Below are 72,089 nucleotides of genomic sequence, written 5' to 3'. Positions count from 1 at the left end.
TTTTAGGATTCTTGATTTTTTTACACAAAGATTTAGTAGACACATGAGATGTGCAGTTTTTCTATGTAATACACAAAAGATGGGTAAAATATATGCCTTTTGCCAAAATAGGACCTTTAAAAAAAATAGTAGGTACCCGCCATGTTCATATTACACAGTACACTTGGAGCATCCTGTGTTACTCGCCATTGGATTATCCCCAACATCAGAATGACAATTTCAGTGAAGCAAGTTTATCTGCATAGGTAGATTTTTTCCATATTTGACAACTGCATCTTTTATGGCTTAACAGTTAAAATAATCATCTCTGCTATGTCATTCCAGTTTAAATTGTAATTTATGTGTGCTGGTGAGGCCCAAAGGTGGCAATCAGGCTCACCATAACAAATACAAGGAGCTCAAGATGAGAAATTTAGGAATGCCAAGGGAAGGCCTCTTTCATTTAAAGTGTTTATTACGCATTTTTGAATCTGAATCATCAATTTCAAAAGAGAAAACTTTTATTTTTTATATTTATATTTTTACATTTTCTGAGGTTCAAAAGATTGTATCAAGTCAATTTAAAACTGACAAAGAACAGTTGGCCTTCAGATGACAAATGAAGACGTAGGTTTGGAGTTGTTAGAATGTCAGTCACTCTGACTGACAAATTTTACTGCTGAATTAAGCTTTAAATTTTCTATAAATCTGACTACCAGTTGGCACATTTGATATAGTCTTAAATTTTCTGTAAAAATGCTGTTTTGAGTAAAGAATCAAAAAAACGTTGTATGGATGGTAATGGTCATGGTCAGGGTCATGGTCATACCTTATACTTTCCTCTGGATCATGTGTCTTTTTCCTGGAGACATTTGACTAGCCTTTTACTGACCTCAAAAGAATATTTTCAATCTGGACACCACCATGCTAAGTTCAGTGAATAAAATTATAGTAACAGAAGGTGATGAAAGAGGGAACCATAGAAACTATGAAACACAACCCACACATACCATAAGTGAAAGGAAGCCAAAATGAATACCATAACAGGACCAGTACACAGCTATCCTCAATCTATACCCCTGGTCTGTAAACTTACTTCCTCTTATAATCACATCCTCATACAACAATTCCTTCTTTTAAAAGTCTTAGGTGTATCCCTTCTTTAATAATTTTTTAAGTGAACACAATATCCCTATCATATAGCCACATAGAGAGGTGATTCTATGCCATGTTTTGTGAAGCATTTTTGTTGAAACACTTAATATTAGTCTTGGAAAGCAAAATAAGAATAGATTTTTACTGTTGCAACAAATTTGATGAAATGAATTTGTTTGCCTCTCTACAATGAGGAAGTCTGTTGAAATGGCATGCCCTCTGGGATATCTAGAATGCAGGGTAGTGACCATGAAATGAATTTCCATCAAAAATATATCTCAATGATCTAAAAATTAATGTGCATATTTACAAAGCAACAGGAAGTAGCCTGCAAGTATAAACAAGATAAGAGGCAAACAGATCATCATCTCTGTCACCTGTATTGTATTTGGATTTTAAGAAAAACAGAAATTCTCAGGAGAAATGTAGAACCATGTTTATACATTTTAAATATGGTAAATCAATCTAAAATTGTTTTTCAATGGGAAAGGGCAATCTAAGTAAATACTCTGTAGAGATATAAACATTGATACACACCTTTAGATAACAAAAATATAAAGAGATTCTTAACTTCACAAGTAATTAGGCAAAAGTATCCTACTGCAAGAATGATAAATATTGAAAATAATTACTATTGAACACTTCATGAGAAATCAGGCATTATTAACTTTTAGAGAGGGGAGATGCACGAAAAGATAGAACTTTTTGGAGAGTAACCCAGTATTATTAATCCAAGTTTTAAACTACGCAAGACCTCTGATCAAGCAATTGCACTTCTAGGAATCTCTCCTTCAGAAATGTTCACATGTGTACAAAGGTATATCTTTAAGAACTGTCATTATAGTACCTTAAAAAGAACACTTTTAAAAACACTCTATTTACCAATAAGGAATCCTTTATATTGCATTGGAGACATCTTTTGGAAGGACAATTGGTCAAGTTTTAATGTTAAATGTACGTCACTTTCGACCAGGGATTTCACTTTGGGTATTTAACCACAGAAACAAGTTTACAATGTTAATGGAAACATTTCTTAATGATTCTAATGGCCAACTCAGCATACCAATGGGTTTGGGATGGTACATCCTTTTCAAGACCGTAGAATATTCTATTATAGCATTTAATCCAAGGCAATGGGTATCATTTTACATCTGTGTTATAAAGAGGGGCACACAAACGGATTGTTTCCTAAGTGTAACAGATATAAATGTTCCACTGTACCACATATTTTAGGAAGGTGGCCCTTCTCCACTGCAACCAAATTGCTCTGAAGGAAGGTGCCATTCACCTTTCATCTCTATGTCTGGTCACAGCAGAGTGGACGGGACACAGGCAGGTCAATCACAGAACATAATCTTACTGGCCAAGTTCATTTGCTGAATATGGACAAATGACTAGGTTAGACTAACAAAAGACACTCTGGATTTTTTTTCTGGCTGGGGCTGTCAAAAACACAATCATTCCTCCCAGCAGCTTTCCTTTATGCAAAAACAAAACAAAACAAAAAACACCAAAACCCTTCAACCTAGCATAGACAAGTGGCCAGTTAACATATGAAAAGGTGATTATTGCAAGGATCCCAAAAGTAAAGAACATTAAAACCACAATGCAATACCATTGCACATGCAACAAAATGGATAAAATGAAAAAGAGGAAAAAACAAAAGTTGAATGTTGGTAAGAATTTTAAGGAACTAGAATGTTCACACATGGTAGTGGTAATACAGTTGGTTCAACCATTTTGGAAAGAGGTGTTTAACATTGTCTAACAAAACTGATCATCTGCATATTGTCTGATCTGACATATACTTAAAATGTGTTCTATTCTATAAACGTACATTGGAATACTCACAGCAGAACTATTGCTATGTCCCCAAATTGTAAATTAGAGAGTGTCCATTGGTCAAGTATATAGCATATAGTGTTCAAAGTAAGATCCATGACCAAGCTGTAGATTTTACATGAAGTAATTTTTTGATGATGACAATAAACAAGTAAAATTAAGTGGTTATTTTACCCTATGGTCTACAAACATAGCTATCTGGCAGACAACTTCACTTCAAGAAAATCCAGAACCATATTAATAAATAATTAATAACGGATGACCCTAGGGGAGAAGGATGATAGATTCATTGTTATTCCCAATATTTGGTGGCTTCTTTCCATCTTTGATTTTCTCCTTTTTGTAGTCAGTTCTACATAGAGAATGGCATAAAAATTCCAAGAACATCTTTGTCAATTAATAAACAATATCAGAAATTAGTCAGCAGATGTAGAGTTATCCTCTGTAAAGGAAATAATTCCTGTGAAGTTATCAGACCACTTTTTGACATGTCGCCAATACTCACATGAGACATTAGTTCCTCTTTCCTTTCCTGTGCTGACATGACTTCCGTGATGATTCTTAGGTGGTTAGATCTGAAAATGACACTGGTATTTTAGGGCCTACTCCGGTTTCACCAGTCACTGGGAGATACACCTCAGCAGGCGGCTTATGCTTTCTGCCTCTGGAGGTTTGTCTCATTTTCTTGTTTGACAGTGTTGTCTCATCCATAGACTTGCAATAACATAAAGCTTTGTGTGATGTTTGCACTACTAAAGAACACTGGAACACTGACTATGATCAGGGAACAGATTAGGGAATGGGCTTTCGACAATTTGTATGTTCTGTGTTGTGACTTGATTCTAAATAAAGCAACCCATTTTATCTTATACTGCATGATGATAATAACCATCTTTATTTTCCAATAAGAAATGAATATGGCATTAATTATTATTACTAAATCATTTGCGTATACTATGATGTTTCAATAAAAATTGCTATGCTAATCAAAATATTTCCTGTTTCATTAGAACTATGAACTCTTCCTCATGACTGCAAATGAGCAATAAAGTTTGATAGCATGGCACAGTCGAGATTGCCTCTTGGATAAGGGTGATTTTTCTCAAAGTGTGTTATATAGATGCATTAAATATTTGATGCATAATAAAAGCAAAATAATATCCCTTTCCACTCAGCTGCCTCAAATATCAATTACATGAGAAAGATTTTCTAAGCTAATGATTTTCTAAGTAGCCACAAATGCTTCTTTAATTTCTGATGTTCTCTTTGTTCCTCAGAATGAATATGTGTTGTTATTTCCAATATTTGGTGGCTTCATTTTTCTATTGCAAGGATTTACTTAACAAGCCTTAACTCTGCCTTGGATTTCAAACTGATGCTTCTAATAATGGGTTATCAAAAAATACTGCCTCACTGCCTTGGTGTTGGATGCAAAAACCAAGACTTCTTGTGACTCTCCACTCTTCCTGTGATATCTAGGTTGGTTTGTCTTAATCCCATTCTAAGGGAAGAACAGCAATCTGTAAAGGGTATAGCTGCTAGTCTATCATTTACTGCTAACATTAGCCTGTTCCCTTAACGACTCACTTTCCTACTGTCCACATTCTTGTGTAATTCCCTCCTTCACTGATTCCAGGACTGGGCCCTGTGACATTTTTTGGACAAGGGCACATTTGCAAATGTTATACAAACAGAATGTGGATTAGTGCTTCTCCATTAGGACATGTCCTCCTGGAACCCAGCTACCTTGAGAAGAGAGACAGTAAGAGGAACTGAGGTGTCCTGTAACAGGTCCAGTCAAATATCAGACAGGTGAGTAAAGTCATTCAGAACAAGTCAGCCCTAGCCTATTCGCCACATAACCACAAATACATAACTGAGTCCAACCAACACCACAGAGATTAGAGATGAACCATATCGGCTGAGCCATGCCCAAACAGCATAGCTGCAGAATTGAGATCAAATAAATGGTTGCTGTTTTAAGCCATTAGAAATTACTAGGCTTCTACTCTTTTTCTATACAGGCATAGTACTAATGAGCAGGTTTCAGTTATGTGGCAGAAGACCATACTGGATGAAGCTTTTAGGAAAGAAACATTAGGAGCATTTTATCTGGAAAGGGTAGGTCAAATAGTGGCTGATGGGCATCTAATTTGGTGTCACTGTAGCTAAACAAAGGCAACTAACTTACAAAACCACCCAACACTTTTTCATTATAACACCCAAAGAAATTAAATATGACTCAATGGGGGATAATACCATATTATGTTTCCATAAGCTGAACCAATATTCATTATAGAAATTAGGCTTGGAATTAAAAAGTTATCTTCCTTGCATCTCCAATTTATAGAATAACATTTGTACAACCAAGTGTTTTTGTTTTATTTACTTATTTATTTTACTTTAATTAATTAATTTATTTATTTTTAGCAGTACTGAGGATTGAACCCAAGGCCTCGTTCATTTTAGGCAAGCACTGTACCACTAACTTATATCTCCAGGCCCAACCAGATGTTCTTATAAATCACTGATACGTGTAACTAAAACACCAGTTACCAGAGGACATGTAATTCATTGTGTTCCCCATCATATCAGTACAGTAGATCATTTTCAATACTGATTGACCTCAACAGTGCTCTGCCTTCTGCTTTTATTAATCTGCACACTTAGCAATATTTCCTGAGTATCTTATCTCACGCATTGAGTTGGATATTGATAGACCAGATAAACAAGATCCCTGTTCTCATGGGACTTCTATTTTAGAGGAGGAAAATGGACAGACAAATAACCCTAAAGAACATTTCAAAAGTAAGATAATTAAAAATTATGGTAAATGTTCTGAAGGGGTGAAACAAAGTGGTATGAGAGGAGTGAAAGAGAGAAGGTGCTCAGACAGAGGCAAGGGAGGGCTTCTTTAGGATGGATGGTGTCTACAAATACGTCTCTGAGGACACAATAGTTAAGACCTGAAAAGTGAAAGGAAGTCATACTGCTTTGATCTAAAAGACTCTGAGTTAATGAATATATGTCAAATCGGGCTCACTTCTATTCACTGTCAGCCAACAGTGACAATGGCTGGAGAAGAAAATGCCCTGTTGCTCCAATGAATACAAATGGGTAAAAATATTTATTACTAAGTAGATCAAATTAATCACTTGTTTAGCCCCTTCCCCCCATTTTACATCTCGTTGTAATGAATTCTTATAGAGACACAAAAATGTCTTTGTCACTATGGAGCTACACAGCTTTCTATTTTTAAATGTTACTTAAGATAAAACCAGACTCAATCCCTAAACCAATGCATTTGCCTAAATCATTTGATTTGATTAAATATAGATAGTATTGAATCATTTGCATGGATTGTTCCAATGAGTTTGACTTGATAAAAAAGTGGTGGTTATTAAACCATTCTTAGGTCCAAAAATGAATTAAGCTGTGAGATGCTTATTCCAGAATGAAGATTGTGACTGACATAGTTTTGTTTTGAGAATACAGTCAGAGCTCTTGACTTCTAACATGCAGCTCATGAATCAACCTTCTACTCTTACTCCTCTTAAAAGTGTTAGTTTCACCCGAGAAAATGACATTATGTTTATATTTTTGACATGAGGAAGAATTCTTATATAAAATTTTGGCTGAACTAGGTTCATAGAAAAGACATATCCCAAGTATAAAAATAGAGTGTGGCAGTAGAAGCAAGCCGTGTACAGTAATAGCTATTTCACACTTTGAGAAAGTTGATTCCAGCATGGTTTGCAATTACAAGAACAGAGAGACAAAAGCTAATTAGTTATTGAGTCCCTATGTTCTTCTTTTGAAGAAAACTATCGATCTTTATCCTCAGAAAGTCATTTTTATACAGTCATATGTGCAAACTCGTGGGTGACAGACTACCTGTGGGGTCTTCCTTTGAGCTTTGGTCTTTGAAATGAAAATAATCCAACCTTTTTTTGTAGGGAGTTTTGAGTCTTCCAAATAGTTAAGAATATGACTATAGTCACCAAGTGAACCATATTTAATTACCTATGGCTAATGACTGTGTAGCCCTCAAATGTATTGAGTATTAAGGTTTCAAAGATATGTGGGAGGTCTTTTAACTGTGTCCCTTTAAATCTTGCTACCAAGAGCCCTGTGGTTAGAGTTATGTGTATTATTGCCTCTAAAATGCTGATGAGAGAAAAAAAATCAGACAAGAAGGTTTAAGAAGAAAAAAAAAAGAAGAAGAAATATATTGGCCACTGTGGTTTAATAGGAGATTGTATCTACTTTAAAATTGAAGGTGCTTTTGTTCTAATGTAGCTAATTTGGAACCTTGTATGTCTTTAATGAAATGATTATCTTTAAAAAAAAAAGAAATATTAACATATGTATACATTGTGCAAACTGCAATTAAATAAAATGTAATTTTCTCATCCAGAATGTTTTAAGGCGTATAGATTGTTAATGTCTTATTCTATTGCCTTCTGACTAATATCAAAGGCAGAGCAATAGTTTCTTAGGGGTTTATGAAAGTAAAGTTAGGATTAGGAGCTAACTAACACACCTAGTAATGAAGACAGGATTGTGTGTGAATCTGATTCCTTACACTGGTTTCTGGCATTAAGAGAAGGCATAGAGATAAATCTCCCTAAATAACTGACCAAAGCCCACTTTCCTTGACTAAAAAATAAATAAAAAATAAAAAAGTCTGCTGAGGCTCCCAAGAATACATGTAGCTTCTCCCAGGACAAAGAGTACCAGCTCACTTTGCCATATCATACACATGGGATTTCAAGAGAGTACATCACCAAAAAGGCATTTTATACTGAGGGCGAGGATTGTACCATCTTTGCTATTCCCATAGTAAGCTCTACTCATTTGTGTTACAGCCCAGAGTTGATTTTTTTCCATGTTCTTACCAGAGACATCCAATGAAAGAGAGGTCTTGAGCTCTCTTTCTACAATTCACACTGTGCCTTTTACATTCCTCCATAATTATGTACTTTTTATTCAGCTGAATGGGCTTAAAAGATAAGCCAGACGTCTTCCCATTCTCCTCATAGAGGGAGATGGGTATCGAATCATAAAAGTCTTTCTACCATCCTTCAAGTTTGCATTGCTATTCTAATTATCTCCACTATTCTTAGGACCCACAAGATGGACAGTGTGGTCCCATAGATCTTCAGAAACATCTCTTTAAAGAAAAAATTAAATCTGTTTCTTGAGTTCTCCTTAATTTCCAGATCTCTAAACCAAGTCTCCTTTGTTTATTTCTAATAATAATTCTTTAATCAAATCAGGTTTATTAATAAAGTTATTGATAAAGAAAGTTTATAGTACAGCTAATGCCATAATTCAAGAGACAACCTCATCTAAATAAGTATGCTCAAATCCTCCCACTTTTTCTAGTATTGCTCTTGTTCCCACAAAAAAATAAAGTATCAACAAAATAAATCTTCTTTGCCCTATTTTTTACAAGTAAGTGTCAGAATTGGGCAAAAGCATCTAACATATCACATTTTTATAACTGAATTTTTTATCTTCCTCTCATTCCAAACCTGCTGCACACACATCCTGCCACACCCAGGTACAGAGTCATCCCATCTTTCCTAATGCTCACATGAAAAAGCTTTACTGGGATCTTTTTTCTCACACTCAACACCAATCCATCCTATCACTCCTCCTTCACTACAATCCCCAGTCCAGTCACTTCTAACTCCACTGTTGTTACATAAGACAGAGCCTCCACTGCCTACTCTTGCTCCCCTATTGTCTACTTTTCATAGAAACTCATAATCCTTTTTAAGCATGTCAGATCACATCATTCCTTCATGCAAATGCCTCCTGTATATTCCCATTTTATTACTGCAAAACTCAAAATTCCTTATCGTTGCTTATAGTATTCCTTAATATCTTTCACATCCCTTCCCTGCTACTCTCCCCTCTCTCCCTCTGGTCCTGCCTCAGTTGTCTCTCATGGCTATCTAACATCCTCTATCCACCCACACACCTTTGTCTGGAAGGCTCACCCTGCACAAGACTCTTCCAGAAGGCGGACGTTATCACATGAATGCCATTTTTCTACTTGAAGCCCCCCTTAGTGTCTTATTGAACACTGCAAACTGCCCCTAGCCCTCACCCTGGAATCCTAATTCCTCCTACCCTACTCTTTCTTTTCTCCACAACACCCATTTCTTTTTACTATATTTATTGTATGTTGTTTGTTGCATCCCACTAGAACAGAAGCTCAAGGGTACAAGGATCCTGGCTGTCAGAACATAAAACAGTGCCCAACACAAAGCAGGTACCCTCCACATACCCGCTGAATACATTTTCTCACTCTGTGCTCAGTCTCAGCTTGAAGGGTTTTACCCCAGTTCCTGGCTCTCTTCTCAGGCAATTGCAGCCTGGGGTGATGGCAGCCTCGAACGCTTTCATTTGAAGTTATGACGGACTCCTCCAAATTGAGCACAATCTGTTCAGAGTTCCCGGGAGCTGTCAAAATACATATAAATAACACCCATAAGATTTGGAAACACAACCAAATCTCAGCACTAAACATAATCAGTTTAGCAGCCTGTAACTTGAGCATAGTTCTATTATCTTTATGTCTAGACCAAGAGAGCTCTATTTCCTGACTGGTATCAGTGCTCATAAGACAATAGTTCCATAGGCAGAATGTTTCCACTTGTACCCGGGACATAATTGTGTACCTAATGACCCTACCCCAGTAACTCTTTCCCCTTTGGTCCTGAGTTTAATGTGGAATGGACAGAAGTTGCTGTTCTGAATCTCCCCTCTCCTGTGTCAAACAGACCACACTGATAACCTGTGATCCTTAAAAGTCCATCCCCTCAAATGAACTTTGATCCCAATCTTTAGCTTTTCCAGTGCTTTTCCACCAGAAGACCAGGTCAGATAGGTTCTGTCATTCCCATAACCATAACACTTGCTCAGATGCATTTTCAGATTGTAATTCCCAGTTACTAAAGGAGAGTATGCTTGTTATGTCCACATTTGGGAGGAATCCATCCCTACAGGCTTCAGAACTTGGCATTCCATTCTTGCTTCTTTCTAAGCCTGTTTTCTAAGGAATCATGAGAAAATTCTGACTACCCTCCCAAACTCTGCTCTCCTCAGTTCTGAGATTCACTGCAACCCAAACAACATTTCCTATTTTGAGGGTGGCATGAACTTTCCTAATGTGACTTCTTTTCTAGCTACAATAGGTCCCTGATTCTTTTGAGGTCCTAGTTCTTTCTGATGTCTTCTTATCACTTCATCTGGGCTTTGTGAACTCCAAATCACTCAAGTTAGAATAACAAGAGCCCCACTTTCTGAATCTGAAAGTCTCCTGACTCTGCTTTCACTTTCCCAATTTCTGTATTGACTTCAAAAATTTATTTTAATTGACATCATTTCTTCACAAATTCTAAGAGTTCTTCTTTCAAAATCCAAACTTTATGTTCCCAATCAAGCAACCATACACAGTGGTCAAGAGAGCCTATTCGGATTTGTGTGTGTGTATGTGTGTGTTGGGGATTAAATCCAGGGGTACTTAACCACTGAATTATCTCCCCAACCCTTTTTATATTTTATTTCTTTAGAGACAGACTCTCTCGAAGTTGCTTAGGGCCTGCCTAAATTGCTGAGACTGGCTTAGAACTCTCCATCTTCCTGTTTCAGCCTCTGGAGCTTCTGGAATTACAGGTGTGCACCACCACACATGGTCCATACAGCTCCTTCTTGCTGGAGGAACTGGCCTTTCTTGGCAGCAAACAGTTCCAAACACTGATTCTCTGAAAGTCCACTTTGGGCTGTGAGTTGTAATGAATAAATTGGTGATAAATAAGTCAAGAAAATTCTCTTTATAACAAGAGCCCTCTGTGGTGGACACTCTGGATTTCCAAATTTGGACTTCCATACAAAATTCTGAAAAAACATGCCTACCTCACATCCCTGGCCAAAAATAAGGAACAGAGAAAAGATAATTCAGATAATGAAGTCCTTGCCAATAAGAAAGTCCAAATAAATGTGCAAAGGAAGCTTGCTGGTCTTGAAATGAGCCCTCTTTGGCCATTAAAACAAATATCCTTTCCTCCCAAGAGAAGATTCTTCCTTGCTCCATGTTGGATACACCCAGCATACATGCAGCTGCTCTGGCAGAATCTGTTCTAGCCCCCAAAATGAATTCTCATCCCTGCCAACAGGAATTTCTGCCTATCCTCTCTCTGGTATAAGAGCCATATTCCCTGGATGTGAAACATCATGCATGAAATTTGCAGCTGTTCATACAGTTTGAGGTTCACAAAGAGTCCGCTCCCTAAATTCCAGTCCTTTGTGCATGTCTCTACCTTTTCTTCAAATCCCTGTAAATGTCAATCCTGACTCTCCTACCAACTAGTCCTATAGCAAATTTTCATGAGGTCTCTGCAGAGGACACAGGCATATTAGTTCCATTTTTCTCATTCATGCCTTTGATCCCAAACACCAATGTATCAGCAAGTTGAGTTGAACAAGAACATCTTGACCCAACAAGTTTAAAGCCCAGGTAAGAAATAGGCCAAGTAATCACTTTGAATCTCTCCCTAGATCTCACAGGTGTTCTTAGTCTTCTGGATCTGATACTCTGACAATGAGAGAAAAACATGGATATACGAGGACAAACAAAGTCAACTTTATCATAAATAAATTAAATCAGGTAGTTAGCTGGAGACTCAGCTACGTGAGAGTAAAGGGAGATCTTAGACCAAAAGTAGGATAACTATAAACATTCCCAAGACTCAAGGCTGTTGTCCTGAAAATGTTTGCATTATACTATTCAAGTACGATTTATGTTGACTATACAATATGTACTTGAACATATCTTGCAGTCAATGGAGGGTAAATGTATTCGGGACCTTACCAAATATTATGGTCAAGTAAAAAACACTCTATGTACTATGAGCATTCCATATAAAATATAAAGTATGTATATCAATGTGAGAAAAGTCAATTAAAACTTACACCTTTGTAAAGTTGACTACTGACTGATATTCAGTCCAAATGAATTTTAAATTGGGGTTTTAAATTGCATTTTATGATAATTAGCAGAATATTCAGGTAGTGGCTACTTGCACAGAAATGAACTTACTGGTCTCACAGAACAAAATATGAAAGAGCAAGAGCTCCAACCCTTGTGAAGCTCTTGTGGGATGTTAAAATTGCACTTGCCATTCCTCTTTGTGCTTGGTCAACGTCAGTGCCTGACTTTCATCCCCCTGATGACAAAGCACCAATGAATTCCTTGCCAGAGTATCTATGTTCCATGATGAGGGGGGAGATGGGCAGAGGGTCTGTGTATAGAGGAAAAGATCAACAGGGCTTGAGATTCACCCCAGTCAACACTCAGAAGCCTCATTATGTCCATTAGAATGGGGTCAACTGGTTGCTTTTGGCTGCAAGAGAATTAAAGTATGTCTACCTTTCTTGTAATTAGTAGAGGAAAACACAAGGTAAAAGGACTATGAATGGGTTTAACCAGCCTGCAAACTCTAACCAATTACTGAGAGTTTAGCAATTCATGAACCAAACACGTGCTTCTCCCCTCCCTTACAAACACATCCCCCCACACACCCTAAACACACACACACACACAATCACAAATAAGAATTCAGTAACCAAGATTTTCTGGAAAAGTATAAAAAGTTAACTACATTGGCTGACACATAATAAAGATGGTGCTCCTATGAGAAAGAGTAAGCATGACACAAAATTCCAATCATCTTGCACAGAATAAAGAATAAAGTCTTAGGAAGAATGCAGCTGTATTCTTGCATCTAGTGACTGAGTAGGTCTAATATCTTTGCTGACTCCTGTGGTTCATAAAAGGGATTTTCCAAACACTGGGGTTCAATGGCTCTAGTAATCTTCAAAAAGGAAACTTGGGAACCATTACTGAATTGCCACCTATTGATTTTTACCAAGGTAGGACATACTACTTACTATCACCATAATTTTATAAAGGAGTGGTCATTTTTATTGACATCTTTTCCTATAACTTACAAGACTGGAAAAATATGAAAACGACTTGCCTAGAATCTGACTGTCTTAAGTTTCTCTCCCATGGTCTATGTTCTGCCTTCTTTATCAAAGGCACCAAAGCTGGTACCCACTAGTTTTTTGAGGGTCCAAGGTTTTATCTTCCAGGTGAGCTGTTTTACCAGAAAAGCTTCTCAAGAGCTTCAAAGGAAAAAATGATTTATCTAAGGCACTTGATGTCATAAAAATCTTTAACCTGTGGCTCTGCCCCTGAAGGTTTTACTCCAAGTTTTATCATTGATCTATCTTTATCCCTTTGCATCAAGAATGGAGTATAGTGGCCTAAGCCCCAGTCTATATGGTCTTGGTCAACAAAAAGAATCTGGAAATAGGTGTAATATAATTCAAATTAGTGCTCCTGCAGAGCAGTGCTTTATTCAAATTGTTCTGCAGTCTTCCATGGATCTACTGAGGTTCTTCAAAGGCCTCATAAGTCAAGGAGAATAGAACTAATGTTTAGTATCAGGTTTTGTCTTCCTATATCTTCACCTTCCACCAGGTTAGTTCTGCTTTGTCTCTCCTATCAATTGACATTCTTCATAAAAAAAATTTATTTTACAAGATGATTTTACTCTTGAGATATAACAATAATGATACTTTTGAAAATCAGTAATATAAAGTGCCTCTACCATTGATACTTCCTCCTAAAATAAATTGCATTTGAATATGCATATCATATTTAAATGTAGATTCACAACACCACATTTTGAAAACCATACAAAGTAAAAATATACAACATCTTTATAGTATAAATGGGTTAGTAATACTTGTTGCACAAATGTAGAATTTTTCCAATAAAGACATTTTAAAGCTCAGAACTTTTTTTCTCACAAGAGAATATTATATTTCCTGATTCAAGGGAAAATTTAAAATCTGATATATTTAAGGTGCAATAAAATATGTGAGTTGACAAAGCTGATACAATATTAACCCATTATGTTTCATTGTTTTATGTAGAATTGAAAACTTGGAACTTAATGTAGCTACTTAATGAGCAATTTGTCTCATGTAGATGAAAACTTACAAACTTAAGTACAGGAATAGATAGCAACAAAAAATTGTTGTGACCATCTTCAGTAGCATGACCATATGTCCTAGAGCTACTGACCCAGCCTACACTTCTACATTTTCTCCCTCTCTCCCCAATAGCTTTGATTACTCAAACCCCTAAGTTGTTTGTTTGGTAGTCTTCATCACTTGTCTTCCCAAACCCAGATGTTAACATCATTGTGTAGTTAAGACCGTTTTCAGTTGCATTCCTCGGCCTACCCTATAAACATCAAAACCTCAATCTCTCTCATTCATTGGTTTACGGGTTAATTGGATTTTTACATTGAATTTCCTGAGCATTTATGTTAGATGTGGAGACACACAAATGAAAGAGACTCCAATATTTACCTTCCACAAACCCACAATCAATTATTATAATACAACGGAGACAAGCTACTATGTGAGCACAAAGGGGAAGATGCTTAACTCTCCCAGGAAGGGCAAGAAATGTGTCCCCAAAGAGATAACATTTCAGTTGACTCTAGAGAGAGTAGTTCATCTCCATAGTCAAGGGGATGCCTGCCACTGTTGACAGAGGGAAGCACGAGGCAAGTGCAAACAATCCTAGCAGAGCATGAGGCTGGGGAGAATGCAGGTATATCTGATTTTGACTTGAGTCAGAGCAATGGGGAGGTGGCAGAGGTGGAAAAGGTGGCTAGCAATGGCTTTAGGAACCATAGTAGGGAAGTTGAACTGATCTTACAGAGATTAAAGAGTTTTTCATAACTTTTTTGGCAATAAAGTGATTGATAAGACGTGCTTGGTAAAAATCAGTCCGCAGTATGGAGAATAGTTGCTAAAGACTAGGGGCAAGAAAAAAAAATTAGAGGGATTGTTATAGTTTAGATATTAGGTTCCCCCAAAAGCTCCTGGGTAAGACAATGCAAGAAGGCTTAAAGGTGAAATGATTAGGTTGTGAAAGTCTTAACCCAATCCAAACATCCATCCCTGATAGGGGTTAGCTGGATGGTAACTGTAAACATGTAGGGTGTGGCTGGAGGAGATGGGTCCCTGGTGTGCCTTTGGGGTTTGTATTTTGTCTGAGGGGGAGGGGACGCTCTCTCTCTCTCTCTCTCTCTCTCTCTCTCTCTCTCTCTCTTTCCCTCCCTCCCTCCCTCTCCTTCCTGATGCCATGTTCCTGGCTGTTTTCCTTTACCACACACTTCCACTGTCATGTTCTGCTTTGTCTCTGGCCCTGAGACAAGTCCATCTATGGACTGAGACCTCTGAAACCATGAGCCACCAAATAGACTTTTCCTCCTCTAATTGTTCTCGTCAGGCCTTTTTGGTTACTGTGGCGGGGGGGGGGGGGGGAAACTGAGTAAAACAAGGCTACTAAAGTAACTCAGGGAAAAACAACAAGGACCTGAATTAAAGTAGGGGGAATGGGAAGCCATTCTGAATGACAAGAGCAGCAGTTATCAGGAGGTTTGTGACCAACTCTTCTCCTAGAACAACTCACTATAGGGCACTGCAGGAGACAGCATATGCCATTAAGCAAAGATTTTAAAATAAATGAATATGATGGCCCACATTCCTCTAGAAGTTCACCAGAGAACTTCTACATTTTCCCACCACCAAACCTACAAATCTTCCTTATTCTGTCAACTTCAGGTAATTTTCATCTGGTAATGATGGAGGAACTGCCCTGGCTTCTTACAAGAACACATCCTTCAGCGTGTGCTCTGAATCCCACCTCTCTCACCTGAGCTTCTCTTCCATTGGTTTCTCTCTCACAACTTCATCCTCTGTCTTTCCCCATCTACTGCACCATGTGCTTGAGCCTTTGAATGTGCTGTAAACCCTCCTTTCCTAAAATCATCTTCTTCTCTTCCTCCTCCTCCTCCTTTTCTACCTCCCCTTCCATGTGTGTCAATGGTCTCCTTCTCTTCCCACCTCCCCAAATCTTCTTTTTAAAGGTGGTTATACCATTTTTTCCTCATTCATCTATTAAAATAACTTCTTAAAATTATAAACTATGTCAACATATAATGACAATCTTTCACCATTACTCAACCCCTTAACCTCTTGGGTCTCACTGCTCTTGTTTGAGCACATCATGCCCTCTAAACTCTCCATGGTTTTTTGTTTGTTTGTTTTGCTTTGTTACGTTAGCATAGAAGGCCTTTTTAACCTTCCCTTCCTATCAAAATATCATTAACCATTCACAGTGCAGTTTAGAAACCAACTACCCCACGAAGTCTTTCTCTGACTCTTCAGACAAACGATTTTCCTTTTCACTCCCCTCCTCTGTTTCTATGCCCTTATCTATTCTGCTTGGAATCATATTTTACAGTTCAAAGCTCAAGATCATCATTCATAACTTATAATTCAAGGTGGTATACCTGACATCCACAATAAATTACAAGCTTTATAAAAGGAGAATGCTTATCTTCGTTACTCCCATAGAGGAATCTAGTACTATACTTGGTCCATAATAAATTCTTGCTTACTTAATAGTTGGTTAATTAATTAAGAAATGGATTAATGGTTGTTAATTAGTGAGTGAGTTAACTGACAAGGATTAAGATACACAAATTACTAATTATAATTGCTTATGCTACTGGATTTAATAAGTTTGTTTACATTAGAATTTTATTTTTCAAAATACTCCTAGATAGTCAATATCATCAAATTTTTAAAAACATGATCAAAATTCACCAGGCCCTAAATATCTAGGTAATGATGAATACAAAAAGAAAAGTATTTTTTTCTGTAGCAGAAAAGAGAGGAAGACAAACTGAATTCTAGCTAATAAACTAATTCCCCCCATCTCCACAGTATGAGTTTATTGTCTAAATTCAATCCAGGTAGCAAGACATAAATGTGATAAATTATTCAAACAACTTAATCTTATTTGTATACATAAATAAACATAATATTTATTTCTCAGGACTTATTTTACTTTACAAGTTTCTATAGTGTGTGAGTCAGGTCTTAATGCATGATTAACCACCCCAAAGCCTAGTGGCTTATTTAGATCATGATTGTATGAAATGACAATTTGAGCTGGGCTCAGCTGGGTGGTTCTTCTGGTTTGGGCCAAGCCCATGCATGTGTTTATAGTTCAACTGAAGTCTAACTGGTCTAGGATGGTCTCAGCTGGGAAGAGTCCCTTCTGATCCTGTATCATGACTCAGCTCCAACAAACTAGCCTTACTTTATTCACAGGGCAATTGGGTAGGGTTTCAATTGGGGAAAAAGACACAAAATCCCCTGAGGCCTCACACAAAGAAAGTCACAAAATTAGCCTAGCATCGAAATGAGAGGTGATAGCCTCAACCTTTAATGGGGGGTATTGCAAAGGATGTGAATATAGGAAGGATGGGGTCATTTTTATTCAATCCACCACAAATAATCAAAACTCCATGAGTATTCAGTGAACATTTGGTATGAGATTATCCCTAACCTTAAAAAACCATACAGTTTAGTGTCCCAGATAGATATGTGCCAGGTAACAGAGAATGATAAGTGGTATACACTATTTCCTCTGCTTAAAATATTCTTTTTCTACTCACATGGTTCTCTCCTTAAGATTCTAAATAAGTAACTACTTCTTCTGAAAGGCTATGACAGGGAACAATCTTGCCCTAGCAGTTCAAGTTGGCTTTTTTTGGTTATTTTCCATGTGACAAAATTTTTCATCTGTGTCCATATTGAAATGTTACTTAGAAGTCATGATGCAATGAAACATAGGCCATTCTATTATCATAAACTAATTCACAAAAGTAATAACAGCAAGAGAATGAAAACATAAAGTGCATAAAGTGTTCTTCATTCTTTATGTCACACATTATGTTATGAGAATTTTTGAACTTGTACCATTTGGTAACATATCTGTTAGAGAACAGATGGAAGGCATAGAGGTTTTAAACAGCAGGAAGGGTGATTTAATCAGATTTTTACATTAGAAAAATCACTTGTCCTGGACTGTAGGCAGAGATCCATGTGGAAGTGAATTCTATAATGAAAATGAGACGTGATGGAGATATTTGAAGACAGAAGTTACAAAATTTTAGAGCTATGCATGATGCTGTATCCATACAGCACAGTTGGTTGATTGGAGGTTGGGAGTGACAAATCAAAAAAAGGTGAAGAGGACTTCCAGATTTCTAGTTTGGGACACAGGGATCATTTAAGCTCCTCAACAACTGGAGTGGGGGAGGAAGAGAGAGAGAGAGAGAAATAGAGGGAGGGAGAGAGAGAGAGAGAGACGTAACTGAGATAATATAACAAATTCTTTCAGAACATATTAACACCTTATTGAACATATTAATCCTAACAATTAGTTATGTACCCTTCAGAAAGGGTATATTTTCAGATTTTCACACTGAATATGAGCTAAGAACTTATGGACTTGGTAACAATGTGGGTCACCATTGTCATTATCCCAATCCTCTATTGATGAGCACACATCCTAAACCCTTTGGGAACTCATGGACTTTGACACTAGAAAAAAAGTATGAACCACACACAGCTTAGCAAGTTCACCAGTACCTCAGCCCTGAGTCAACAGATTCAACATTAAGATTCTCTGTTCAGTAATTAGATGTGTTGACATTAATCCAAGCTGGATCCTCCCCCAAGAGGACAAACATGAATGAAGCATAGTGCATAAAAGGATAAAGATCAAAAGTGTGAGTGAATTAACCCATTCAGTCTAATAGTTTTATTCACCTAATAATATAATTTTTAAAACCCCATAAATATCCAATCTTATACTTAATTATTTTATAATTGCTTCATTTCTGTTAGTACCTTATAGATAATGAGATTTTGATTTGAGGCTCATTTTGTTTTGTTTTTTAATAAGATTTGTCCACATGCATCTGTGGTAGTGAGTATCCAATTCTGTTTTTTGTACTTACAGCCCACCAGACTCTTTTCCTCCCTAAAGAAAGGCATTTTTAGAAGTCTGTGGGATGACCATGCATTGATGTAACTGAATGGTTTACACAGAGGTGAAGAAGGTTCTAGCAAACAAGCAAATTCTCTTGACTTGAACAATAGTTTTAAGGTAAAAGTCATTAGGATTTAACCCCACAAAACTTCAGCACCTTATTGAATGTATTAATCCTATCAATTAGTTATTATATGAATTAAATAATTGATTTTACATTCACAATTTAGATTTCAATCAAAACACACAATTACATTACACAGAATTATTTTAAATAATTTAAATTGTACACCAAAGTTAAAAATAATCTCTAATAGAATAATAAAATTAGTGAAATATAACCATAGTGTACAGCAAATGGTTCTATTTTTCAAACAATATCTGGATATGTTGAAGTAGAATTTACTTGAACCATACACTGGTAATCACATCATTTAATGGTATCCCAGACAGTAAGGTTGTAGTTTCTACAGTGCCAAAGATATAAGGGGCAGCTCAGTTCAATATTTTCTATACCAGCTCACATATGGGGGTTTTAATGATTGAATCAGTGTGTTAGAGGAAGAGCATCTAGTTTTTAAATTATTGCTCTATCCAACATATTTATAATGCTCTTCCTTTCCTGTATATATATTACCATGATGACATACCACAATGATTTAGTCACAACAAAAGAATGTTTAAAACTTCCCCTTGTGAATAGCTATGTAAGTAATAATGAAAATATATTCATTTTTGTTTGCATAGCTATTTCATGTTCTGGTGAATGATCTATAAGGGTTTATATTTCTGCTCTTTTTTTTTCTTTTATAAAAGAAATTGCTCATCTATAATTATAGTTATATAGTAAAGGATTTTCTTATTGAACTTTCCTTTTTAATGGAATTGATTTCTTTATTGACTCTAGAAGTGAAAACTAGTATGTAGAATCTGGCATAAAAGGAATATTTGGCCATATGTTTGTATCATTTGCTATAATCTGAACTCAACTAGAATACTAATTGTTTTTGGCTCCTTGTGCAGATGGAAAGGCACATTCACCAGTGGAAAAGTTACTGGCTATTCCAAACAGGCTTATAAACCCACTCTGAGATTCATTTGAATCTTTAACTGAAAAAATTATGCAAAGGAAAAACCAAACAAGAGATATGTGCTTGGCATAGTTAACAACATTCTGGCTTGAAGAGAATTAGCATACAGTTGCAAGGAACTAGATACACAGCCATTCTCATATGCTTTTGTTGCTTGCCTTGGGAATGAAGATGAATACAATCAATGGCTGTGGCTGGGATGCTAGTTGAACCAGAAAACAAACCCAGAAGGTTTACACAACTCTGTTCATTTCTTAACGCAAAGAAGATGCCAAGATTTCTAACTAATATATATGTTTGGTCAAGAAGGGTTGATTTGGATACTTCATGTGACTCAGTTTATCTCTGTAGTCACAATGAGAAAAATAAAGGTTTCACTTATGCAAATATGAAGGGTTACTGTTATACCCAAGGAACAACGTATTCAACCCAGTAAAAAGGGACTTGTCTCTTGGCTTGAAATTAGTCTGGTATGCTTGTCTACTTGGCACTGTGCACTATTTCCTGAGATGAGTGAAGATAAGCCTATTTGTAATCATATGATTTCTTTCCTGAATTTTGACAGGCATGCTTTGAGTTATTTGAGGTGATGAGGGTAATGATTTACCAGTGACATTTCACTGTCTGTTAAAGAAAAAAAATGGCACCATTCTTACATGATCCAGACATGAAAAAAGGTACAGCTTCTTGAAAGCTGTGACAGAAAAAAAGGTCTCATAATAAATTAAAAAGTAGGCCACAATGCATTATATTTTGACCGTATATTACAAGTATCAGTATTGTTATAACTGCAGTATTTCTTTGTCTAACTTTGAGACACTTCAACCTGCAATGTCATGTTTTTTTATAATGACAGTTATTAGCAAATATTGAAAGGTTCATTTAGTGTTTTGACGTGACGCTATAGCACATAAATTTTGCTTCAAAACACTGTTTTCTCAGAAAGACTAAAGCCAGTTTTGATCAAATATGTCTCTGCTTAAATACACAGATTTTTTTCCTCAAAAAAAAATGAAAACTAGTAAAAATTTCAGAGGAGGGGCACATTGGGTGAAAGAAAAATGGAAGAAAATGTGTTTTACTGACCCAAATAGTAAAACACCTTTTTTGTTTGTTGGATTATATAAAGGGATGTTCTAAATTCACTAACAACCATCCTTGTTGATTTAAATGGTAATTCAGAAAATGGGCAAAAATTGTTCTCCTAAAAGCATGAATAAATATTAATAAACAAAATAAACAAAACCATTTCAGATGAAAGCAGTATGTAGAGAATTCACTCCCTCTGAAAATCTGCTTCTTGTCAACATTAATTCTGGGACTAAAGGAGTATTTTAAAAGCAATACATCTCTGTACCCCTCTCAAAAGCTATTCTCTACTTGGAAGGTGGAGTATACTAGGATCCAGTCACCCCTGCAGTCATGGTCTTTCACAGCACTAAATAACACAAAACTAATACAATAACCTATGGCTGCCAGAAGTTTAGAAGGCATGGACTCCACTTGAGTTTCACTACACCACTAAAGTGATGTCTGGTCCAGCCTGGAGCATTAAACATTCACGAGATGCAATATTATACTGTGTTCTTAATTCTCCCTTCAGTTAATTCCTTCTATGAATTAAACTTTCAGAAAATAAAAGGATCACAGAATGAACCTTCTCATGCCACCATGTTAATATATTTTTTATATCCCATGACTTTCAATAGTGCCAAAGTAGTCCTATTGTGCTTTAAAGAGCTCATGCTTTCTATACTTGTGTATTAGTAAAGTTAGATTCAACTTAAAAGATGTAACAGAAATTTGAAGGTTACTTTTTAGAAATAAACTATTGAGACAGCAAATTGGAAGAACCTGCTAAATGAATATTTTGAGTTATATGGGCATTCTAAGCTGTTTTTGATCATAAGCAGAAAAGGCCAAATTATTAATAAAATGCAAATGCTACTATAGTTCAGAATCTGAATGTCCCCTAAAGATGCCTTTGTTAAAGGATTAGTTCCCAGTCTGGCACCATGGTAGATAGAGAAACTTTTAAGAGGTAGAACCTGCTGGCAAGCCTTTAGGTCACTGAGGTTGTGGGAACCCAGGCCCTTTCTCTTTCTCTTTGCTCCCTGGTCAGGAAAAGTGAATGGTTTTGTTTTACCATGTACTTTAGCCGTGATGTGCTGCCATGCCAGAGGCTTAAAGCAATAGAGTCTATTGATCATGGTACATCAGGCTCAAAAACTGTGGGTCAAAATAAACCATTTCTCTTTATAAGTTTATTTATTTCAGGTATTTGTTACAGTAATGGAAAGCTGACTAAAACAGTTGCTAAATACTCTTATGTTTTTGCTTTTCTAAATTCATGCCAATTCATTTTAAATATTAAATCTCCTTTTATACTCTGTATTATTAGACCTATACAATCTTATTAGTATTCACTTATGCTTGATATGAATCTAGACCATGAAAGGCAGGAGATGGAGGAAATTAAGAAGCAAGAGAAAAAAAGAAAGGGTTGTATCATTTATATTTACCTAGTGTACCACAAGATCTTAATTATTCCAGGGGACCTTGGATTAAATAAGGAGACTATAATAGATAATCAGTCTATAAAGATATTCCACTGGGGAGCTGGGGTTGTACCTCAGTGGTGGAGCACTTGCCTAGCATGTGTGAGGCACTGGGTTCAATTCTCAGCACCACATCAATAAACAAACAAACAAACAAACAAACAAACAAAGGGTTTTGTGTCCATCTACAACTGAAAAAAAAAATTTCTACTGGGACCCAAAACCACAGGCTCTCAAGAATTGGTAAAAAAAAAAAAAAAAAAAAAAAAAAAAACCTGTCATGGATCCAAAGGGCATATTCCAGTCATAACCTCGTATTTAATTACGCTCCAGGATGGAAAAGGCATAGATTTGGAATCAGACAACTCTGTCCTCGAGTTCATCCAAATGTTTTACGACAAAGAAATCACAGTTTTTGAAAAGCAGCTACAGAATCTTAACAAAATGTCTCAGAAAACAGTTCTTGTACAAAATCCATTATATCCTAATATTTGAATATAGTTCTCTTCATTCCTAAGACAAACCTGGCAAGTGGTTATTACAATTTTATTTGCATATTGAGCTTGCCTATTATTAACTGTCTATTTTATGTTCCCCAGATGCTTTGCTTCTCTAGCTACAGAAAGACTACATTCTGCATTTGCTTTGAGGTTTGCCAGCACAAACCTGTAAGGTTTCATCTGGGATTTTTGTGACTCCATATGCCCCAAACTTTAAGCAGGCCAATTCCTAAGCTCAGTAAATGAGCAGATAACAGTCTATGGGCAGAAAACAATAGATTGATGAAAACGGGTTTCAGATATTGGGAAAATCTTCCCTTACCTGGAAATAAAAATAGAAAAAGGAAGGAATTCACAGACAAGAATTCTCTGCCTCAACTTGAGCAACTCCAAATTAAAACAATCTGTGTCCTCTATCTCTTAATATTGAATTACTCTGATTTGTACTGCTCTCCATTAAATTAGAGAAGCATGCAATACTGCATTATTGAAGACACAGAATAATGAAGGCTAGAGTCCACAGGTCACCCAAACTTTTAAGGCAACTTTTGATTCAGTCGCTCTTTAAAACTGCATAACTCTTCTCATCAGTTTTAGATTTTTCAACAATGCCCTTCAACCTCCTTTCAGATTGCCTCTAGACCTTTCCTGAATGCTCACCCCCCACCTTTTTCTTTTTTGACTCCAACAAAATATTTTCTTTCCCTCTCAAGAGATAAAGACATTTTTCCCTTCTCCACTGAAAAGCCTTTTCTCAGTCTTTATAACCACAATGAGCACACTTCTCCCAGTACTTACTGTAATTCTGTTTCTTCATCTTTGTATTTTTGTATCATGATACAATAGCTGCATTAATCTTTAAGAAAACTATAGTTCAGAATGGGTTACATCTCTTTTCTAAAACTTTCTTTCAGGTCACTATGACCTAGAAAAGTCTTGAAATGAGGAAAAAGTTAGCATGGAATCAAGACTTAGATTTGATCAGTGGCAAAGCCCTCCCCTTTGAAAGTTTACAAGAAGTGGTTTCCAACACCAACCCTCATCAATAGTATTATACAGAGCCATATCTGCAGATTCCCAGAGTTACTGTGTCCTCTTGTGGTGCAATGCCTAATTAGGAGTTGTTTCAACAACAGACACTTCTACCTTAATTTTCAAAAGAGGTCTTATTTCTTCTCCTTAACACCCAAATTTATATACATATATATCATTTTAGACAGTTCTTCAATAGAGCAGTAAGGCTGGTGATGTCTTTTTCCAGTTGATGGCTTCATGGATTAATTTCCTGTCCCAAATGTCTTATTGAAAAGGTTAATATAACCTGCTTCATCATCATGTCCATACATGAGAGTTTTGTACCTGTTTCACTCCATATCAAAAAAAAAACACTATTTATTTTTGTAATTCAATAACTTCAAATATATAGGCTACTTTTTCTTCCTGCCATGGACAATTTTGGATGATTGCTAAGATTTAGTCACATAAGCTATATGAAGTTAAATGTTACCATGTATCACAGTTAAGGGACAGTAGGAATCTGAGTCTATACCTTGAGAGATACTACAGAAATCAAATCTAAACTACTAAACCAAGTGACTCAAATGAATCTTGTGTTAGAATTTGTGACTTACTCAAAAGCATAACAATGATAGGATAAATAAGGAATATATTTTAAAAATTCTACTGCTATATTATAAGCAGTGTTAAGTAAGCATAGTTAAGATCTTGCAGCAAAAGATCTTTATTTTATTTCACATATTCTCCCTGTAAGTTAGTCAAAAATGAACGGTGACAACAGGACATATGCATTATAATTACCATTTCCAAATTTTTAAATGAACTTTTCAAATTTACATATAACTTCAATAAAGCTGATGGTAATAGGATATAGGCCTTCCAATGTAAGTCTATAGGAAAGCATGTGTTACAGGTTAAAAGAACAAGTGGATTTACCAACGACTGTCAAAAAAAGGAGTGCCTTCATCCAGTGGTTTAATATTTTTATTTGTGGAAACTAATTGATAAAGTTGCTATAAGAAAGGAAAGGCCAAACAGGGACAAAGGAGCAAGCCAGAAAATAGCAACATCTGTAAGGCACGACCCCACAAAAGCTGAGAGGGATGTGGGGAGGAGTGGAGGAGTGAAAGTGCTATCAAACCCTAGGAGCTGGGGTCACCCAAGATGAGCAAGAATAACCACAGGGGTACCCAGTGACAACCACACAGAGTGTGGAGCTTTCTGGAAAGATCTAGGACCACTGTCAGAAACACTGAGTCTTTGACAGAGAAGGATGATAAGAAAGGGCTAAGTCCTTTACCTGGGTCTTCTTTTGTCCGAACAATTAGAAGATATTTGGAAAGGGAACCAGAGAATTTGTATCAGAGGCCAATCTCCCATTTTATAGAATAGATCAAGGAAAGTGGGATTTATTTATGCCAAAAAAAAAATCCCCAAGAAAATATAGTTGCTGCTGTAGTCACCTCTAGTAGAAAATTGGTGGGGGAAGAGCTTAAATCCTTTTTCTCACCTCTCCCAACCTCTATCTCTCAGTCCCCTCTCTGAATATATACTGCTTTCATAATCAATAATGTGCAATTATAAAAACTGAATCAAATAATTGTGAAGAATTCTGTATATTTTGATGAAATCAAAAGGATTGCAACAAAGCCCAACATTTTTCATAAATTTTACTTTTTACTCTTTAAGAATACAGAGAAGATAAAGTCTCTGGGTTTAGCACAGACCCAATTCTAGTGAGTGAAGGCATCAAATCTTCAGTCATCCCTACCTAATTATGTTATATGCAATGTTGTTTTAAAGCGTTCCAGCAGAGCTTGGCACATGCTCCTTCCCAGTCAGCCAGCTGGACAGATCACCATTTCAGAAGAGAGCCAGAAAAAGCTGCAAGTGTTAGTGGCGGAATCACGCAGGCAATTCACCCAGTGGACAGATGCCTTCTCACAGTTTAACCACAATGATGGCAAAGGCAGCGGATTGTGGGTTGACCAGACCTCATGAAATGTACATGGGTGATTTTTTGCATAATTTATGATTAATGTTTTATATTCACAAGCAATGACAGTTGTTCTGAGCATAAAATACATGTTAAATGAAGTCACGGTACTTTTGAGATCTCAGTGCATCAGTAAGGAAATAAATACAAATACAGTCATCCTTCCATATCTTTTCTTCATCATTATTCCCTAAACAATATGGTAGCCAGGCATGAGGGCACATGCCTGTAATCCCAGGGGCTTGGGAGGCTGAGACAGGTGGACTGCAAGTTCAAAGCCAGCCTCATCAAAAGCGAAGCACTAAGCAACTCAAGTGAGACCCTGACTCTAAATAAAAATACAAAATTGGGCTGGGGATGTGGCTCAGTGGTCAAGTGCCCCTGAATTCAATCCCTGGTACCCCCACAAACAAAAAAAAATTAAAAATACAGTATAACAACTACTAATACAGAATTTACATTATTAAGTATTATAAATACTTTAAACATGATTTTACATGTACCAGAGGATATAGGTAAGCTATATACAACCACTACATCATTCTTTAATATCCTTAAGCATCCTCCAGATCTTGGCATCCATAGGAAGGTTCTGGAATCAATTCCCCATGGATAGCAAGAGATATTTGCATATATACAAAAAGAGAGAGACAAAAAGGGAGGCAGAGAGACAGATTTGTTACAAGGACTTAGCTTACAGGATTCTGGAGGCTAGCTAAGCACTTCCAAGAACTGTAGGACAGGCAGTCAGGAAAAAGCAGATCCAGCAAAGGAGGAATAATGGTAGATCCAGCTATCAACAGGAATCTCTTTTACCATCAAGAGCTGAGGACTGTTTAAGGGCTTCTCTGGAAGAGTCTGGTCTACCAAGGACAGTCCACAATTTAATTAAGGACTTTAATTCCATCTGAAGAATCCCTTCAAAGTAGCACCTAAATTAATGCTTGTTTGATCAAATGTGAGAAGGTGTGTACACGACAAAATGGCCTTTTCTCCTCTTTTGTCCTCACAGGGTAGCCTCACTAAGTGGACACATCAGAAAATTACCACACTCAGCAGCCACATATTTGTTTACCGTTATTTTTTTCCGCATGGTTCTGCCTTTTCACGTTGTTCATGATTGTTCAAAGAATTAAAAGTCTCGAACTTACAGAAGGAACTGGGGTGAGAAGGAAAGGCCTTACTCAGAAAGACATTGTCTTTTAAAGACAATGGGGTTCTTCTTGAGTTCAGCCAGGGCACAGCATAGTCTTTGTTCATTTTTCTCACCCAATGAATACTGGAGTACCTACTGCGTTTCTGGAACTGTAGATAGATTCTGTAGACAGAATCTATCTTCTTCCTAAGTACCAGTGAAGGGCTTGGTAACTATTGATTGAAAAAACAACAACATTTTCTTTGATTAGTGTTATAAGATCAAAATTCAGGCTACGTCCACTAATTTTATGGACAGTTTATTTTGAAAACAAAGCAAAAATCAAATTAAACAGCTCTGGAAAGAAATAACGATATAAAGAGTGACATTCTGGGCTGGGGACGAGTACTCCCTGGTAGAGCGCTTGTTTAGCATGTTCAATCCCCAGCACCAAAAAAAATTTTTAAAAATTGAAAAGTCACAGAAAGAGGGACAGTCTCATAGCCACCAGGAGGGCTTCAGGCCTGTGCTGCTCATCCCTCTCACCTCTGCTTCATCTCCCGAGCACAGATGCAGTGCTTCTACGTGCAGAGCCTATATTCTGTGTGGTCTACAAAGTACTGGCTCAGTTTCAGTTGGCCAACCCATCGACCCATGACCCGTCAGTAGGTGTCCTTGGCTCTGGCTTTGCTTCTTCTCATATCAGGAAGTAGTTCCTTACACCCACTGTTAAAATATCCCTGCACGTATCCTTGCCATAACTTTTTTTGGCTCCATTACAATTGGACATTCACCATGTCTCATTCTCCTGTGTCATCCATTTCTTGTCAACAGCAGCAGTTTCTGTGCACATCAGATTCCAAGAACCAAGCACACAGTTCCAGAAACACAGTAGGTACTCCAGTATTCACTGGGTGAGAAAAATGAACAAAGACTATGTTGTGCCCTGGCTAAACTCAAGAAGAACCCCATTGTCTTTAAAAAGTTTTCTGAGTAAGGCCTTTCCTTCTCACCCCAGTTCCTTCTGTAATCCTAAAATAAGGAACAAAATTAAAACTCCAGCGTCAGTGGATAGATCATCAGCCAGTAAAAATCCTTGCTATTTCTCCAAGGATTATGTATATAGCCGGCATTTTTTAAATTTTTTAAATTAAATGTTCTCATCTTGATGAGCTCTGCAGACTCACTGTGGAGAAGCTCAGTATTGATTAATGGAGGCATTTCAGTCTGGGGGCACGTGGTCAAATAAACAAACCCTAGGGAAGACTCAATGAGCAGCTTCATACATCAAGGACAATCTCCTGAGAACTCCAGCACGGATCATGAGAGGTTTCATACTTGTCTTTCCTGTCAGACACTCAATTTTCTCTCAGGAGAGCAATTGACAAAAAAAAAAAAAAAAAAAAAAAAAAAACTCAGGGACAGAAAAAACAACCTATAATGTCTGTGACATTCAGGCTTCTTAGTGAAAAGTACTCGCTAGAAAGCTTCAGACTAATGCCAGGATAAAGCCAGGGGCTACCTCATCCAGCTCTGATGTTCACTGCCCTTTCCTCTGAAAATTCCTCTGAGACTAACCAAGTAGACATCATACCAAACAGAAGAACTTTTTACCAGTTTATTATGGAAGTCGAAGTTTCCAGTTCCTAGTTTATAAATGAGGCGTGCTATGCTAAATGCATTCTCTGCTCTTCAGCGGAGCTTGTGGTATCTCCTACTTGCAGAAGTAGTGAAAGCCAGTAAGGTTGCAGAAGGAACAGTCACATGAGATGTGAAGCTCACGATTAAGGGGACTTTCTCTCTTCTGCTAACATTCCCACTTGTGTTTGCAGGGAAAACTTGCCCTTCTTCTCAGACCCCCAAGGTAAGCTCCTGCAGTTCCTCTGTCCCCACCTGCAGTATTGCTTCACTCTCTAGTCTCAGTCATTGGAGGTGGAACACGGAAAGCACAAAGCTAAAACTGACAGAAGGGAGTCTTCTAAGATAGTTTCCTGCTTTTTGGAAAGCTGTATAGAGACCTGGCTCTTTTGCCTCTGCCTAAGAATGATTATAAAGGGATTCAGCACAGCATGCAAATAACTCAGAAGGGCAGCTACCAATTCATTCCCAGCTGATAACAAGGAATGCATTAGTTATCTATTGCTGTGTAACGAATTACCATAAACTGGCTTAAGATCACACATATTCATTATCTCAGAGTTTCCATGCATCTGGGAGTAGGCATGGCTTACCTGGATCCTCTGCTTAAGGACCTCTCAAAAGGCTGCGATCAAGATGTTAACTGGGCTCAACTGGGAATGAACCGTCACAGCGATTGGAAGAATTCAGCTCCTCATGGACTATTGGAGTCAGGCCTTCAGTTCTTTGCTGGCTGTCAGTCACAGGCGGCCCTCAGTTTCTCCCCAGGGGCCTCATCATACAACAGTGCACACTCTGGCACATGGTGTCATTAACACCAGCAAGACAGAGTCTGCTGGCAAAACCGAAGCTACAATCTTGTATGACATCCATCATCTTTGCTGTATTCTATGATTTGGAAGCAAGTCACAGGTCCCACACTCACTTAAGTGGAGAGGATTACAGAGGACTTGAGTCCTAGGAGACAGAGATCTTTGGGGGGGGGGGGGGTCATACTAGAAGGAGGCTCCAGTCACTATTTAACACAGAACCTGTAGGGGCTAAAAGAAGGGAAAGGAGAAAAATTCAACTTTCCAATTTGATTACTACATTCAATAAACAGACTTCTTAAGTCGGCTGGACATAAAGAGGGCTTCAGTGAATTGATCTGTCAGGTACAGGGGGTTGGCCAAGTGTTTTTACTCTCAGGTTAATTATGTCCTCCAGGATGCTCCAACGACTTTAAAGACATGGAACCGTATCCTATTATTCAAGAGCAAATAGACTCAACAGAACTTCAAACTCTTGACAACATTAGGGGTCTTCAAATATAAAGTGTGTTGCAAAACTTTTGAATCCTTCATGGTTTTTCTTTTTCTTCCTTGGGAGAGACATTATTGCCTGCTTCTCTCATTGTGTTCTAACTTCTCTCTTCACATCCGAATGCCAGGAAGTATCTGTAACAGAGATAATTCTTTTTCATTGAGCCATTTGTACCTGCCATCCAAAGTCCATTGCAATTAAGAGCACCTGTTGATAAGACACTTGACCTGTAAACAATAGCCATAAAATTAAGGGAAACCAACTAGTCAATGTAAAGATGGAACTGACTTTCTCAATGAGATCAATACTCTCAAAAACACATCATCACAGCCAAAGAAGATAGATAGTAAATTATGAAAAGACAGAGGACCCTCAAAATCTTTCATTCCATCAAAGAACTTTGAATAACATAATTTCTTCTTAATTTAATTTAATCCAAATGCTAAACATATAGGATTTAAACAATCCTATGGAATGGTTTGTCTGATAATATTCCTAAGAACTAAGTACACAGTAATCAATTTTGAAATTTGGAAATAGAACAAAGGAAAGCCAGACCACAAAAACTGGAACCACACTTAGATCTTGTTGGCCACCTTTAACCACATAATATTCTTTCTTTTATGGCCAACTCTTTCATTTTCTTTAAAATCTCCCTACATTCCATCTTTTCCATGAAGGCTTCCATGAGTTTAACATTGTGCTGTACATCATCTTGGATTACTGCCTAACTGTTTTTCAAAAGTTCATCATTTCCTAAAATTAGTTACAAGGCCCTTAAGGATAGGACTCATGATCTAACCCTGTTTTCCCCAAAGTCCAGGTGATACAGTGTCTTCCTACAATATGATTCCAGGATATGTACTTAGAAGTCAAAAACAGATTGCTTGATTTCACTTAGAATTAATTGAACCATGCTTATTTATGAGAGAGACAATCAAGAATGAAGTAAATGGATTTCATAGATAAAGAAATTATCAGTCAAAATGGGTTTGTATGAATCCGTTATTTTACCCATATAATTCATCAGTTCAGAAAATGTCAAACATCGAATGGCATGGTACTGAGACCTCAAAATTTAAAAAAAAAAAAAAAAACCTGGGAATCCTTTCCTTTGGTACTTAAAGGAAGAAATAATTGTCAAGGAATCTGAGGTCTAGTTTCTAGTTACTAATTTGTTTTGTGTCTGTGTATGAATACCTCAGTACGTTTACATTTTGTTGTCATCTGAACTGAACTGAAAAGAGTTGGCCTCAATGATTTTACTACCTCATAGAATTATGTAAATTCCCAAGCACAGGATTCCTAACCTCACAGCTTAGAAACTTGTACCGTGTGATGCATGAATGGCAACTGGGTGCTTCATGGGTGACAGGACTCAGATCATTAATGAGGATTTCTTCCTTTACTTCCTGTTCTGCTCAGCTCTATATTTCAGGTGATTAGCCACAAAAGCAATGAGATGTTCTTAATTTGCTTCCTTAGCACCCTAAGGACCATACCAAAATTATGAAAGCATTCCTTGTTTCTCAGTGGCCTATTTTTTCCCTTATATTCTAAATTTGTTTGCAGAGGGAAATTTTTAATAGTTAAATGTGTATGTCTTTTAGCTAAGCACTGCATGTACCTGTTCCTTAACTTAGAAAATGCAAATAACAAGAAAATGCTACAAAACAGAGAATTTTTAAAAGGAATAATAAGCAATACAAAATAGAAAGGGAATAGAGGCATTATTTACTAGCCCAAATAGCTCCTTAGCTTCCTACCTTAGAGAGTTTTCAAAAGAGATCTTTATGTCCTTGTTCTTTCCCCCTTTTTCAGTCTTATAGAGATGCATCTGACATTAGATGGTGTTATAAGGTGTCACAATTTGACTGAGAAATGCCTCTGTCAAACAGAACACTCTTCAACTATCACTGGGAATTGAGAATTTGGGGGAGAAAAGCCTTACTTAGAGATAACCAAATAACTCTAGAGGAGGCATGTGGTGCAGTCAATCCTTAAATTTGAAGTGAAACAGCAAGAAGCATTTTATTATGCCTGTTCACTTTTAAACCCCTGGAGGGAGATTAGCGACAGAGTAAATACACATCAAAAAAATATTTACTATCCAGTATGCAATTGTTACAGGGGACAAGTTCTTAAAGTTTTGTTATGACATAAAGTAGCTTTGAAGTTGCCTCTGGTTGGCATCAGTTAGCTCTTGGCATAGAAAGCCAAACAGCACTTTCTGCTCCTGGCCTGAAGGACAGGAGTATCTATCTGTTGGAGAAACAAATGCTTGATGAGCAGGATGTTGACTCCGTACTGTTGAAGGCCTCAAGCTCTGTCTATTTCTGTAAGAGAGGCTATTTTAGAGAGAGTCATATGGGAGCCAGTTGCAAGGAGGCAGGGTAGAGATGGAAAAGGATAATCTCCCTGAACATCTGTCATGATTACACATAAAACCTAACTGCAAAGTCAAATGTGATCTGTTTGGTACTTTGGATTGTCATCCTTGGCTATGTGAGTGAGTACCTGCATCTTGCTTTGTGTTTCTGTCTTTAAGATCCTTATCACCATAGACCCAGGCTATCGAGGGAGACATCACCAACATAATCAACAGGTAAATAGACAAGATGCATTTAGCCATGTAAGTCAGAGAACAAGGCGCATGTTAATCATGCTCTCTTATTCTTTTCCAAGAGGAGTCGGGCAGGGAAGCAAACATGCTCGCCATTACAGTCACTGCCAATTGACTCTGCCTCATTCTCAATTGATGAAGCCACAGGCCACTGTCATTCTGAATTTTGTCAGCAAAGATGGCAGTGGAAGAGCAGCAGCTCCACAGTGAAGAATGGAAGGCGGTCTCCCGCAGAGCCGGTACATGTGGTGATAACTCCACTCCAGCGTGGCTCCTCCAGGCTTGGCCGCTTGGCTGCCTGCAGCGCACTAAGGATCTTGGGTCACTTACTCAGATGCGTACTGTACTGACCTTATTTTCTTGGCACGGTTATATGAGAGCATGTTCTCTTGGAGGACCTGGGGATTGGGGGTGGATACCCTGCACACTATCTTGCTTTATCCTCTCCACTGCACTCACCAGGGCAAAGCCACTGGCCACCTCCTCTGCCCCCATCACAATGTCACCATGCGTGCTGGAGATGGCCTTTTCAAGCCCTTGGTTTATATCAAAACTTTAAGATGGAAGGCTGTAAGCAATGAAATATTTAGACATAATTTAATCACCTGTTAGACATAAAAAGCAAGTAATGATTTTGTTTCTCATAAGGTATTTGTCATTCAGGCTTTTAAAACAGCAAATGTCTCTGACATCAAAATAATTCTCCAGAATCAGAAATCCACAGACGTCTGAAATACTAGAGCCCTTTTCTTCAACAAAGACACCTTGCAACAACGAGTTTAAACAGGATCATGACAAAGGCTGCAATGGCTTTAGAGTCAACATACTAACCATTTCTGGAGAAAGGATGTCACTGGAAAACAATTAACAAAAAATACTTTAAAAGGAGTTAGTTTCCTTACCATGTTTTATTCTTCAATTACATTACATAAAAGTAGTGTTAATTTTCCATCTCCCTCACCCTGAGTTCATAATTATTCAAAATGATATTTATATTTAATTATTCAGATTTAAAGTATGCAATTATTTTACATCATAAGTTCTCAAAGTTTATTTTCATAATACTTTTGGACTAGGATACAAAAGACCCACATCAAATTTGTGGTTGGCACTAACATGGGATGAATAGTAAAAATATTATGATGCAATTAAAACAGGGAAGCAGGGTTCATCCAGCCTTCCATCATTTCTCCGAGAAGGAACAGAAAAATGTTTGAATGTATTGACCAAAATCACACAATCAGTCCTTCTGAATTTGTCTGGTATTTCCCTCATCACCTGGATGCAGGGCAAAGTCAGAACTAAAGACATATGTTGCATTTAACTCCTAATTGTAAAGATTTAATTGTAGCTCATTACCTCCTGTCATCTCCCCTGTCACTCATGAACTTGACACTCTTGCTCTCTCTCTTTCTCACATCTCTAATCAGGATAGAAAAGCATGTCACCTACGTGTTCAGTTGTCTGATCATTGTTGATTTCCTCTCTGGAGACAGAAGTACTGTGGCAGCATGAACCATGCCCTCCTGGTCCCTGGCTACAGCTGCAACAATAAGAACGCCCCACCTCACAGGTGCTCAACAACACTGGAAGAACTAGTTCCTCGATTCACAGTTGGAATTTTAAGAGGCAGACTCGAACCTCACTGACAAGGGAAATCACACTGAGAGCAGCTCCTTATGAGTAAGCCCAGTCCCAACCCCATTATCTGGTGGACCTCCAAAGCCCACTTTTGTCCACAACAATCTGAATTAAAAGCTCTCCAACTTCTGCCCTGTCATGCCACTGAAACTCTGTGATTAAGTTTCCCAAATATTCTAACGTCCAGTGGCCTCTTCTCCCCGTCCTCTTTTGCTCTGTCTTGTGGAAGCTATCACACCTGAATTTGTCTGTGCTGTGGCCTCTCTCGTCCATGACTGACTCAGCTTTGATTTCCTTGATACAAGTCTGGTTCTCTCTTCTGCATGACCACGGGGGCTCCCACCAGTTCTCGCTGCCCCATTCTGCCCTCTGTGTTTACTTCTCCCCAAATCAATTTCTAGTTAAACTCCAGACTTTTGCAAGACATTTTCCCTCTCATTTACTGATGCTACCTCAAACTCAACGTGTCTAGCACTGTCAATCGATGGCATTTATATTTATGGTAACATCTTTTCTCCCAAGCAGACTGAAGCAATGGTTCAATATGCTTAGAAAAGCTTTAAGATCAGATGAACCTGAAGTGAATCCTTATTTCACCATTCAATTATGGAAGCTTGGGAAATTTATTCACTTTCCGTGTCTCAGTTTACTTATCTGTAAAATGAGGCTAATATTTGTTTCACAGGATTTTAGAAAGAGTTACATTTATAGTGTGTACTATAGACTTTTCAGAGAGCCTGGCATAGTATGTGGTCAAAGATGATAACTCCATGTGCACTATGGTACACACCTATTATCCCAGCAACTTGAGAGGCTGAGGCAGGAGGATGCAAGTTTGAGGCTAACCTTGGCAACTTAGAGACTGTCTTGAAATAAATAATAAAAGGGGCTGAGATGTAGTTCTGTGGGAGAACACCCTTGGGTTTAATCCCCTATACTACAAAAAAAAAAAATAGTGTTTTGGGAGAGAGGGAGAGAGAAGGGAAACTGTATGGAAATGGAAGGAGACCCTCAATGTTACACAAAATTACATATAAGAGTTTGTGAGAGGAAAGGGAAAAAAAACAAAAACAAAAACAAGGGAGAGAATTAAACAACAGAAGATGGGGTAGAGAGGGAAGATGAGAGGGAAGGGGAGGGGGGATAGTGGGGGATAGGAAGGGTAGCAGAATACAACAGTCATTAATATGGTATTATGTAAAAATGTGGATGTGTAACCGATGTGATTCTGCAACTTGTATCTGGGGTAAAAATGGGAGTTCATGACTCACTTGAATCAAATGTATGGAAGATGATATGTCATGAGCTTTGTAATGTTTTGAACAACCAATAAAAAATAAAAAAAATAAAATAAAAAATAAAAATAATAATAATAATATTTCTTTTCCACTTATACTTTTACATAAGCCTTTTATTTATACCTCTTGCATTCATTCAACAAATATGTACTGAATGTCTTCTTTTGATTAGACACTGTTTTAAACACTTGGGATACAGAGTAAAGGGGAAAAACACTCTTTCTCAGGGCACCTATGCAAGGCAATTTTTTCCTTGATGAATGAATGAATGAACTAAAACTGCCATCACATTTTGTCCTAAGCTCTGTTTCAAAGAATTATAGGTGGATGAAAAGAATTGGGTGGATTTGGCTACTAAGCTACAACAGGTCCTTTTGAAGGTATCACAACTGTTAATAAAAGCTCTCATATTACATATCTAAATATAATCAGTATATAGTACAATTGATACAGTTTACATTTCTTTTTTTATACCACCGTCAGTCTTCATGTGCATTTGACTTTTAGGGTACATCTCAGTCTGGATTAGTCACATTTCAAGCACTCAGCAGCCTTATGTGGTTACTGGACACGTAGGCACAACCCTAGAGACAGACCCAGAGGTATGAGGTATGATGACAGGGTGGGTAAGGTTTCCTCACCATGACGTAAAGCAGCATTGGCTAAGACAATGGTTCCCCTTTAAGTGGTAAGGAGAAAGAAAAATAATTTTTACAACTTTTCTTAACTGCAATTCCACATTATCTTGAGAAGTGGTTAAAAAAACAAATTTTGTATAAACAAAAAATTATTAAATGGTTGAACTTTTATATGTTAAGATACCTTCGAGTAAATCTTCATCACTAAAAAGGAAAAAATATTGCTCTCGATGTTTATCTTTTTCAATCTTAAAAAGAACCTCTTCATACAGTTATGATCATTTTATCATTTTCTAATGTATATAATGGCAGGCACTGAAGCAATGGGGAAATTGTAAGTAAGTGCTATTGAAAATGTAAAGCAGCAAAAGTTACAAAATAGCTCTTACACTCTAGAATGTTAAGAAACAATGAGGAGAGAATCAACACATTTCTCATCTCAAAGAAAAAAAAAGAAATTATTTTGTAGGCATTTGATAAGATGTATTTATCACAGGAAGACACTCACGGGATGTAAACATTTGGCTGCAGTGTCTCAGGGAGCATCCTGAAGATGAATTCTTGCCTCTCCTCCCTCCTTACCCACCCCCACACCCCATCTCTCTAGGCCTGTCTCTAGGATTGTGCCTACTCGTCCAGTCCAGTAACCACGTAAGGCTGCCGAGTGCTTGAAATGTGACTAAACCAGACAGCAAATGGCGCCAATTAGTATTCTTCTTTTCCTATGTGTATCCCTTTAATTTCTTTCATCTGTCTAATTGCTCTGGCCAGTGTGTCAAGAACCATGTAAATAGAAGTGGTGAAAGAGGGCATCTCTGTCTTGGTCCAGTTTTTAGAGGAAATGCCTTCAATTTTTCTCCATTTAGACTACCATTGGCCTGGGGCTTAGCATAGGTAGCCTTTCTGATGTTGAGATATGTTCCTGTTATCCCTAGTTTTTCTAGTGTTTTGGAATGAAGGGGTGCTGTATTTGGTCAAATGCTTTTTCTGTGTCTATTGGAATGATCATATGATTCTTATGTTTAAGTCTATTGATGTGATGAGCTATATTTATTGATTTCTGTTATGTTGAAACAAACTTGCATCCCTGGGATGAACCCCATTTGATAGTGGTGCACAATCTTTTTGATATGTTTTTGTATTTGACTTGCCAGAATTTTATTGAGAATTTGTGCATCTATGTTCATTAGAGATATTGGTCTAATGATTTCTTTCTTTGACGTGTCTTTGCCTGGTTTTGAAATCAGGGTGATACTGGCCTCATAGAATGAGTTTGGAATTCCTCCTTCTTTTTCTATTTCCTGAAATAAATTGAAGAGTATTGGTATTAGTTCTTCTTTAAAGGTCTTGTAGAACTCGGCTGTGTATCCATCTGGTCCTGGGATTTTCTTGGTTGGTAGACTTCTGATGGCGTCTTCTATTTTATCGCTTGAAATTGATCTATTTAAATTGTGTATATCAACATGATTCAATTTGGGCAGACTGTATGACTCTGGAAATTTGTCTATGCCTTCAATAATTTCTCTCTTATTGGAGTACAAGTTTTCAAAATAATTTCTAGTTATCTTCTGTATTTCTGTAGTGTCTGTTGTGATATTTCCTTTTTCATCACATATGCTATTAATTTGACTTTTCTCTCTCCTTCTCTTTGTTAGCATGGCTAAGGGTCTGTCAATTTTATTTATTTTTTCAAAGAACCCACTTTTTTTCTCTCAATTTTTTCAAATGTTTTGTTTGTTTCAATTTCATTGATTTCAGCTCTGATTTTAATTATTTCCTGTTCTCTACTGCTTTTGGAGTATATTTGTTCTTCTTTTCCTAGGGCTTTGAGATGCAATGTTAATGTCATTTATTTGTTGATTTTTTTTTCTTCTTTTAAGGAATGAACTTCATGCAATGAACTTTCCCTTAGAACTGCTTTCATAGTGTCCCAGAGATTTTAATATGTTGTATCTATTTCAATTCACCTCTAAAAATTTTTTAATCTCTTCCTTGATGTCTTCTGTAACCCATTGTTCATTTAGTAGCATATTATTTAGTCTCCAGGTGTTGAAGTAGCTTTTATTCCTTATTTTATCATTGATTTCTAATTTCATTCCATTATGATCTGATAGAATGCAGGGTAGTATCTCTGCTTTTTTACATTTGCTAAGAGTTTCTTTGTGGTATAACATATGTTCTGTTTTAGAGAAGGATCCATGTGCTGCTGAGAAGAAAGTATATTCACTTGTTGAAGGATGAAATATTCTATATATGTCAGTTAAGTCTAAGTTATTAATTGTATTACTGAGTTCTATAGTTTCTTCCTTCTGTTTTTGTTTGGAAGATCTATCTAGTGATGAAAGAGGTGTGTTAAAGTCACCCAAAATTATTGTGTTGCAGTCTGTTTGACTCTTGAACTTGAGAAGACTTTGATGAACATAGACACTTCATAATTCAGGGCATAAATATTTATAATTGTTAAGTCTTGTTGGTGTATGGTTCCCTTGAACAGTATGTAGTGCCCTTCTTTATCCCTTTTGGGGGTTAACTTTAGCTTGAAATACAGTAGTATTTGATATGAGGATGGAAAACGCTGCTTGCTTCCACAGTACATGTGAGTGGTATGATTTTTCCCAACTTTTCACCTTCATTATGCGGCTGTCTTTTCCTATGAGATGAGTCTCTTGGAGGCAAGATATTGTTAGGTCTTGTTTTTTAAACCCAACCTGCTAGTCTGTGTCTTTTATTTGTTGGGTTTAGGCCATTTACATTCAGGATTATTATGAAGCCATGATCTGTATTCCCAGCCATTTTTGTTTATTTTTGGTAGTTAATATGACTTTATTTTTCCTCTGATTAGTTTTTCCTTTAGTGCAATCCCTCCCTCTGCTGATTTTCATCATTGTTTTTCATTTCCTCTTCTTGGAATATTTTCCTGAGGATATGCTGTAGTGCAGGCTTTCTAGTCGTAAATTCTTTTAACTTTTGTTTACCATAGAAAGTTTTTATTTCATCATCAAATCTAAAGATTAGTTTTGCTGCATATAAGATTCTCGGTTGGCAAGAATCCATTTTTCTTCCAGAGCTTGGTATATGTTGTTCCATGATCTCCTGGCTTTGAAGGTCTGGGTTGCAAAATCTGCTAAGATAAGAATTGGTCTCCCCCTATGTGTGATCTGATTCCTCTCTCTTGCAGCTTTTAAGATTCTATCCTTATTCTGTATGCTAGGCATTTTCATTATAATGTGCCTTGGTGTAGATCTGTTGCAATTTTGTACATTTGGCGTCCTGTAAGCCTCTTGTATTTGGTTTTCCAATTCATACTTCATGCTTGGGAAATTTTCTGATATCATCTCATTGATGAGACTGTGCATTCCTTTGGTTTGAAACTCTGTGCCTTCCTCTATCCCAATAACTCTTAGATTTGGTCTTTTGACACCATCCCATAATTCTTGGATGTTCTGTTCATGGTTTCTTACTATCTTCACTGTGTGATCAACTTTATTTTCCAGATTGTATTCTTTGTCTTCATTATCTGATGTTCTTTCTTCCAAGTGATCTAGTCTATTGGTTATACTTTGTATTGAGTTTTTTTATTTAGTTTATTGTATCCTTCATTTCAAGGATTTCTGACTGTTTTTTTTTTTTCAGAGTCTCTATCTCTTTCTTGAAGTAATCTTTTGTTACCTGTATTTGCTCTCTTATCTCTTTGTTGGAGTGATCAATTTTTTCTGTACTTGCTCATTTAATTCACAGATCATTTTAATTAGGAACCTTCTGAACTCCTTCTCTGACATTACATTCACTTTGCTGTCCTTGGGTTCTTTTATTATAGTGTCCTGGTTGGTTTGGGGCACTTTCCTCCCTTGTTTTTTTCATGTTGTCTGTGTGTCCTCCTTTTTTGCACTGTGGATCTGAGATATTACAGTTTCTACCCTGTATTCTTGTAGTACCCATGTAGATTGTCTGTACCTCACCTTGATGTTGGGCTTCCAGACCCTGCTGGTGCCTCTCAATGTATGCTACTACAACTAAAGGTGGTGGCATCAATAGCCAACGTAACTCAAGATAATAGTTGAGGTGTCCCAAGATGGAAGCAATGTCAAACAGAGATGGGGCTGAAAGAATGGGCCTCACTCTCTCTTTGGGAAGCCTGCTCTGAGATTCAGCTGCTTCTAGGCCCTGTCTGTTGTCAAAACATTAGGGGCTGCTGTATGGGGAAGGCATGGTGATGACTGTGGTGTCCCAGATGGAAGTGGGCTCCCAGGTTGGGGGTGGGGGGAGGTGAACTTGAATTTACCCTGGACCTAGGTCCTGTGTAAGTCAGTTTGGGTGCTTCTAGAACAGGCCTGGTCTCCCATGATAGTGTGCTGGTAGGAAGAGGTGGTCCTGTGCTGGAGGGTGGGCTCCGGCAGGTGTCTTGTCAGTGGCGGGATGGCCCCAGGCCTACTGTGAGCCGGGGTTCCGCGCAGGACAAAGTGGATGGATCTCTCAATTGTACTGTATATTGATTATATTTTGAAAGAATAGTTAGTGGCTTAAAATAAAATATATTATGAAAATCAAATTCATATCTTTTTATTTTTTTATGTATCTAAATATATCAACTAGAAAATTAACATTCCACATGAAGTTTACATTTCGGCTTACATTGCATTTCCATCAGACAATACTCTTCAGGTCCAGAATTCCCACTTGTGGGAAATGGCAAAGTCTAACTGTAGTATAGATCAGGAGTCGAGTGATTAACCCCCACCACCAGCTTACTGTTTTACCTTTGAACAAAGAAAATCACTCAACCTAAATTGAAACCACTGTTTATTCCTTGGTAGAATTTTTAAAAAATAAACATTAATGTATTAAATCAGATACTCTCAAAAGCCCAGCTTTTGTGCTTAGTCTTGTTGTAGCCTTGGGGACACCAGCTGTCTTTACAGAGATTTTTCTTCCACCTCTGACTGATGAACCCACATGTAAATTAGCCAGGAGTCTTGTGTGCAAGCTGAAGGAACAAGAACCCGCCTAGGCAAAAAGTGCAAAGACACCAGAGCATCTCTTCTAGTCATTTGAAAGAATGGAAGTGTACGAAGAGCAGAGATGAGGCTGAGCCTTAGCAACAACTGAACCGATGGTTCCAACGACACAGGGTCCTGCTTTAACGTACACCTCCCTGTGCATCTGCTTCATTCTTACACCACAGAGCACACAGCAACCACCTCCACTCTTACATTTTGTCATACCTGTCACTGCTAAGTAATAAATTTCGGCCCTCATTGGCCCCACATACAGGAATCCTGGAAAGGATCTCTGGTTGGTCCTGTATAAGTCTGGTGCCCATTGTGATACCAATTAATGAAGCTATGTGGGTGGGATTTATAGAAAAATGCAGCTCTCGATTTATCTTGGCAGCTCACTTTGGGACAGCCTTCCCCCAAGAGTCAATGTGGAACTAGGAGGACACTGTGCCCCACCCGTCTACCCACACCTCTAATGTACTTGTGTTGCCTCTCCATTGCTGTAACAAAATACCTGAGGTAAGAAACTTATTTCATCTCACAGGTTCAGAGGGTTAGGTCCATGGTGAGTTGGTCCATTGCTCTTGGGACTGTGGGGGACCGTGCATCACAGCGGAATGGTGTGATGGAGACCAGCACATCATCAGAAAGCAAAAGAGAGAGGAACAAAGTGCAGGGTTCCCAGTATTGCCCTCAAGGGCATGGCCCAGGGACCTAACTTCCTTACAGTAGCCCCCAGCTCCTAAAGGCTCCAACGCAATCCACACCATAGTGCCTCCCTTGGGGGATACTCATCCAAACCATAGCAGGAAGACATACCAGCCCAGGGCAGACGCTCTGGAGTGGAGTAACATGGGGTCAACATAGCCAGACTGTGCTCCGATTTACCTAGATGTCAGAAATCTACTAAGTGGATCCGGGGGCTTAAACATGGACGTGTGCCTGAGGAACTTCCAGATGCTATGGCCTAAACATGGAAGACTAAGAAACTTCCAGACCCAGAGGCTTAAACATGGACGTGCACCTGAGGAACTTCCAGATCTGGGGGCCTAAATATGAATGTGCGCCTCAGGAACTTCTGGATCCCGGGGCCTAGACATGGATGCCTGAGGCATTCCAGATCCTGGGGCCTAAACATGGATGCTGAGGAACTTCCGGACCAGGGGGCTTAAACATGGACATGCACCTGAGGAACCCCCGGATCCGTGGGCCTAAACATGGACACTTGAGGAACTTCCGGATCCCAGAGCCTAAATATGGATGTGCACCTGAGGCACTTCTGGATGCTACGGCCTAAACATGGACATACTGCCCAAGACTTATTTGTAAGCTTTGGATTCTGAAATTTTCCTGCTGCCACCTTCTTTGTGAAGCCAGTTTTTCAAGAGAGACAATATTCCCAGGGCGGGACGGGGGGAACAAAACATGGAGTCAATCAAACCAAGCTGACACATCTCAACTGGCGAAATAGTGAAGTTCCCTTGTCCTTATTTTGTGTAAGCAAAACAAATAATCTGATGTTAACTCATCAAAAAAAGAAAAATGCAGCTCTCATGCTAACCACAGGGTTGGAAAGAGAGAGGATGGTTCCATAGGAGAGATGATTATGCTCCTATCATACGTAAAGGCACAAAGGAGGCAATTTGACAGTTATTCAGCGTAACCTGAGTATGTGGATAGTGTTTCGTAGACGTCATTACATGGTGTTTCCACTTGTGAGAGGCATTTAGAGATGCTCTCCACAGGATCTGTTCCCTGGAAGAACATGACGTAGCCTATTTCAGGTTGCTCCAATGAGATTGTCAATCCCAGTTCACACCCCACCCCACCCACTAGACAACCAGGAAGGGCGTTGGACTCAGACTAGCCCAACAGGGCCACAGTGATTTCCCTATGAAGAACAATCACTTCAGAGGGGAGCACACGATAAAAGGAAGACTAATGGCAGTCCTCCTAGAACCTAATTATAAAACTGAAAAGTGAAAGTTTTCTTTTCACTGGGATTAATCGACTGAAAGGGTGGGAGTCTGAGCCTATTAAAGACCACTTCCCGGGGTGTACAAAGGAGGTTGATCTTTCATAAGACAGAACAACACAAAGGAAGAATCCAGGCTGATAACAAGGGAGAGAGAGAAAGGGAGAGGGAGAAGGAAGGACAGTAAAACTGCACGTGAGCCCCCAGAACTAGCTATGCCTGAAGGCAGAGCAATCTTGGACTTCCAGGCTCTCTGAAACAGCTTATTTACTGGTTTGCTTGAGCTTCCTTTGAGTTATAGGTTTGATATTTTGTATCATAAAAAGTCCCCAAACACCATCTATTCTGATTGTCTTAAGAAGAAATCAATTCAACTTTTTAACTTTCAACCTGCGTGGATCCTAAGCCAACCCACCAATCACAAAAAGCCTAGATAAGCCAAGAGTCGCGATGGATAGACAGCAACACCCACAGAGAGCAAACCAAGAAACCAAACTCTCCTTAAGACAAGATACTGCGCCGAGTCCAGGAGCGTTGCTTGCTCGTGTTGACTCGTGTTGACAGACTTCCAACCTCTTGGGGGTAAGGCACACTTTATCTGTGTACATTGACTGCCAGGCATCATGCCAGGCTGTGAATGCTGTGGAAGGAGAGTAGAAAGGAAATAGAGAAGTGAAAACAAAGAGAGTTCATGCAATTTTTTCAGGCATATTTGTGTTGTGCTTTCACAGATGGTTATACCACAAGAGTTAATTTTATTTAAGTATTAGTTTAAAGCATAATATACCATAATATATCAGAGGGTTGATCTGATTCTAAGCTAAGAATCATATGATAATAATTATCAAAATACCATCTAACATTTCTTTTGTGTGTTTACCATGCCCCAGGCACTCTGCCAACTATGTAAACACTTTCTACTTAGGAGGTTGCCTTGACGTTGAGAAGATCAAAATATTTTAGAATGTATTATAGTACTTTGTAGTTTTAAGAATTCTTCTACATATATCTTCTTGTTTGTAATCTTTGCCACCCAGGGAAGTAGACAGGAACATATGAATATCTCACAATTCTCGTACAAAAAAAAAATGAAGACACTTCAAGAAGTTAAAAGACTCTCCTTAAGTAACAATACTAGTAAACCGGAATAAGAATCCAGATCTCAGGACTCCACAGCACTACTGGCTCCACTAGAGAAGGAACATCTAGCATCATTACAAATGAACTGAAAAGAGTCAGCAACTTGGAAAATCCATCAAGCGAGTTGGTAATGGGTTCACTGGTGTCCCTTACTTCCCATTCCCCAGGCATTTTCAAGCTTCATTTTTTTTTTCAACAAAATTCCTCCCTCAAATTCCTTTCTATTTTTGTCTTAATAATCCATTTACCAGAATGAAACCAAATGTCATGACTTGTAAGTGCTGGAAGGGGTTGCTTGCAAATGGGAAGCTACAGACCTTCCCCTAAAAGTCATGCCTGTTTCCTCTAAATAAGAAACAATGAACCATGACAGGGGAATGTCCCTTTGCCCCAATTTAATATATATATATATATACACACATATATTTTTTTTTCCTTGATGTTCCTGCCAGATGGCAGTGATTGCAGCAAAACAATCCCCAGGCTTGCTCTGGTTTGTTGGTTGGTTGGTTGGTTTTTTGTACCAGGGCTTGAACCCAGGAGCACTTAACCACTAAGCCACATTCCCAGCCTCTTTTATTTTTTTATTTTGAGACAGCATCTTGCTAAGTTTCTTAAGGCCTTGCTAAGGGGCTGAGACTGGTTTTGAATTCACCCTGCCTCAGCTTCCTGAGATGCTAGGATTACAGGAATGCACTATACTTGGACTCACTCTGATCTTACTATCTTGAGAAGAAGAAAGAGGCTCTTATAGAGTAAGAATGAAAGATTCAGAAGCCCCATTGCTCTCTCAAATAATGTCTTAGATTCAGCATGTTTTTGGCAATATGGTAGACAAAATTCCATACATATCCATGTCATACACACAAACACATAAAGAGACGGGTATTCAGGTAAACAGGAACACACAGCCAGGAATGTGATGCACACCTATAGACACTCAAGAGGCTAAAGCAAGAGGATCAGTCACTTGAGTCCTGAGTTTGCAATCAGCCTGCATAACATAGTGAGACCCTGTCTCAAAACAAATAAGAACACAGAATATGTGACTTGCGTAGTTAGTTTTATATTTAGAACTAGATTTCTGTAAAACAGTTTATTATAACCCATTTTGTGCTTCCTGAACAGGATACCTGAAACCTGGATAATTTATAAAGATTTGTTTCTTATACTTCTGGAGACTACAAAGTTCAAGATCAAGAAGGCTGGAATCTGGCCAGGGTCTTCTTGCTGCATCAGCCCACAGTACAAGACAAGAATAACAGGGGCAAAGGGGGCTGAATTCAACCTTTCATAAGACGGTCTATTCCATACATGAGGTCTGATCACCTCTTAAAGGTCCACCTCTTAATACTGTTGCAATGGCAGTTAAATTTCAGTGTGAGCTTTGGATCACCTAAGCATTCAAATCATAGCACAGCTGGTGAATTGATTTCATTCTTTATTACTTTTATCATGATAACTTTTAGAATCTTTATAAAAGTCTAAATATTGCATTCAGAACAGAAAAAAAAGGAGAGGTGGCAAATTGAGTACTATAATCATTTCATAAGAGCTATATTCATTTGTTTTTCACAAAACTACAAAAGAGTGGGAATTCCTCTTTAGCCTGCCAGGAAAAGAAAGCTTATGAGTAAATTCTGGGAACAAGTATTCTTTAAATCCTTTTATAAAGAAAATTCTAGCTGTGACTGCTTTTAATCAAGGAATATTAGTTGAGTCTCTATTATATGCGAAGCCTTGTGTTTGGAGCTGGAATTATATATGTGAATGCAACGTATCTTTCTGTCCCTGATATGTCATTTACTTATTCATTCAAACACATTTATTAAGCATCTTATTTGCTCAACACTATATGTAAAAAAAAAAAACAATTAAAATCCATTCCTTCATGGATTTTACTTGCAAAGTAAGAAAAGCAGTCAAATAAATAAATTTTAAAATCGAGTATTTACATTTAAAAACTGATAAAGATGGATAAAGGCTTTGAAGAAAATAAGACAGCTAAGAGTTTATAAATTCAGAATGCTGTTGGGGAGGGATTCTATTTTAAAGTGATTAGTGGAAACCTCTTAAGGGACAATGCTTGAGTACAGCCTTGAAAATATGAAGAATTAAGTCACATGAAGATCTGAAAGAAGAGCGCTGCAGGCAGAGAACACTGTGCAGAGGGGCACGTGGCTGAAGCACACTGATGGGGGAGGGGTGGGGGTGGGGGTGGTGGCAGGGGATGACATTGGAAAGATGGGCAGAGGTTGAGCAGGCCATGGACTAATGAGAATTTTGGACTTTATTATGAATAAAGTCATGTTTGAAAAACCTCACTGAAGGCATTTCATAAAGAATAATCTGTCAGTTTGGGAGATGGGAGCAGAGGAGCAGTGTGATGGTCTGCAGTAATTTGAGTGGGAAATAACAATGACCTTGATTAGAATGGGAGTGATAGCAATGGGGTGCATAATAACAGTACAAACACCGACCACAGTGCTACGCACCGCTCTACTGGCCTTACGTCTATCAGCTCGCTTGGACCACTGTATTCGATATGTGAACCTTTCAATACCAACCTTATGAGACAGGTTCTGTAGATACATCCACTTTACAGCTATGGCGAAGAGAGCAGAGTGAATTTAGATAGCTTGCTCAGGAATACATAGAGAACGTGAAGGTTTAGTGAAATGAAAGTTAGAGGAAACAACCCACGTGTAAGACCACCTTTGTTTCTAATACCAACTATAAGTTCAGGGGTTCCCAGTACCACTGCGTCGCTCCAGCGTTCACTTGAACTCACTGAAGGCTGCTTACTCATAGTTCTGGTTCATACAGAGAAAGATACATATTGAAATTAGACAAGGAAACATGCACAGGGCAGAGTCCAAAATGTCTCCAAATGAAGCTTCCCGCTGTCCTCTCCTGTGGAATACAGACAGCATTAATTTGGCAGGACCTGTGTGTGACAAGTGCAGGGAGTGTCGCAAAGAGAGAAGCTTGGTGTTCCGGGTTTGTGTTGGGATTCCACCACGTAGGCATGAGTGATTGCCCAAGAGGCTGACCTCAGTACCCCGTCTCTCTGGAGGTCTACAGGTGCCATGAGGCCCGACCTTCTCACTTCTAAATCACACTGCTGGTCCCCTGGCCTGGCTGCCCCCTCCCTAAATTGTATTATTAGACTATCCTGACCCAAGGACCACAGAGAGAAAAGACACTCCTCTCTTGTATTCTCACGTGGAGGTTTAGAGGTTCCTTTCCAAAAGTCAAGAGAAAAGGTCAAACCTATTTTCGGTCAAAGTTCAATACTTTACTGTAGAGGAGAAGAAATGGATAAGAAGGGAACAAATAGTTCTTTTTCAGCAGTGTGAAATTTGTACATTTTGTGTCAAAATAAAGTTATTAAGTAAGACATGTATAAACACATCCATGGTTCACACACGAGAAGACTGGACTGAAAATACAAATTTTGGAGCAAATATATATATAATGATAGCATTAAATGCCATGGGGTGGAATAAGATGAATTAAAAAAAAAAAGTTTAGACAGAGAAAAGAGGAACAGGACTGAGCCTTGAGACAGAGCCATAAATATAAGGTCAGGAAAAGGAGAAAGACCTGTTGAAAAATTAAAAATAAATTACCAAAGTAATTCAGCAAAAAAAAAACTGAGGAAAGAAACAAAGAAAGTATATTTTTTAAAAATGAGATTTATGTAGAAAAATGTCCTCAGATTTTGGAAATGCATACTTAAGTATTATAAATAAAGTATCACAATATCTGTGGTTTTCAAATTATTCAGCAAAATTTTAAAGGTGGATACATATTGTTTTTGTTGTTGTTGCTCTTTTAGGTATACACGACAGTACAGTGTATTTCAACCTATTATACATCATGGAGTACAACTAGTTCTAATTAGGATCTCATTCTTGAATTTGTATATGATGTGGAGTTATACTGGTCATGTATTCATATATAAGGGTAGGTAAGTTATTTCAGATTTATTCTATTATTTTCCTATTCCCAACCCTACTCCCTTCCCTTCTTTCCCCTTTATCTAATCCAATGAACTTTTAATCTTCTCTTCCCTATCATTCCTTGTTGTGGATTAGCATCCACATATCAAAGAGAACATTTGGCCTTTGGTTTGGGGGTACTGGCTTATTTTACTTAGCATGATATTCTCTAGTTCCATCCATTTATCTGCAAACACCATAATTTCATTCTTCTTCAAGGCTGAGTAATATTCCATTGTATATTTGCACCACATTTCTTTATCCGTTCATCTATTGAAGGGCATCTAGATTGGTTCCACAATTTAGCTACTGTGAAAAGAGCTGCTATAAACATTGACGTGGCTGTATCACTGTAGCATGCTGATTTTAAGTCCTTTGGGTATAAACCAAAAAGTGGGATAACTGGGTCAAATGGTTGTTCCATTCTAAGTTTTCTAATGAATCTCCATACTGCTCTCCACAGTGGCTGCACCAATGTGCAGTCCCACTGGCAATGTATAAATGAAACTTTTTTCCCCACATCCTTGCCAACATTTATTGTTACCTGTATTTTGATAGTTGCCACTCTAACTAGAGTGAAATGAAATCTCAGTGTAATTTTAATTTGCATTTCTTTAATTGATAGTGATGTTGAACCTTTTTTTCATATTTTTTACCATGTTTCTTTGGGGAAGAGCTTATTCAGTTCCTTTTAAGTTTTAAATTGCTTTTAACTAACATAATGATCGCACATATTTATGGGGTACAATGTGATATATGAGGTGCATATGTGTGTTATAGTAATCAAATTGGAATTGTTAGATATACATTACCTCATTTATCAATTCTTTGTGGTGAGGACATTTGATATACTGTCTTCCAGTTATTTCATTTATATAATATTTTAAAAAACAATCGGAAAATTCAATCACAAAGACCCCCAATATCCAAAGCAACCTTGAGCCAAAAGAACAAAACTGAAGGCATCACATGAGCTTATTTCAAAATATACTACAAAGCCATAGTAATCGGAACAGCATGGGAGTGGCATATTAATAGATAAAAAGACCAATGGAACAGAATAGAGAACACAGAAGTAAACCCATGCATCTAAAGACAATTAGTTTTTTTAAAGGCATCAAGAACACATACATGGGAAAACATAATGTCTTCAATAGATGGTACTTAAATCTAAGACCTGAAACTATGAAACTACTAGGATAGAAAAGGAGGGGGCTGCGGTTGTGGATCAGTGGTAGGGCACTTGCCTAGCACATGTGAGACACTGAGTTCAAGCCGCAGTACTACATAAAAAATAAGTAAAATAAAGGTATTGTGTCCATCTACAACTAAAAAAAGAAAAAATAGGGGAAGCTGAATGCTACTGGCATGAGCAGAGATTTGGGTTTCATTTCCTCATTTTTTATTGCTGCATTATAGGTGTACATATTGATGGGATTGGTTGTCACATAGTCATGCATGTATACAATATAACAGTATAGTTTGGCCAATATCTCTTCCCCGCATTTCTCCCCTCACTCCAAGCAGGGATTTTTTTGGCATAAATTTATTTCTATAAACATAAAAGAAATACAGCACATATGTTGGAAGTTATTGAATCTAGGTGCAAAATGTATGAGGACTTCATTGTAGTAGTCCTTCAACTTCTTGCATGTTTGAATTTTTTTTAATACCTGGGATTGGACCCAGGAGTGCTAAACCACTTAGCCACATCCCCAACCCTTTATATATATATATATATATATATATATATATATATATATATATATATATAGATATAGATATTTTTTATTTATTTATTTATTTTTTTTTTTTAGAAACAGGGTCTTGCAGAATTGCTTAGGGCCTCGCTAAGCTGCTAAAGCTGGCTTTGAACTCACAATCCTCCTGCCTCAGCCTCCCAAGCTGCTGGGATCACAGGTGTCCACCACCACACCCAGCCATATTTGAATTTTTTTTATAATAAAAGATTAGGCCCTAGAAAGGAGGAGGCTAATGACTAGTACCAACATATTCCTGAGAAATTCAGAAGGTGGGACAGACAGAAGACTTTAGAATTTGGCATTTAGAATTTGATAGAGATAGGAGATAAAAATCCTCATTTGGGGGACTTAAAGAGAGAATGGGAAAAGGAGAAAGGTGTGAGGGGTTGTTTTTTGTTTTTCTTTCTTTTTTTTTTTTTTCCCTGAGGGAGAGAGAAGAAATTAGACAAGGGCCTTAAGACAGTGGTAAAAATTGGGTGGGCATAGAAGAGTTCAAGTTTTCAGATGGATCTGGAGTTTGAGCTGTGTCTGCAAGGATCAAGAGTTCTGTTTTGTTTGTTTGTTTGATCAGAGTTAAGAAGAATTCCAGGCAAGAAAAGCAGCAAATGCCGAGGCATGGATGCAGGTGCTAGATGTGGTGTGAATACCAACAGTATGGTTACCAGTGACGGTGGAGAGGTGAGTAGAGGACACAGACACACACACACACACACACCCCAAAATATCAGAGCTCCTCAAAGACAGGTCTGAGGGTCTCTAACTTGAGAATCCCCTGGGGCACTGGTTAAATGCAGATTTGCAGGTTCCGCCCAAAACCTATTGAATGAGAATCCCTGGGTGGGGCTGCAGTTCAGGGGTGGAAAAGGAGAACTCACACAGGACACCAGGGATGCACATCTCCTCCCGTCCCACCCAGAGTCCCTGCTCCTTTCATGTGGGCGGCCTCTTTGGATAGTCCTCTTCTTTCTCTCACACAGTCTTCCCAGCTTCTTCGCATCTTCCCTCCCTAGAACTCTGGTTTGTTTGTGGCTTTGTCTTGCGTGACACTGACTCCACCGAGACTTTTCAGCACAAACCATGACTGTCAACTGACCGAGCAACCCAGGTGTCTCCATCCTTCTATTCCCGTGACACAGAGATAATCAGATGGGGGCAGAAGGAAGAGAAGAGACAATTGTCACACAGAAGAGGCCATGAATCCACTCCAGGGAGTAGGGGCCTGCCACACATACTTAGGAGCAGAGTCTCCAGAGCAGTGCTACTAAAAATGCCCGTCTACAAGGGAGAAAGAAGCCTGTGCCATGCACTGCTTCCTAACCCAGGGAAGCCTTGTTACACACATAAAGTCAGCCCAAGCACACAGAGTGCTCGTGGCACAGTTCATACAGAGTCTGCCACAAGTTCCTTATCTTACCGAGGACCGGTACAAAAAGCTTCAAGGCCTGTCACCGTTCTTGGGCCACACTTTGAGGAGCACTGCTCTAAGAAAGAACTGTAGATAAAATGGGGATATAAAATACACGAAATACAATACATACTGAAATCACTGATCAAAAACATCCAAAACAGTTCATTTTGAAAACTCAAAAGAAAAGCATTCTGAGAAATATACAAAAGCATAAGACAGAAGCAGTGGGCCATATTTCTGAAGACAGTGAGAAATTATCTTATGGTTTAATTTGCCACTGAAAACAACTCCGACTACTGCCAGGCAAGATGCCTATTTTTATAAAGAAGGGAGTATGAACCCCAAGAGTACCGCCAGTGCTTTATGACTTACTTTTATTCCTCTCCATCAGGTGCAGTCACCAGAGTGACCTGGGAAGCATAAAAGTCAGAGAACATTTTTTTAAAACTCTCTTTAAGGCTGTTAGGAGGTATAAAATACACACCTTGAGCAAAATAAATGTATGCACCGCAGGAAAGTAATAAATCACTTGTAGTTTTATTGTTGTCAGTCATTGGTTCTTGAAGGGCAAACTGTACTTGATTCTTGACTTGTTCTTTGCTTCACTGATCAGCAACTTTTCTTAGAAGTTACAAAGTTTCCAGTGCTGATAACTCTGGGATTTTTAGGGGGTAAAAGTCCCCAAATATTTTTTTTAAATATTGTTTCATAGTCATAATGGCATGCAACTAAATTCTGCAAACCTCAATTGAACACCTACTATGTAACAGTAACTGTTTCCTCTGGACTCTGGAAGGAACACAAAGAAATAAAATGCCATCAAGGAGCTGATAGAATCCCTTAGGGGAGACTAGTGTGTGTGCACACAAGTGGAGATTAGGGTAGACTGCAATTAGTGCTATAATTGGGCAAGAAAAAGGATGATTAATTCTGACTATGGGAATATTGAAAGACTTAACAGCAGAATTGGTCCTTAAAGGATAAGTAGTATTTCAAGAGGCAAGGTAAGAGGGAAATAAAGAATCCTAGGCAGAGGAAATAATTGAACTAACTCTTGAAAGAAGGTGATCCTTTTAGGAAACTTCAAGTAGTCTGCTAACTAGTTCATCAGCTGTGTTGTGGGAAGGGTGGACAGAGTGGGTGGGAGATGCAGGCTTACAAATGCAAGCCCATGTGTGGAATTACAAGACATACTGGGTCACTAGATCACAGAGGATGTAAAGAAGAGGGGTGGGCTTCATGCTGGGATGTAGACAGAACCACATTATGAAAGACTTTGAACATCATGCTGAGGAATTTAGAGGAAGGAAAGGATGAGTAGAAGAGAGCCAGAGATATAATGGACAAAATTAGTCCAGAAACAGCGACAGATTAGGAACAGTCTGAACTTGGCTGATCGAGGAGCTGCAGAGTGGACTGATGGATAAAAGGTGCTCTGTGTTTCTCTTCTTAAAAGTGGGATGCTGTGGCACAGAGCCATCCTTACAGAGACCACGCCTGAGCTTGCAGCTTTGTGGAATAAGTTCCGACATTTTCCCTTCCCTTGGAGATTTCCAAAAACGTGGCTGTGCTGTCCCGGGAATTACATACCTTTTGGCACAGTGTGGTTCCAGCAAAACACTGAAGCAATCTCTCTGAACAATATATGAGAGTGAGATTGCTGACAGCCCAAGGCCACCGAGACCACGGAGGAGCAAAGCCCAGGCACCACAGGACCAGGAGTCCTCTACTGCCTGAGTGCACAGCACTTCTCCCCACACGTCCAAGAGTCCACAGAGCTGTGGCTCATGACAAAGAGGGTCTGGCTGCCAGGACAGAGACATAGTGGCAATCTCAGAGGGTCGCAGCCTGCTGTGGAGCCCCTGGCGCCACCTCAGCCATGCCAGAGTGCAGGAAGAGGACCTTGTGAATGAGCTCTGGAGCTGGAGGGGAAATTGAAATTTCAGAGAATCAGATGAAAATGAAAATGCAGCACACCAGCCTGCTCGGGACCCAGGCTCATAGTAGGCCTCAGGCCAACTCTCCACTAGCAGGCAGACACCCCCTGGAGCCCAGCCTCTGGCAGAAGACTGCCTCTTCTGACCAGCAGACTACCACAGGAACCCAGACCCAGCCCAGATCTGCCCATTCAGCGTGCAGAGGACCCAAGCTCACAGTAGGCCCTGGTCCACGCCTTTACCAGCAGGCAGACACCCGCCAGAGCCCAGCCTCCTGCACAGGACCACCCCTTCCGACCAGCACACGACCAGCCCAGGCCAGCCCAGATCTGCCCACACAAGTTTGTGCAGGACCCAGGTCCAAGGTAGGTCCAAGTTCCCCCCACACACACACCTGGGAGCCTAAGCATAACCCACTTCCACCTTGGGACAGTCAGTCATCACCATAGCCTGCCCCACGCAGCATCCCCTAACTTTCTGACAACAGACAGGGCCTAGAAGCAGCTACATCTCAGAGCAGGCTTCCCAAAGGGACTGTGAGGCCCACTCTTCCAGCCCTGTCTCTGTAAGACATTGCTTCCATCTTGGGGCACCTTAACTATTATCTCAAGATACTTCAACTATTGCCACCACCACCTTTAGATGCAGTAGCATACATTCAGGGACACTAGCAGGCCTGGAAGAATACAATAAGACAAATAAAAAAAATAGAAAGCATAACCAACAGACTAGATCACTTGGAAGAAAAAATGTCAGATACTGAAGACAAAGAATACAATCTGGAAAATAAAGTTGATCACACAGTGAAAATAGTAAGATCTGTTCATGAACAGATCACCCAAGAATTATGGGACAGCATCAAAACAAAACAAACAAACAAACAAAAAACTAAGAGTTATTAGGAGAGAGGAAGGCACAGAGTTTTAAAACAAAGGAATGTACAATCTCTTCAACGAGATAATATCAGAAAATTTCCCAAGCATGAAGTACAAATTAGAAAATCAAATACAAGAGGCTTACAGGACACCAAATGTACAAAATTGCAACAGATCTACACCAAGGCACATTATAATGAAAATGTCTAACATCAGAATAAGGATAGAATCTTAAAAGACACAAGACAGAGGAATCAGATTACATATGGGGAAGACCAATTCTTATCTCAGCATATTTTTCAACCCAGACCCTCAAAGTCAAGAGATTGTGGAACAACATATACCAAGCTCTGAAAGAAAATGGATTCTTGCCAACCAAGAATCTTATATCCAGCAAAACTAATCCTTAGATTTGATGATGAAATAAAAACTTTCCATGGTAAACAAAAGTTAAAAGAATTTATAACTAGAAAGCCTGCACTACAGAACATCCTCAGCAAAATATTCCAAGAGAGGAAATGAAAACAATGATGAAAATCAGCAGAGGGAAGGATTGCACTAAAGGAAAAACTAATTAGAGGAGAAACCAAGTCACAATAAATACCAAAAATAAATAAAAATGGCTGGGAATACAAATCATGGCTCCATAATAATCCTGAATGTAAATAGCCTAAACGAACCAATAAAAAAACATAGACTAGCACATTAGATTTAAAAAAAAAAGACCCAACAATATGCTACCTCCAAGAGACTCGTCTCATAGAAAAATGAATCCATAGATTGAAGGTGAAGGGTTGAGAAAAATCATACCACTCACATGGACATTGGAACCAAGCAGGGATTTCATCCTCATATCAAATACAGTAGACTTTAAGCTAAAGTTAATCAAAAGGGATAAAGAAGGACACTACATACTGCTCAAGGGAACTATACACCAACAAGACTTAACAATTATAAATATATATGCCCTGAACCATGAAGTGTCTACGTTCATCAAACAAACTCTTCTCAAGTTCAAGATTCTACTAGACCACAAAACAATAATTTTGGGTGACTTTAACACACCTCTTTCATCACTATATAGATCTTCCAAACCAAAGTGGAAAGAAGAAACTATAGAACTCAGTAATATAATCAATAACTTAGACTTAATTGACATATATAGAATATTTCATCCTTCAATGAGAGAAAACACTTTCTTCTCAGCAGCACATGGATCCTTCTCTAAAATAGATCATATATTATACCACAAAGCTACTCTTACAAATATAAAAAGGTAGAGATACTACCCTACATTCTATCAGATCACAATGGAATGAAATTAAAAATCAGTGATAAAATAAGGAATCAAAGCTACTCCAACACCTGGAGACTAAATAATATGCTACTGAATGAACAATGGGTTGCAGCAGACATCAGAGAAGAGATTAAAAAATTATTAGAGGTGAATGAGAACCCAGATACAACATATCAAAATTTCTGGGACACTATGAAAGCATGGAGTTCATTCCTTAAAAGAAGAAAAAAGTCAACAAATAAATAACCTAACATTATATCTCAAAGCACTTAGAAAAAGAAGAACTAATCAACACCAAAAGCAGCAGAAGACAGGAAATAATTAAAATCAGAGCTGAAATCAATGAAATTGAAACAAAAGAAACAATTGAAAATATTGAGAGAACAAAAAGTGGGTTTTTTGAAAAAAATGAATAAAATTGACAGACCCTTAGACATGCTAACAAAGAGAAGGAGAGAGAAAAGTCAAATTAATAGCATATGTGATGAAAAAGGATATATCACAACAGACACTACAGAAATACAGAAGATAATTAGAAATTATTTTGAAAACTTGTACTCCAATAAAAAAGAAAATATTGAAGGCATCCACAAATTTCTAGAGTCATATAATTTGCCCAAATTGAATCATGATGATGTACACAATTTAAACAGATCAATTTCAAGCAACAAAATAGAAGACGCCATCAGAAGCCTACCAACCAAGAAAAGCCCAGGACTAGATAGATACACAGCCGAGTTCTACAAGACTTTTAAAGAAGAACTAATACTGATACTCTTCAATTTATTCAGGAAATAGAAAAAGAAAGAGGAATTCTAAACTCACTCTATGAGGCCATAATCACCCTGATTCCAAAACCAGGCAAAGACACATCAAAGAAAGAAAACTTCAGACCAATATCTCTAATGAACATAGATGCAAAAATTCTCAATAAAATTCTGGCAAATTGAATACAAAAACATATCAAAAAGGTCATGCACCATGATCAAGTGGGGTTCATCCCAGGAATGCAAGGTTGGTTCAACATACAGAAATCAATAAATATAATTCATCACATCAATAGACTTAAAGATAAGATTATATGATCATCTCAATAGATGCAGAAAAAGCATTTGACAAAATACAGCACCCCTTCATGTTCAAAACACTAGAAAAATTAGGGATAAAGGAACATACTGGAACATCTTAAAGGCTATCTATGCTAAGCCCCAGGCCAACATCATTCTAAATGGAGAAAAATTGAAGGAATTCCCTCTAAAAATTGGAACAAGCAGGGATGCCCTCTTTCACCACTTCTATTTACATGGTTCTTGACACACTGGACAGAGCAATTAGACAGATGAAAGAAATTAAAGGGATACACATAGGAAAAGAAGAACTCAAATTGGCACTACTTGCTGATGACAAGATCCTCTACCTAGAAGACCCTAAAAGTTCCACCAGAAAACTTCTTGAACTAGTAAATGAATTCAGCAAAATAGCAGGATATAAAATCAACACCCATAAATCAAAGGCATTTCTGTATATCAGTGACAACTCCTCAGAAGGGAAATGAGGAAAACTACCCCATTTACAATAGCCTCAAAAAAAAAAAAAAAAACAGTATTTGGGAATCAACTTAACAAAAGAGGTAAAAGGTCTATATAATGAAAATTACAGAACCCTAAAGAAAGAAATAAAACAAGATCTTAGAAGATGGAAAGATCTACCTTGCTCTTGATTAGACAGAATTAATATTATCAAAATGACCATACTACCAAAAGCACTACACAGATTTAATGCAATTCGGATCAAAATCTTAATGACATTTCTCACAGAAATAGAAAAAGCAATCATGAAATTCATCTGGAAAAATAAGAGACCCAGAGTAGCTAAAGCAATTCTTAGCAGGAAGAGTGAAGCAGGTGGCATCGCTATACCAGAACTTAAACTATACTATAGAGCAATAGTAACAAAAATAGCATGGTATTGTCACCAAAACAGACTGGTAGACCAGTGGTACAGAATAGAGGACACAGAGACTAACCCACAAAATTACAATTATCTTATATTAGACAAAGGTGCAAGAACATGCATTGGAGAAAGATAGCCTCTTCAACAAATGGTGCTGGGAAAACTGGAAATCCATATGCAACAAAGTGAAATTAAACCCCTACCCTCATTATGCACAACAATTAACTCAAAATGGATAAAGGACCTAGGAATTCAACCAGAGACCCTGCATCTAATAAAAGGAAAAGTAGGCCCTAATCTCCATCATTTAGGATTAGGCCCCAATAAGACTCCTTAATAAGACTCCTTTGGCACAAGAATCAAAATCAAGAATAAATAAATGGGATGGACTCAAACTAAAAAGTTTATTTTCAGCAAAATAAACAATCTGTGAGGTGAATAGAGAGCCTACATCTTGGGAGCAAATCTTTACCCCTCACACATCAGATAGAGCACTAATCTCTAGGTTATATAAAGAACTCAAAAAGCTAAGCATCCAAACACCAAATAATCCAATCAATAAATGAACCAAGGACCTGAACAGACACTTCTCAGAAGAGGATATACAATCAATCAACAAATACATGAAAAAATGTTCATCATCTCTAGCAATTAGAGAAATGCAAATCAAAACTACTCTAAGATTTCATCTCACTCCAGTCAGAATGGCAGATATTATAAATACAAACAACAATAAGTGTTGGCGAGGATCTGGGGGAAAAGTTACACTCATACATTGCTGGCGGGACTGCAAATTGGTATAGCCAATATGGAAAGCAGTATGGAGATTTCTTGGAAAATTGGGAATGGAGCCACCATTTGACCCAGCTCTCCCTCTCCTTGGTCTATACCCAAAGGACATAAAAATAGCATACTTCAGGGACACAGCCACATCAATGTTTATAGCAGCACAATTCACAATAGCTAAACTGTGGAACCAACCTAGATGCCCTTCAATAGATGAATGGATAAAAAAAATGTGTGTATATATATACAATGGAACACTACTCAGCAATAAAAGAGAATAAAATCATGGCATTTGCTGGAAAATGGATGGAATTAGAGAAGATAATGCTAAGTGAAGTTAGCCAGTCCCAAAAAACTAAATGCAGAATGTTTTCTCTGTTATAAGAAGGCTGATACGTAGTGGGGCGGGGAGGGGTATTATGGGAGAAATAGATGAACTCTAGATAGGGCAAAGGGGCAGGATGCGAAAGGAGGGGGCATGGGGTTAGAAATGATGCTTGAATGTGATGGACAGTATTATCCAAAGTACATGTATGAAGATAGGAATTGGTGTGAATATATTTTGCATACAACCAGAGATATGAAAAATTGTGCTCTATATGTGTAATAATTGTAATGCATTCTGATGTTATATATAAATTTTAAAAAGAGAAAATGTAAATGCAACATACCAGAATCTGTGGAATAGGAAGAAGGCAGTTCTGAGAGGAATGTTTAAAGCTATGAATGCCTACGTTATAAAAACAGAGATCCCAAATGTGTAACCTAATGATGCAGCTGAAAGTCTTAGAAAAACAAAAACAAGTGAAACATAAGACCAGTAAAGGGAAACAAATAATAAAGATCAGAGGTGAAATTAACAAAATAATGACTAAAAGAACAATACAAAGACTTGTTTTTTTCAAAAGACAAGCAATATTGATAAACACTTAGCAAAGCTAACCCAAAGAAAGAGATCGAAAACCCCAATTACTAAAATTAGAGACAAATAGGGGATATTATTCCACATTCCACTGAAATTCAGAAAATCATAAGAACTATTTTGACAACTTATATCCTAATAAATTAGAAATTCTAGGCAAAATGGATTAATTTCTAGACACGGATGATCTATCAAAATTAAATAAACAAAATATAAAAATTCTAAACACATCAACAAGAAGTGAGGAGGCTGAAGCAATAATAAAAAGTCTTTCAACAAAGAAAATTCCAGGATCAGAGGATTCACTGATAAATTTCATCAGAATTTACTTTTAAATAAGAACTAAGTCCATGCTTCTCAAACTATTCCATGAAATAGAAAAGAAAAGGATGTTTCCAATACCATTATTTAAGTCCAGTAGCACCCTAATCCCAAAACCTGATAAGGAAACAACAACCACAACAAAGGAAGGAAAGACGGAAGGAAGGAAGGAAGGGAGAGAGGGAGGGAGGGAGGAAGGAAGGAAAATCATAGACTGAAATCCTTGATGAACATAAACACACACCAAAAGAACCCAATAAAATAGTTGCAAACAATGTTCAACAGTACATTGAAAAGATCATAAATCATGATCAAGTTGGTTGCATACCAGGGAGGCAAGCATAATTCAACAAAAGGCAAATCAATGATCATAATAGACCACATAAATGGAATCAAGTATAAATTTCTCATGATCATCTTAATAGATGCAGGAAAAAAAAAAACATGTCCTGATGGTTCTATTACTCTAGAGAACTCTAACACAGTCTCTTTAACAAATGGTTCTGGGAAAACTGGATATCCTTATATACAGGGTTGAAGCTAGATCGTTCGTTATCTCTCAAACTTCACAAAAAAATGATTTAAAAATGGATGAAAGACCTAAATGTAGGACCTGAAAAACAGAAACTGCTAGAAGAAAACACAAGGGAAAGACTTCAAGATATAGGAACAAGCAACTTCCTGAACAGGACACTTAGAGTTCAGGAAATAATAGCAAGAATCAACAAATGGGAAGGCATCAAATTACAAAGCTTCTGCACAGCAAAAGAAACAATTAACAGAGTGTAGACACAGCCTACAGAATGGGAGAAAATCTTTGCCAGCTACTCTTCTAATATGGGATTCATATGCAGAAAGAACTAAAAAAAAAAAAAATTAACACCAAAAAATCAGTACTTAACACCCAATCAATAAATAAACGGGCAAATTAACTGAACAAACACTTCTCAAAAGAAGAAATACAAAAAAAAGTCAATAATTATATGAAAAAATGTTCAACATCTTTACCAACATAGAAGTGCAAATCAAAACTATATTGAAATTCCATCTCATCCTAGTTAGAATGGCTATCAAGAATACAAATAACAGCTAGGTATGGTGGAGCACACCTGTAATTCCAGCAGCTTGGGAGGCTGAGATTGGAGAATTGTGAGTTCAAATCCAGCCTCAGCAACTTGAGGTGATAAGCAACTCAGTAAAATCCTGTCCTTATATGCTATAGATAAGATGTAAATTGTTACAGCCATTATGGAAATCATTATGGAGCTTCCTCCAAAAACTAAAAGTAGAACAACCATATAATTCAGCTATACTACTCCTTAGTATATATCTGAAACAATTAAAGTCAGCATACTACAGACATAACTGCATATCAATGTTTACAGTAGCACAATTCTCAAGAGCCAAGTTATGAAATCAGCCTTGGTGTCCATCAACAGATGAATGGATAAAGAAAATTCAGTAATAAATACACAATGAAGTTCTATGTGATCATAAACAAAACACATATCATTTACAGGAAAATGAATGGAACTAGAGATCATTATGCTAAACAAAATTAGCCAGATTCAGAAAGACAAGTATTACATGCTTTCTCTCATATGTGCAATGTAGAAGATAAATAAAAAGATGACATGAATGTAGAAGGCAGACTATTAGTGGATAGATGGGGAGACGGGGGAGAGGGAAAGATGGGTGATAGAAATGACCAAAATTCATTATATATATATTATATAATATACATATATATTATATATATCACACAATGAAACTCATTATTCTGTATAATTAGTAAAATTATTTTTAAATTTTCCTAAAATTAAAAGAAAAAGATTTACAGCATTGGAAAACAGACTTGGTGGTAGATTATAACATTGTTTGAAATTATCTGTTCTCTTCTTCTCCTGTAGAATTTTTCCCTATATCATTGCCTTTGGCCTCCAGCATGTGAGTTATATCAGCGAATGAAGTAGACTGTGAGAGCCACATCCACAGCACCCTGACGAGGAAAGCTTTAGAGGTGATGAAGATGTCCGCCACACTGTATACACCTCTCCATAGCGAGGTCAGCACCATGAGCCTGAGTCTCAGAATGCATAGAATCGTGGCATAGACCTCGATCTCTACAACCACAGACTGCATTCAAGCCACAGGAGCCGACTGGCAGTCACCAATATAGTTAAGGGGGCGAAAAACACACAGAAATAAACATCAACTGTTGTTATCCATCCTGAGATTTCAAGATTTTTGTTACATAATTTAAGGTAGTGAGAGCTAAATAATTCACACTTTTAAAAATATAAAACTAAGGTCTTTTTATTTAAATTCTGAAATTTTAAAGATAAATTACCTATAAGCACAACCCAAGAGAAAACCACAGATAGTATGTTGGCAATTGCCATCTACGTAATTATTGTACTGAATATTTTCACAAATTAAGAATCTTAGTTGGACGCAGTAGAGCAAGACTGCAATCCCAGTGACCCTTCCAATCACAAGTTTGAAGCTAGTCTGGGCAATTTATCAAGGTCCTAGCTCAAAATTGTTTTAAAAAAGGGCTTTGGATGCAGCTCAGTTAGTAGAGTATCCCTTCTAACACCCAGTATCACAAAAATAAAAATAACAATACAAAGGAATTCTACTTACCTCCTATCATATACAAAAATTAATTCAAAATGTATTAAAAACTTAAATGTAAAAGCTAAAACTGTGGAAAAGGAATTACTAGTCCTGATCCAGTGATTTCACATCTAGATATATACTCAAGAGAATTGTAAACTGGAACTAAAACAGATATTTCTATTCACACAATGTTCATGACACATTATTCACAATCATCAAAACGTGAAAGCAACTGAAATACCAATTGATATATAAATATATAAAGTATAATCTATACATACAACAGAATATCATCAGGCTCTAAATAGAAATGAGATTTTGATACAGGCTACCACACAGGTGAACCCTGAAAATACTGTGCTAAATGACACAAAAGGACAAACATTCTATATTCAAGGGACCTGGAGTAGTAAAATTCATAGGAAAGTGGAAGTAGCTGCCAGAGGCTGAGAGGAAGGAAAAATGGGAAGCTGTTGTTTTATGGATTCAGATTTTGAGTGGAGAAAGATGGAGAAAGTTCTGGAGATAGATGGTGGTGATAGTTGCACAAAATTGTGAATATACTTCATGCCACTGAACTGCACACATAAAAAGCACTAAAATGATAAATGTTATGTTATATACATTTACCATCACAAAAAGGTCATCTAAAACATACTTATAAAAATTCTATATTTTATTCTAGTTTTAAGACTTATATTTCTTATAGAGCTTAGATAATAAAAAATAGTGTTATATTAAAAATAATCAAAAGGTAAATCCTTACAGATTTTTCTCTATACATGTAATTATTTTATAAATGAGTTATACTTAACATACTATTTATATGCACTTATCATTTTCATATTGTTACCAGTTAACTAACAAATTAATAACATTTTTTATTCACCTCAATATTTTTCTACACCATCTTTTGTTTTATTTTAACCTCTAATACACTCTATATTGAATGCTTAACTCTCTCCTTCACTTCCACAAAACCTTCCCCTCAAAAACCAGGAAATTTCCAAGAAGCAAATTTTAAAAATCACCTACAACTTCACCATAGAATATATCACAATTTGTAATTAAATACTTGCTTATGGGATTACTCCATTGTTTTCTTCCCACTGGATTACAAATGCCCTAAGTACAGAGATAAAGCGTGTCTTTACCCCAGCACCTACGTGAGTGATCCTGGACAGAAGATAAAGATGGCCAAGAGTTGTCATGAACATAAGGGACACAGTGAGAAAGAATAAGAACTAGCCGTCTACAAGAAGGAAGATGGATTATCACATCAAAATCCATTAAATACTAGGGAGGGTCGTACCTTCCCAGAACATGAGGCTGCCAGCTATTTCAGAAAGTTTTGTTAAGTATAATAGAAAATTATGGTGAAGTTCTAGAATTGAATAGAGAAATTTCCTCCATTAAAAAACAAAAAGTAAAAGATGATGTTGGATCAATTGCCTAGTCATATGGAAAAGAACAAAGCATGAATTTTGACCATACCTGGTACTGTACATATATACTAATTTCAGTGAGCCATTTATCTAAATAGGACAAATAAAATAATGAGGATTTTAGATGCAAGCTGGGGGAAATAGCTTCATGATCTGAGGCAGGCAAAGATTTCTTAAACAGGACACAAATAGTACTTAAATAAAAGATCACAGAATTGGGCTGCACTAAAATAAGACAACATCAAAGGAGTGAAAAAGGAAGTCGCAGAACGGGAAAAGACAGGTATGACCTAGAGCTCCTATTTGGGATACATAAAGAAGGCAGATGCACTAGGAGCTAAGTGGTCAAAACCTTGGAACTTACTCTCCAGCCAGTAATACGGAATTTGCTGCTCTAGGGTTGATCCTCTGGTCTGCTCACTTTGCAAAAATTAATGGAGCTGTACACTTAGGATTGGTATGTATGTGTATGTACGTGTGTGTGTGTGTGTGTGTGTGTGTACTTATATTTATGTGTGTATCATCTATATATGTGGCATAACATATACTATAGTGCAAATATACATGCAGATACATATAATAGTTCAAACATGCATTAAAATAATAATACCCAAATTCTTCTGTTTAGATTAAAAGTTTTCATCAGTAACTACTCAATTAAAAGGGGCAAAATCCTTCAATAAAAATTTTCTCCTTGGAATTTTTTTGGGCACAGCATGCTCAGTGACAAACTTTTATAAATTTCTGCAAAACTTCATAACTGGTAACATAATATTGGCTGTCAGAAATTTTGATATCTTACCCAGATGATTTTAATGAACATAATTTTAGATATATATATCAATCTTACAAATCTTATTATATTATGACTAAGACTAACCCCTAACAGTTCTCCAGTCAGATATTAACAAATATGAAAGATAAATTCCCTCTTCATTTGCCTCATTCTTCTATTAAGTGCCATAGAAATCATATTTCAATCAATACATCTGATCTTTTAAAATTAAATTATCTTCTTTTAGAGAGCCATATAAAAGATGTTTTGAATAGATGAAGCATTTGGTTTATTTTACATTTTTGTGATAAATTCTATTGAAATGCAATTCCTTCACCAATTAAATTACGTTATTAGCTGTTGCTAGTTATTATTCTTTAAAAAAAAAAAAAAGCAAAACTAAAATTCAAAGTAACATTCCAAGATTTTATGACTTAGAAGTTTAAAACTTAAATTTTTTTCATAAAATAAAAAAAATTTTAATATATGAAGGATGTTGTAAATTAATTTTTATGATATTTTATTAATTAATTGGTGTTTTCACTCACATCACGGGAGGTATAATGTGGGGAAGAATCAAAAAATGTTCTTTTTTTTTTTCAAAATATATTTGCCCATCTGTACTAACTCTGTTCTCAAAGGTGGAGACCTGGACGTAACCAAAGACAAGGTCCATTTTCAAAAGGTTTACCATGTATAGGAGAGAAATCATCAAGAAACATAGAAAGAAGGAAACCCAATATGTGAAAGAGGCTTAGGATGTGTCAACCTAAACTGGGTGGACAGAAAAGGAGCCACCAAGACCTGAATCACAGAAGAGTGTACGATGTTCTGTATCTGCCAAGACAAATCATCACAAACTGGATGACTTAATCAGCAAAAATTAATTGTCTCACGTTCAGGTAGGCACCGAGGAGGAAGTCACTGGCAGGTTTGGTTTCTTCTGGGGGCTGAAAGAAAGACCTGTTCCGGGCCTCTCCCCTGTACTCTGGTGGTTTTCTGGAATCTTCCGTGTTCCTTGGTGTGGAGAAGCATCACTTCATCTTGCCTACAGCACCATATGATGTTCTGTGTCCAGATTTTCCCTGCGGAAACCTTGATCTTGGATTTCTACCTCAAGAACTGTGAGACAACAAATTTGTGTCACCCAGTTTGTGGCTGTCATGTGAAACAACAAGAACAACAACGATGTTTAACAATGATTTATCTTTTTAATTCCCATTTTAGGTATCTCTTAAAAAAAGTAAATATATTATAATTTCAGAAATTTCTATCCATTAATACCTAGAAGCTATTTCTCTGAAGAGAATAAAACTTTCATTTAAAAAAACAGCTCTATATCTTGGGTTCTTCAAATAATGAGAGACAGCAAGATTGTCAATTTTCAAATTCCATTCAGGTATTTTGATATCAATACAGATACATTCTAATCATAAATTTGATGACTTGGATAAGTTAGTAGAATCGTTATGTTGCAGGTGTTTGTAGCAATTTGGTTACTGAATTCAGTTGTTATTTTTATCTAAGGCTTTTTATACTAAAGTGCCATATCCCACTGATCAAATAAAAGCCATTGCTTACAAAACAGTCGCCAAAGAAGCCACCACTATCAATTGTCAATGCAAAAGCCAAATTCTTTTGTCTAATCACCCCTGTTATCTCTACAGAAGTTTGATGAAAATAATTAAGAATTTCTTATATGCTGGAGATGATTCCAGCCTCAATTCGAGGTAGAAATGTGATCAGCCTTTAGACTGTAACCAAGACATCCACAAATAACAAAGAGATTGCTCTTTCCAAAAAGGTACAAGATATCCTGAGCCCGTCGCGGTGGAGATTTCCCTCTGATTGCCCCACAGGGCTCTTGGACGCCAACTGAAAACCTGACAACGGGGGAGGGGGGGGGGAAATGCCTCAGAGTTCTCCTCTTAAACTGCTAGATCAATACATCTGTCATCCAACTTATTCTAAAAAATGAAAGCCCATAAATCTTAGGTATCATAATTGCCCTCTTACACCATACCACTGCCCTCAAGTGGCCACTATTCAATTGATATAAGATTTGAGCATCGATATCCATGAATGGAAGAGATAGATCTCCCCTCATTTCTCTCTTAATTCCTGACTAAAGTCCTTTTGTCTTTTCCTGCTTTCTGTGACAATGGCAGTTCAGTGCTTCTGAGATGAGCAGCAGAAGATGGTGCAACAAATTAATACAAATGAAGTCATTCCTGAGTGACTCCATCTGCTTTAGAAATAAGGCTCGGACAATAATGTGGCCAAGATCCAGATAATTAGGCCTGACTCCAAATGAAGGCACACAGGTAACTTATAGCTTCATTAGTTCTCTTCAAGAAGGCAGACATCCAAAAACTAACCTTAATAGAGGCAGCATATGATCTATTGACAATCTGCTTGATATTAAAAAATGAACTTTGTTTTTGCAACGTTGCATGAACAGTAGGCAAATAACATATGTAACTCAAAATACCATGGACCAAGGCATGGTTGAACATCCTGGATGCCAGTCTTGAGATTTGAAGAACAAAGCCCTTAATTTTTGTTTATAGAATTTAATCAAAAGCATTAATAATCTAGCAACTAAGAAAGGCACATAAGGGGTCTACAAGTGTCTACACTCTGTAATCAACAGGAAGATTATTAGATAATAACAAACGTTATTCATCTTCATAATGGCTAAATGACAGCCTGTTTAAAAATAACAAATGACTACTCCTCATTGACTATTACAGGGTGAACATGACCTTCATGTATTTTAAGCAATCAAGTCCTCTTTTCAAAGACTTCAGGAGTCCTTTAATTGATAATGCTGAAATGTTTTATCTTTACCAAGGGACACCAAACCTTTTAAGATGCTGTTAAACTGAGACAATTTTATCCAGCCCCCTGAGTTAGAAGGTACGTCACTAATCTCTCAAGATTTCTCACTGATTTTTTTTTTCATAAACAAGATGTGAGTAAACCACCAGTTTAATTAGTTAACTGTCTATAGAAACTTTATATAAAAATGTTTCTTTTTTGTGTCTTCTGATTTTTCTATTGTGGATCTGTGGGTTTTCACAGGCCAAAAATAAAAGTAGATCTTAAAAAAACTTTTAAAGATTATCCTGATTTCCTTTGAAGTACAAGCATTGCATGTCTCTCCTTACTGCAGATAACGGGCTTTCACTGAACACTCTAGGGCTCCTAAACAGTCTTGGCAGTCAGCAAGCGTAACTTAAAAATGTCCCTCACGGTACTTTAAGTTTTCAGCTTGCCACATCTCCCAACCAGCACTTTCTGCAACACAACATGACAACTTGCTCAAATGTGACATAGCATTTGTGACACACACAGATCAATCCATTAGGGGAACCCTGGAGGATGGCCTGCTAGACTTCCTGAGACCTAATCAAGCGAGCAGAGCAGCTCTGGCAACGGCTGCCGTTGTTTCAGCACCATACACCAGATATCACTGGAACTTCCCACGGCATTTGGCGTCTCATTCCTTTGCTGGAGCCCTACTAGAACTCTCCCAAAGACATCCATGTCCCTGGAACCTGTGACTATATTACCATAATGGCTACAAAGGACTTTGTAAATAGGATTACATTGAGAACCCAAACTACGAAAAGGTTAGAGTGATGCATTTTGAAGAAAGAGGAAGGGACAGCAAGGTTGGGAATGTGGGCAGATTCTAGAAACTGGAAAAGGCAAGGAAAAAGAACCTACCCTGTAGCCTCCTTTTGCCTCCAAAAGGAACACAACCCACTGACGTCTTGATTTTACACCCACTGACACTTTGATTTTGGACTTCTGACCTCCAGAAATGGAAGGTAATAAATTTTTGCTCTTTTAAGGCAGATGATTTTTGATAATTTAGCTACTCATGCTTTTTGTGTCAGAACTAGCCAATGGCTGGTGTTCCTCATAGGAATGAATTCCTCTTTATGATAACAAGAAAAATTATGTGTATATATAAATATGTGTGTAATTATGCATATAATTTATATATAATATATATGTATATATATTATATATATGTATGGCAGAATTCCAGCAAGGAGTTCTTTTTAGCCCAAAATTAAACTATTTGCTTCTTTTCTATCTCAGTTATATCTTTTCAAGACATAACTTGAAACAAAGCCATCAAACTGCCATTTGGATACCTGAAAAGTCACCAAATTTCCCTTTGGATACTGGAACCCCTTGAATATTTGTTATAAGAAAGAAGTAAGCATTTTCTCCAAACACAGGCAAGGTGCTTTATATTTTAAACCTGCATTTCCTCTTTTGTAAGCTGACTGGGTCAACTAAATATTGTCCAAATTTTGTTCCTAGCTTTGAGATCCTAAATGTGTACTGTGCATCAGAGTCTTCTGCTAATTTCAGCATCGTGTACAAGTATTTACTTTTACTTCATAAGGAGGTACGCTTTCCTTTATGCTTTATTTGATGATAATCTTGATTATTTCACCTCAGGTCCCACTTCCTCCAAAGGGAATTTTAGCTGCAAATCAGCAAAAGGTTATTCATCATCGACCTGCCTTTTCTCCGGGACTGAGTACACACATTGATTTTGTAACATGGTTATCAAATTATCTTCATAAATCAGCTAATAGCCAAACAAACAATGCCTCAGACAAAAGTAAAAGGCAGCCTGGCCTTCCGAGGAAGTGCCTGTATTTCCAAAAAGTTATGTGATGCATTCCAACCACTGTAATTCAGGACATCTCTAAGTGTCCTTGTCCTGAACTCTCAGGACAAATTGGGAGCTTATCATCCTCAAGTCTGTGTGGCTTTTCTAAATGAAGTTATCTAAAGTAGCATGCCTGCGGGGAGATGGGGAAGGAGTCGTTTTCTGATGAAGCTGTAGGCACATAGTTTAAGTTAACGAGACATGGCAAGAGCAGGTGGGTAATTCGATGTTCACACACTGTAATGGGCCAAAGGCTAATTACTATTCACTGTAAAATGAACATAAAAGTAGCAATTATGCCTTCATCCTAGTGGATGTGATGTATTAAAAGCTATCAGCTTCACCTTCTGTAATAACAGCTTTTGTCTGTTTGTACCAGGATGTGTGAAAATAAGATGGATATGGAAATGGAAGCTCTGTAACTAGACACTAGACAAACATGAGATTCTCTGTCTCCTCTTCTGTGCTCAAGGCACAAAGGAGAAATGACATCTGGGGCTTAGCATCGTCATAGGTAAATAGGATGGGCTTTTTTTTTTTTTTCTCCTGACTGTGAAATGCTCCCAAATTAACTGTTCACATAAAGATTTTTCCCTGGCCAACTCCTCATGTCACCTGTGAGCCACAGATAAATATAGAGTCCACAAGGCAAAGAGTTTCAACTGCTGAGTTCAAGCTGTCAGAGTTGAGTAGTGCCAGGTGGCTGAGCTCAAAGTCCATCATCTTCATCTTTGCCCACGGCATCCAGCAGTGTTCATCAATCTCGTCCTATAACTAATGAAAACCTGTGAAAAGTGTGTGTGAGAAATATAAAAAGGGAAGATAAAAGATAATGAGGAAGGCTCAAGGATGATGCCAGTGCAGTAGAACAATTCATGTTAGAAACAAGAGTGAAAATCTTAGGAGTTTTAATAGAGAAGAAAGCCACAGCCTCCCAAGCAGAGAGGAAGGGAAGCTGAGCGTGGAACTGGAGGGAATTCTCATTTCCAATTCAGAGAAATGAAAATAACTGTGACCTTCTCTACCAAGATCCTACCACTCACCGACTTCTAAGATACTCCTGTTTAGTGTGTTTCTATCATACACAAAAGGGCCGTTCCATGCAGCCTGGACCCCACTTCCCTTCTTGACTGTCTCAACCTGTTCTGACGTGAACCTGCTTTTCACCCAAGGCCTGTCACAGGTGTACCGATAATTTCTTCCACTTGCCAGCAAGGTGGAGAGGGCAACACCCAGCTCTTGAGTCCCCAGCTTGACCTTAAGCTTGGGCAGCTCTGAAAAGTACAGCCTAGTAGTTCTAGGACTTTCCTGTGGGACAGAGGGTCAGGTACTCAGCCGGTAGTGGAGAAAGGTATGTAAAACACCAACTCCTTTATGACTTGGGAAAGATTATGTATTATAGTAATAAAGAATAGTTCACCTGGGTGCATAGTTAATGCAATGCTCTTCATCTACTCAAGCTGGAATTCCTCAAACATGGTAATGATAATTTTACAGGAAGAAAAAGTCACACATTTTGGTGTTAACCCATTAAGTCAACAGTTTTTTGTTTTTTTGGTGGGGGATACCAGGATGGAACTCAGGGGCACTAGACCACTGAGCCCCATCCCCAGCCCTATTTGTACTTTATTTAGAGACAGGGTCTCACTGAGTTGCTTAGCACCTCGCTTTTGCTGAAGTTGGCTTTGAACTCTCAATCCTCCTGCCTCAGCCTCCCAAGTCGCTGGGATTATAGGAATGCGTCACCACAACTGGCTACAAGTTTTTTTAAATTTTGTGACTATTTCAATGAAGTTGACACAGGTACATTAAAATAGATTGGAAATCATAATCTAAAGCTAATATGTTATTATATTAAGTAAATTATTATATTGTAATTACATAACTATTATATATTATGTGCTATTTTTGAATTTTTATAGATGTTCAAGATCTGGAGCAATTGGACAAAATGATATCAGCCTGATATAGGAATTTGATCCAAATCATTTCTGTTTTGTTTCAATCTTCATTTCTCTAAGAATTTGATTTCCAAAATTTAAAAAATGTAACTGCTGTTTACTGTGGAAGGTATAGCTTAAAGTTTCTTACTCTCAAAAGCTTGTGGCGGGGGGGTGTCTCAGGATGGATCCCTCATAACCTTAATTTTGATTTAAAAGTCACCTTCCAGAGATAACCTGGGGATAGCACTGGGTTTTCATCAGTGCCGATGATAACTGACCCACCTGAGTCTGCTGTTTGAGGTCTGCCCCCACCAGGCCTCTTTTCTAGGTGTCCCAAACCACTATGCAGCCGCCAAAATACCAGCACCTCCAGTCTACCCTCAGGATGCATAAAGACAGGAAACTCCACCACCCTAAAAGCTTCTCAGAGATATACTTGAGCCCCACTATTCTGATTTTGGCACATGCAGACACGTTGAGAGGGTTATGAATACATCAACAGTACAAATTACATCTCGATGTCCTAATGCATTCGACTCTGTAGGTGTTGCAATCCAATATTGATTTTATTTAGAGCAAAAAGAATTATTTGATGACAAATTTAAATTTATATTACATAAAAATTCAATTTTTTAGGAAAGCTTTACTTCCAGATTTATTGCAACAATGACCCTGCAGCTGCCAACCTCCTTAACTCCTTCACTGCCATGACCTGAATCTCAAGTATGGTTTATGATTCCCTGCCATTCTTTCAACCACGATTCTCTCACAAAGATAAAGGTAGAGACCACCCAGCACCTGCCCC

Source organism: Callospermophilus lateralis, chromosome 17, assembly GCF_048772815.1.
Source record: "Callospermophilus lateralis isolate mCalLat2 chromosome 17, mCalLat2.hap1, whole genome shotgun sequence".
NCBI lineage: Eukaryota > Metazoa > Chordata > Mammalia > Rodentia > Sciuridae > Callospermophilus > Callospermophilus lateralis.
This window is presented reverse-complemented; position numbering follows the sequence as displayed.